Below are 72,089 nucleotides of genomic sequence, written 5' to 3'. Positions count from 1 at the left end.
AATAAACATCAGAGAAACATTGCTGACTTTTTGACACAGGCAGCAGAATCCCAGTGAGAGCCAGATTGAGAGGAGACGGGCACAAGAGCGGGTCACGCTCTGTTCCTACAGAATCGAATCTGTGCGGTCCCACACCACAGTCCACGCACACACGATGCCAAACTGTGGTCCTGGCACACGTGTCTAGACAGACTAAAGGCCTCTCCAATTAGAAACAGAAACACAAGGAAATGTGTTTTGTGTTGTTTTGATTTTTTTTTTTTTTTTGAGCTGAGGATGGAACCCAGGGCCTTGTGCTTGCTAGGCAAGCACTCTACCACTGAGCTAAATCCCCAACCCATGTTTTGATTTTGAGGCAGGGTCTGGGTCACCATAACTGGCCTGGACCTCACCAATCTCCTGGCATGTGCCTTCTGAATGCTGAAGTTAATATTATATAGTTGAATCAACCAATAACCATCCAGAAGAGAATAAAGGGTGATTGGCATCTTACTTCATAACATTCACAAGAGTTAACTTCAAGGATCATACATTTACATGTGGAAAAACTCAGGCTGTAGAATTGAGAACATTCAGTTTTATGGGCTGGAGAGACGGCTCAGGGATTCAGAGCATTAGCTGCGCTTCCAGAGGACCTGGTTTTGCTTCCAGACCCTAAGTGGCTGCTGGCAGGGGTCTGTAACGGCAGGTCCAGAGGGTCTGATGCCCTCATCTGGCCTCCAAAGGAACTGCAAACATCTACACAGACCACGCACATGAAAGAAAGTTAAATTAATTTAGAAGGAGGAGGAGGAGAAGGAGGAGGGGGAGAAGGGGAGGAGGAGAAGAGGGAGGACCAAGGGAGGAGGGGGGCCAAAGAGAACCAAGAAGAGTGCCAAGAGGGTGCCTGGCCAAAACGTCAAGGTTGTATAGAAATGAGCCACTAGGGAAAAGAAAGCTGGAAGTTTAGTGGGGGAGGGGAAGAGGGAGAGGAGCTGAGAGCAGCCACAGGTGCCCAGTGAGCCTGGAGGCCAGCAGACACTTGGGGGTGCTAAGGCACCACAGTTAGCCGTTGGTCCTGACTTTCCTTTGGACCTGACAGGTCCTATTGAGCTACATAGGGAAGGAGGAGGGAGAAGGGAGGAGGAGAAGAGGAGGAGGAGGAGGAGGAGGAGGAGGAGAAGAGGAGGAGGAGGAGAAGAGGAGGAGGAGGAGAAGAGGAGGAGGAGGAGGAAGAGGAGGAGGAAAGTCCCTTGATAGGTCATCTTTTTAGCTGTATGAAATTTTTTGTTTTATATGCTCCATCTGTAAATCCTTGGCCTGTGTTACAGGGCAGATGGAGTCCTCTTCAGAAGGTCCTTTCCCATACCTGTAGATATTGCCCTGTTTCTTCTAACACACTCATGTCTTAGATCCATTTAGAATTAGTTTTATGTCTGATGATTGATACGAATCCAATTTCATCTTCTACATGTGGGCATCCAGTTTCCCCAACACCATTGCAGAAAACAATGTCTTTTCTCCAGTGTGTGTTTTTGACATCTGTATGGAATAGTAGATGGAATATGGTATACTTACACATATTCATGTTGGGGTCTTGGATATGGCTCCACCTGTCTATATATCTGTTCTTGTGCCAGGAACATATCATTTTAATGACCAAGGGCCTGTGCTATAACTTGAAGTTTGAAGTGGTTGCTTTGGCTAACTGGGGTCTTGTCATTCCACATAATTTTTGGTTAGTTTCCTTTATCTGTAAAGAACAAGATGGGGCTTTTGATTGGAATTGCACTGAATCTAATCATGCCTTCATGTAGGTCCGTCAGTCACGCTATTAACTCCACTGATCCAAGAGCAGAATATGCCCTTCCATTTCCCAGCATCTTTCTCTAGCTCTCTCTTCAGAAACTTTAAAGTTTTCTTTGTAGAGGTTTTTCACTTCTTGGGTTAGGTTTATTTCTAGATATTTAAATTTCTTTCAGGTTATCACAAAAGGGAGTTTGTTCATGATCTCCTTCCCTGTGTTTGTTTTTGGTGCATAGACAGGTTCTGGAGTTTAGCCTGTTGAATTTATATCCTGTCACCCTGATGACATGGTGTTTCATTTGTAGTTCTCTGTCAGGAGACTCAGGCTCTCTTCCATGGACATCATCTGCACACAGGGATGCTCCATTTCTTCCTTTCCTACTTGTGGTCCTTGACTTTTCTTCCCTTGTCTCACTGCTCCCTCTAGTGCTTTGAGCAGAGTCCTGAAAAGCAGACAACCCTGTCTGATTTCTGATTTCAGGAGCATTGCTTCAAGCTTTTCTCCATCTGGGCTGATGTAGGGCTCAGGTTTCCCATCTACAGATTTAATGTGTAGAAAAAAAGTTCCCTCTAGCCTTCCCCTCTCTAGGGCTTTTATTACAAAGACATGTGGGATTTCATGGGAGGCCTTTTCTGCATGGAGATGATCATGTGTCCCCCCCCCCTTTCAGATCACTTATGTGGTTCATTACATTTATGGTTCATGTGGTTCATGACTTGCATGTGATGACTCATCCTTGCATCTCTGAGATAAAGCCAACTCAGTCATGGTGGACAATGTATTTGATGTATGTCAGATTTGGTTTTCAAGTATTTTACTAAACATTTTAAAGTCTATGATCACCAGGACTCTCACTCACCCTTCCTTCCTTCCTTCCTTCCTTCCTTCCTTCCTTCCTTCCTTCCTTCCTTCCTTCCTTCCTTCCCTGCTGTGTCTTCACCTGGTTTTTATTAGCCTGAAACTGACCAATAAAAGCTTCATAGAATGAGTTTGAAAGCTCTCCTTCCATTTCTGTATTTTTGATTTATTTCTTGACCTGTTCGTTATGCAGTAATGAATTGGGTTGTTTAATCTCCAGTTGTAGGGGCCTTGATGTTCACTGAAGTCCTGTGAGGGCCATTGGGAACCCATGTGCTCAGACATAAGTGCAGACAAAATACCCAGCCCCATAAAAATAAAAATAAAAAAGGAATGAGTCACTACACCTCATGATTATTCTTAATTTATTGTTAGTATAATTATCCTCATTTCTAACAAATAATTATTATCTGTTGCTAGGGCACCTACCTGCTCCTCCTGCCTGCCTGAGGGCCAGGATGCATCTCAGCGGAGAGCAGCCTGCCTTCTCCTCTGACTGGGGCGGGCGTCCGAACTCTTACTGCAGCATATAGAACAATGGGTGTGACTGCTGTCGCTTCCTCTCTGACCCTTGTCTCTACCGAGTGCCCAGGCTAGAGAAGGGGACTCCTGGCATAATCCACAAGGAGAAGTTACAAATGGAGAGCTGCCAGGATCAACCTTCTCAGGGGCAGGAGGGCCAGCAGAAGGGAGGGAGTTTTACACCATTTCAAAGTGTATTTCTCCATCCCTGCAACCAAAGTGCCTTATGTCCTCAGTAACAGGGTGTCAACATCTTGTTTGTGGTGGGCATGGGAGAGTGGTAGCTATAGTCTGTGTTTTCCTTTTCTTTTGTGTTTGGTGTGCATGCATGTGTGCCTGGTGTTGTCTGTGTCCTTCTTGACATGCACTCATTCTTCTCTCTCTCTCTCTCTCTCTCTCTCTCTCTCTCTCTCTCCCCCCCCCCTGCGGGCCCTGAAACGCCTTAAATTATGCTGTAGGTTGTAGTGATATTGTGTTCCCCAATATATTGTGCACCTTAATAAACTTATCTGGGGTCATAGAACAGAACAGCCACTAGACATAGAGGCCAGAAAATGGTGGCACTCACACCTTTAATCCTAGCGTTCTGGAGGCAGAGATCCATCCGGATCTCTGTGAGTTCAAAGCCACACTAGAAAGAGTCACGCATGGTGACACACGCTTTTAATCCCAGGAAGTGATGGCAGGAAGCAAAAAGGTATATAAGGCATGAAAACCAGGAACTAGAGTTGGTTAAGCTTTTAGGCTTTTTGAGCAGCAGTTCAGCTGAGATCCATTTGGATGAGGACTCAGAAGCCTCCAGTCTGAGGAAACAGGGTCAGCTGAGGAATTGGTGAGGTGAGGTGGCTGTGGTTTGTTTTGCTTCTCTGATCTTTCAGCATGCACCCCAATATCTGGCTCCTGGGTTTGTTTTTATTAATAAGACTTTTTAAGATCCATGCCACAGTAGGTCTCCTTAACCCACCGTGGCCTATCAACTACATGGATACTGGAATATAAACAAATGAGTCTTGTGACATGGAATTCTATTATCTCAGACTTGAATGAGAGAAAACGGGACCTGGTGGCACCTGCCTATTGTACCAGCAGTTGAGAGGCAGATGCAGAATGACCAGAGGCTCAAGGCCATCACCCATTCATAACACCTTGACCCTGTGCCGGAGACTGCAGGAAGCACAAGATGGCAGAGCCACAGCTGGACAGTACTGCTTGGATAGTCATAGCTCTTGCCTTCCGTTAAGCTTTACTTTCTTGTTGGGGGGTGGGGAGGGGGAACGAGAAGCCTCCATGCTGGCTTCTAAAACCCAGCCTCTTAAAGGAAACTCTACACTTAAGTTTGTTTTTAGCTTATTTGATTGTACTTCATTTTTAACTTGATACAATTTAGTTTTCTCTGGAGGCCAGTAAGCCCTGCTGACTGTCCTGCCTCCCCTCCCCTCGGGACTTCAGACACATTGTCTCACTGCCTGCCCCAGGACTTCCTCCTGAGCACTGCCAGGAAAGGAGAGAGCCTCTCACAATCATTTCCAATTATTATCATTGTCAGTTATTAAACAAGCAAGTGTTATTGTCTCCTTAACCTTTACATTACCACTGGAAGTTACTTGGGGGGAGGGGAGGCCTGACAGGATCTCTAGACCGTCTTCCCAACGTGACCGTACTGAATTAATCTCCTCTTTGCTGCTTCCCCTCCAGCATCTGCATGCTGTGATTTTTCTGGGTTTTTCTTGTTTATTTATCTCTGCATTATGCATTCATTTCTATAAGAGGGCCTCTCTATCTATCCCTGCTAGGCACTGAACCAGCAATCAGAAACATGACTTGTAGTTACTGCGTATTATGGCCACTAGATGGCACCAGTTCCCTTAAATTGGGATGGAGTACGCGGCCCATCAAGCCCTAGCTCTTTTCTTTTTCTTTTCCTTTCCTCCCTTCCTCCCTCATGTCCTTTCTTTCTCTTTTGTTGATTCTTCGGAGCCTTAAATTTTCTTTATACTGTGACTTTCTGTGATTTTCAAGCAAGCCTGGTCTACAGAGTATCACTGTGTCTCAGAGAGAGAGAAGAACGGTAAATTTTAAACAGCACCCTAGGTGCCTGGTATTTGGTAATGTCATTGACCTTGAACGAAAATGATTTTACTCCATTCCGATTGGTGGGTTTCATGTTGAAAGAAACATTCCAGTACATCGTTCTGTCTTCTTTCCCCCTCATACCTACAAGTATTTGTCTATTTGTTGCTTACTTATGTATTTATTTATTGATTTATTTAGAAAAGCATGTGTGTGCATGCATATGTGTGTGCATGTGTGCGCGCGCTTTTATCCACACAGCCATCTTGCCTACCCCAAAGTGTTTTTATACAACACCTAGAAAATGACCTAAGCATATTATCTTTGCTTTAATTAGCTCCTTTTCAAGAAGGTAATTAAAATGTTGTTTCAGCATCTGTAAAATAAGAACATCATAATTGTCACGGCTTCTGGTGTCTTTAATGCTGATGGCTGGATCTCCATTGCTCTGTCCCATTGTTAGGGTCTGCACTGATTCTAACAAGAAAACGCCTATTGTAGAGCTCAGCAGGGTTACAGTGTTTCATAAGAAGTCACAATTTAGAGGCCCATCCATGCGTTTGGTTTACTTTAGTTTTTATTTTTGAGACAGGTCTTCGTGTGTAGAGCAGCAAGCTGCAGCTCACAGGGTCCCCCCTGCCTCTGACTCCCTAGTGCTGGGATTAAAGATATGTAATGTTACACTTGGCATGCACTAATTTGAGAAAATTGTTTCAACAAAAAAATTAAACTTTATACACAAAATCAAGCGCACACATTTCAGGTTGCAGGGAACACAGCTAATTCGGTAGGTAGTGTTGGGGAAAACAGAAGTTGCATGCCTTTGTAAGGTAACTTGGAATCCTCAGTTGTGGAGAATGTCTGACCGAGTCTCTTGGTTTCCTGAGCGCTGCTGATTGGCCACCACTAAACTGTCTTTAAAAACTGATACACGTTTCCCTTTGCTGATTCTCTTGCCTTCTGGTTCCACAAAGCTTCTTCCACCCACGGGTCCATCTCATCATCTCTATCATGCAAACACCAGCTCCCGATAAAACTGTCTTCCGTTTCCTTCAATGTCTGCTGGGAGGAGGTTGGGTCCTGTCCTCATAATTTTTAATTTTAAAAACAGGGTCTCACTATGTACCCTGGAGGCTAATCTGTAGACCAGGCTGTAAACTGAAGTTTCTCAGTCCTGCCCAGTCCCACCTGGGCTGCAGCTATTTTTACAAAAGAATCACTCAGAGGCTTACTATTAATTACAAAGTGTTTGGTCTATGGCTCAGGCTTATTGCTAGCTAGCTATTACATCTTAAAATAACCCATTTCTATTCATCGATATCGCCACGTGTCTCGTGACTTTACCTGTGTTCTATTACATCTTGCTCCCCTGGCAGCTGGCAGCGTCTCCCCGACTCCTCCTTTCTTCTCCCTGTGTCTCCCGTGGATTTCCCACCTGGCTATATCCTGTGTTGCCATAGGCCCAAAAGCTTCTTTATTAACCAATAATAGCAACACATATTCACAGCATACAGAAAGACCATCCCACAGCACCAGGCTGTTCTTAAACGCATTCTAAGATCAAAGAACTGTACACTAGCCAATCTGATATCAGCTTACTGCTCAGCCCATTTGCCTTACTCAAGTGCACCAAATGATTTGAGTTCTATTTACATAGGTTTTTAAAAATTGTTTTCACAGGCCACACTATGTAGCCTTGGGAAGCCCAAGGTTTTCTATGTATGCAGATGATGTCTGTTTCCCTCTTCTGGTTAGCCAAGTTCTGCCATTCACAGAACTTCAAACTCATACAGGATGGACAGCTCCACCCTTTCCTTGTGGAAAGTGTGTGTGTGTGTGTGTGTGTGTGTGTGTGTGTGTGTGTGTGTGAAGAAACAACTGACAGTTTGTCCTCTGACCTCTCCATGCTCTCTGGGACATGCATGTCACCCACTCCCCATTAAACAACCAATAAGTATCTCACACACGGCTTCCCCACCCAGCCACATACAATAAACATCAGAGAAACATTGCTGATGTTTTGACACAGGCAGCAGAATCCCAGTGAGAGCCAGACTGAGAGGAGATGGGCACAAGAGTGGGTCATACTCTGTTCCTACAGAATCGAATCTGTGCGGTTCCACACCACAGTCCACGCCCACACGATGCCAGACTGTGGTCCTGGCACACGTGTCTAGACCAGTGCTTCCCAACCTGTGAGTTGCAACCCTTTGGTGGGATGAGGGGGGCATCAAACAATCCTTTCACAGGGGTCACATATCAATTATCCTGCATATCAGATGTTTACATTATGATTCATAACAGTAGCAAAATTACAGTTATGAAGTAGCAACAAAAATAATTTTATGGTTGTGGGTCACCACAGCATGAGGAACTGTGTTAAAGGGTCACAGTATTGGGAAGGTTGAGGATCCCTTGTCTAGACAGACTAAGAGAATCTCCAACCAGTAACAGAAATATAGGAAGATTTTTATTGTTGCTTTGTTTTCACTTTTGAGGCAGGATATGTGCAAGGATGACTCACCTAGCTGTTGCTATGTAGACCAGGCTGGCCTTGATTCACCTATCTCCCCACATGTGCCTCATGAGTGCTGACATTAAAGGCATAGCCACCACACCCAACTCAGGGGATATTAAATATTTTCATGCCATCCAACATCCATGGAAAAGAAAATAAAGGGTGGTTGGCATCTTTGCAAAATACATAAGAACAAAATTCAGAGGACCAAATACCTTAATGTTGAAAAACTCAGGCTGTAGAATGACTTTGAAAAAAATCCAGTTTCATGGGGCTGAAGAGATGGCTCAGGAATTAAGAGTAAGTAATAGCTGCTCTCCCAGAGACCTACATTCAGTACCAGCCCCTAAGTGGCAGCTGGCGGCAGGATCAGCACAGATGTTAAGCACAACCTAGCTCCCCCACCCCTTAACTCCAAGCCTAACTAGAAAACTAACCTTAGAAACAGGACCAATACTCTCCTCAGCTCCAACTGCAACCAAAACCCTACCTTTCACTCTAACAATAACCTTACAAGTAAAAAAGTATCACTAGCCCTAACACTAACCATAGGCATAGCCGTAACCCAAGCGATAACCCCAATCCTAACCCTAATCCTGTCTAACACTAACCTTGACCCAAACCCTTCCTTCATCCCAATCAGGCAGGAGCCAACATCCAAACTCGAAACCTAAATCCTTCACAAACTAATCATAATACAACCTCTAATGGTAACTATAGCCTTGACCTAGTGCTACACGGAGTACTATTTCTAGTCCTCGCTTCAAAACTAATCACAATTCCAAACCTTACCCTAACTTCACAGGGCTCTGTTTGTAGGTTTACGTCTAGCCTGAAACCTAACTCTAGCTCTAACATTGCCTCAAGCCTACAACTAACCGTAACTACAACTGCAGCCCAGCTCACCCTAAACCTAGAGTCAGAGTTAGTCGTCATCCTAACATAAGAGCTAAACATAACCATAGTCTAACCCAGCCCCAGTGAAGGGTTGGTGACCTAGAGCCTCAGGTGGACCGAGAAGCTCTGGACAGGAAAGTTGACTTGACCAATGACACCCTGGCATCAGCAGATGTCTGTCTTTCTTTTCCACATTGCCCTCAGCAATCCTATCTAACACTAAACATATCCATGATCTTAACTTTACCCCGAAACAAACCCCTACACCTGCCACAAACACTGGGTCCAACTCTTAACCACAAAAGGAATACTAACGGTCGTCCTAATTCTAAACCTACCCCAAACCCTATCTCTAATCCTAACTCTAACCCTACACTAACTTGAATACCAAACGCAACTTTAGTTCTCACCTTAAATTTAACCATATATACTAGACCTAAATGTATCCCTAGACCTAAAAGGAAGTGTAACCCAACCTCCAGCCTGAACCCTAAATCTCAGTCTTAAACTACCCTTATCACTAGTTCCATCACTATCTACTACACTAGTTCCACCACTAACTGTATACTACACTAGTTCTATCACTAACTTATACTAGTTCTATCACAAACTGTCTACTATACTAGTTCTATCACTGTCTACTACACTAGTTCTATCACTAACTTATACTACACTAGTTCTATCACTGTCTACTACACTAGTTCTATCACTAACTTATACTACACTAGTTCTATCACTAACTTTATACTACACTAGTTCTATCACTAACTGTATACTACACTAGTTCTATCATAAACTGTATACTACACTAGTTCTATCACTAACTGTATACTATACTAGTTTTATCACTTACTTTATACCAAGATCTAACCAGCCCCTGTCAATAATCCAAACCAGGGCCCTGCTACCAAGCCTGAACTTAAACCTAAACCAACTCTATTCATAAACCCAGCATTAACACTAAGCCTAACGAAAAACCAACTCCTAACCCTAACCCTATGTTTAATTAACCCTAACCTTGAAAATAATAGCAATACCATCCTTAGCCATAACCCACACCCTAACCTACCTCTAACTCTAATAATAATCTTAGAAATAAACCTAAAACTGTTCCTAGTCCTAAAACTATTCCAGGCATAACACGAACCTTAAGCTTAACAACCCCAGATCTTCCACAAATCCCAACCCTAACCCTAAGTGAGCACTATACCTAACCCCAGAATTAACAATAACCCTAAAGACAAATCTAACTTTAAATTAATCCTAAATATGCATAAATTCTAACCCAAACCTTAGAAACAGCACCAATGGTGTCCTTAATCTTAACCTACTTCTGACTCTAACATTAATTTTAGAATATACCTAAAAATGTCCAAAGTCCTAATGCCAACCTAAGTGCAACTATAACACTAACCTTACCTTTAATACTAATATTAATCTAGATATAAACATAACATCTTTTCTATCTGTAACCCTAACCCCTTTAATACTAACATTAATCTAGCTATAAACATAACATCTTTTCTATCTCTAACCCTAACACCTTTAATACTAACATTAATCTAGATATAAACATAACATCTTTTCTATCTATAACACTAACCCTAGAACCCCAACCATAACCATGTCCAAGCAAAACCCTAATACTAGCATTAGCCTTAAACAAATCATGTATTGCAACAACACAAAACCCAATTAAAAACAAAAATATAAAACAAATTCTAACCATAAACACAGGACTAATATAACAACCAATGAAAATCAAGCTCTAACCTGAAACCAGAGTGTGAATCTAACTCTAACATTAGAAATAATGACAAGGTTTCTTCTCATTAAGACAAGCTTGATTTTAACCTTAAGCCTAACCCCTAACCTAACCCACAGCCCTAAATTAAACCTAACCCCTAACATCAACCCTAATCCTAACCACTAACACTAGCCCCTAAACCTAAGCCTAACCCTATCCCCTAAACATAACCGCAATTCTAAAACCTAACCATAAGCCCTAGCCCAAACCATAACCCCTAACCTAACCTGAACCCTAAACCCTAACAACTAGACCTAAAGCTAACCCTTAACCTAACCCTAATGACTAACATTAATCCCTAACCTAACCCTAATCCCTACCCATAACCAAAACCCCTAGCACTAACCCATAAACTTAACCCCTAACCTAACCATAATCTTAGCCCTAACTCTAACCCTTAACCCCTAATCCTAACCTCTAACCCTAACTCCTAATCCAAATCCCTAACCCTAACCCTAAATCCTAACCTAACCCTAATCGCTAACCCTAACCTTAACTCCTAACCTAACCCTAATCCCTAACCCTAACCTTAACTCCTAACCTTAACCCCAACCCTAACCCAGTATCACCCTAACCGTAACCCTGACCCTAACCATAACCCTGAGTATCACCCTAACACTAACTCTAGCACAAACATTACCCTTCAGTAACTCCAATCAGACTGTATCCAAAACTTTAATGCTTCACCTAGCCATATTACTAAAATTAGGTTCAAAAAACCATAAACTATTTCTAACACTAACTGTATCCTTTACCTTAATGCTCCCCCAAACTCTTCCCCGATCCAAGTCCTAAGTCTCACCCCCGATCTGTTAATCATTACTCCAAACCTATACTTAATTCACACAAAGCTCTGTTTGTAAATTCAGATCTAACATCATTCCTAATCCTAGAGCCAACTTACCCTAGCCAATACTCAACAGAACTGCAAACACTGACCCACTATGAACCTTAGCACTAGCACAAATCAAAACCCTAACTATAATGGTCACTATAGTCATGACTTAACCCTAACACTAGCTGTATATATAACCTTAACTGTTGTGGAATATTAGTTTAAGATGTATGCTGTGGGATGGTCTGTATGTGCTTTGATTGATCAATAAATAAAACACTGATTGGCCAGTGACCAGGCAGGAAGTATAGGCAGGACTAACAGAGAAGAGAATTCTGGGAAGTGGAAGGCTGAGGCAGGAGACACTGTCAGCCGCCACCATGACAAGGAGCATGTGAAGATGCCGGTAAGCTACGAGCCACATGGCAAGGTATAGATTTATGGAAATGGATTAATTTAAGCTGTAAGGACAGTTAGCAAGAAGCCTGCCACAGCCATACAGTTTGTAAGCAATATAAGTCTCTGTGTTTACTTGGTTGGGTCTGAGCAGCTGTGGGACTGGCGGGTGACAGAGATTTGTCCTGACTGTGGGCAAGGCAGGAAAACTCTAGTTACAGATGTGTTACATTTGTTTATGCGTGGAATATGTTTAATGATGCAAATATGTGCTGCATTCTTTTTTGTTGCATTTATTTAACTCCATGAAGCTGTGTTACTTTGCCTGTCTAAAACACCTGATGGTCTAATAAAGAGCTGAATGGCCAATAGCGAGGCAGGAGAAAAGATAGGCGGGGCTGGCAGGCAGAGAGAATAAACAGGAGAAATCTAGATTTGAGAGAAGAAGAGGAGGAAGATAGAAGAGTAGAAGTGATAAAAGAAAGAGAGGAGGACACCAGGGGCCAACCACCCAGCCGCCCAGCCAGCCATGGAGTAAGAAGGAAAGAAAGATATAAAAATAAAGGTAAAAAGCCCAGAGGAAAAATGTAGTTAAAGAGAAATGGGATAATTTCAATTAAATTAGAAAAGCTGGCTAGAAACAAGCCAAGCTAAGGCCAGGCATTCATATGTAAGAGTAAGTTTCTGTGTAGTTATCTGGGAGCTGGATGGTGGCCCTCAAAGAGTAAAACAAACAAACAAACAAACAAACAAACAAACAAACACCCCAAAAAACCAAAACTACACTTAACCATAATACTAAAGCTATACACCTAATCCATGCATTGGCTCTAGCTCTAGACTTAGCACTAAACCTAACCCAAAACATAGTCCTAATTCTACCCTAACCCTAACCTACTTCTAATCATAGCCCAATCCTAGTCCTAACCCTAAACCTAACACTACCTCTAGCCCTATAGCTGACTTCACTATTAACCAAACCTTAGTTATCACAGAAAAATCAACCCTAGCTCAGATATTACCTCTAATTATATCCCTAGACCTAAACCAACTTGCAACCATACCTCTAGCCAGAACCCTAAAATTAGGCTTAAACCTAAACTTAACCCTAGTACTCACACTAACTATAGCTCTTACATTAACTTTGTACCAATCTCTAACCCAATCTTATGCATAATCTTTACCCTGGCAATGCCACCAACCCAAATCCTAATACCATGATGGCTGTGTGTGTGTGTGTGTGTGTGTGTGTGTGTGTGTGTGTGTATGGTCGACTGAGACAGGGTTTCTCTATGTAGCCCTGGCCATCCTGGAACTCGCTCTGTAGATCAGGCTGCCTTGAACTCAGAGATTCACCTGCCTCTGCCTCCCAAGCGCTGGGATTAAAGGCGTGAGCCACCACTGCCTGGCCCAAACCCTAATACTAAACCTAGCTCTAACCTAATCCCAGGACTAACATTAAAAATACTCACAGCCTAACCCTGACACTAACCCTAACTAAACCCTACTCAGAACCCTAACTTTAACTATATCTAGCCTGTACACTAACTGTACCCGCTACCCTACTGCTACACCAAGCTAATTCCCTAACAGAATTCTGTCTGTGAAAGAGTTTCAGAAGTCCATGAATCTCACCTAGTAGGATTTCTCACTACAATAGACTTGGGAGTTTGATTCATGAAGATTCAATAAAGAGGAATGGTGGCACTTGTTCTTATAAACCAAGACATTAAGTTTTGTTTCCAAGACCAACTGAATCTTCCAAAACAATACATTTGTAATCAGCTAGAAGCTCCCTCCCCTACAAGAGACATTTTCAATGTGTAATTAGAATTTCGATGCTTCAACTCTGTGCCCCAATGTTAGAATTATTTTGGATGGCCTATTGTGAACACTGTTTACCACACATGCCTTTCTGGAGTGCTTTGTTCTGGGAATCATTTACCATTGATTTGTGTCCAGGTGCAGTCATCATGTGAGCCCAGCACAGTCATGAAATGGCGAAGTTGTTCTGGGTACAAATTCAGTGATCTCATTATCTTACTCAATTCAGAATCATTGGCAAACTTGTAAACGCTGCTTCCACATCATCTGTACCCGCAGTTACAGTCTTACAATATAAATGTCTTTCATTTTCAGCTGGAGTTTCATCCGTTGCTGATCACAATATAGATTTGTGTGGTGGCGAAATGGCAGAGCTGAGAATAACTAGTTTACAAGCCTTGTCTCTTACCTTCAGAATGAATCTCACAACCGAGGATTGGACTATTTTATTTTTACATATTGAGATGGCTATAAAAAGTACTTTTTTCAGCTCTTCTGCTGCAGGGGGTGTAATCAACAGCCCCAGCTGGTGCCTGTGGATCTACAATATTATTCTAAGGCCCTTCTTGCATCTGCTCAAGAATGCCCATGTTATGAGCTATTTTATGTTGGGCACAAATGTTTTTAAATGCAGAAGAAGTATAAGAAGTGGTGGTGTCTGTCTTGAGGTGCTGTGGACAACCCCATAACATCAACTGGAGCAAGGCAATGAGCAATGATACATTTTTACAGCCTCCTCCATGTTTGCAGAAGCATAAACAAAATGAGAATAAGTATCAATAGAAACACGTACAGATTGCACTCTTCCAGAAGATGAGACATGAGTAACATCTGTCTGCCAGAGAGCATTGGGAAGTAACCCTCCAGGGTTAAGGCCATCAAGTATGACAGGCCGAAAAGGAACGCAGTGGGTACATTGCTTAACTATCTGCCCAGCTTGGTCCTGGGAAACAGCAAATTCCTTTCACAAAGAGGAGGCGTTTTGATGGGGCAGAGCATGACTCTCATGGGCTTTTATCAAGACAGACTGCAGAGCAGCACACATGCTGTGCGTCCTGCATCAGCTTGTACACAACCTCCAGCCGATGGCCGGGGGGACTTGAGTGTGACCGAATATGCCAACACAGTGAGGATTCTAGAGACAACACAAGAGTTCCCGGGTCCTATGGAAAAGACGGTGTAACTCTTGATCTGGGGTCCAACCAATACTGGCTGTCTCCAAGGCTTGCGTCACTCCTACTACACAAGAGCAGTCACCGTAAACATTGATGGGGAAAAGCGAACATCTCTAAACTCATGCGAACTGCAAAGAGTTCTGCTTGTTTGGCTGAAGTGTAGAATGCATTGCACTTCAGAACCCGAGGAAGAGTGGTAGGCAGACTCGTCATTGGCAGAAAGAAGCATCCATAAAGACAGTTAACCCAAACGAGGGCTTGAGACTGTGTTACCCTGGCAAAAATAAGCCTGTGAGTGGATGCAAAATGTAACATCCTGAATGGTGGAAAATGAAAATCAAGCTGGGCGGGGTAATCAGCGGATTATTGCTAGGCAGTGGACTGCTGCCAAGGCTGACGTGGTTGATCTCCTGAATATGGGAATAATTATTTATGTCTCTCTACCTAGAATTTCTATTGTGCATTTGCACCCCTTCAAGATTAATTTTGCTTCCAAATCATAGTAAGAGTTTCGAAACCTGGAGGTGGAATGTCCTAAATGCCACCCTTCTAAAATGCACTGCAGTTGCCGGAGTAGCCCACTAGGGGTCAGAGCTGCTTCCACTTCAGCTAAAGCCACCTTAGCCTCAGAAATGAAATGGCATGGAAAAGAGGTTGGCATTCATTCCCTTTTAAAATTTGGAAGGATGCGGAAAGTTTCTGGGTAGTAGGCTTAAGTGAGAGTCTGAGCCAATAATCATCTCCCAGTGGTTTTTAGAATCACTAAGAGTTTTGAGACAATCCTTGCAAATTTCTTGATTTTGAGGGCATAGAGAATATTCCTCTATAATTATCCCTAGCTATTGGATTAGAGATGTCTTTTGAACCTTTTTCTGGAGTAATTTGAAGACCATGGGTCTAAAAGCTATTTTTGAGGTGGACACAGAGGGCTGCCAGTTCAGAAGTCAGGATGACTGATTAGAATACCATCCATATAGTAGTAATACAAGCCTTAGGGTTTTGTCATACATGGGCTTGATAGTTTCAACAGATTCCTTGTGCATAGTAGGGCTGTTTTTCATACTCCAGAGAAGAATCTCCCATTGGAAGCAATGTGCAGGTAGATTAGGTTAAAAAATTATGGAGATGAGCTATGAGCACCTTCTCTTGCTTAACATTGGGGAATATCATTAATGGAGCCATTTTTAATTCATGTATACTATCAAACTAAGTTTGGGGCAACTGAGTCAGAACTTTAATTTCTCATGTATAATCTTTATTTATTACCCCTGAGTGGAGCTGTAGTCCTCATAGGATCTGGTTGCTTCTTCCTAAAATGAGTTCTACTGTGCCAGTAGGGATGGCTTGGGGTCCCATGTTGGAGGTTAGTTTAAGACATGCGGTAGAAATGAGGTACAATCCTCCACTGCCTGAGGTTGCCGGCAAGAGCTGGTTGATGATGGACTATGGTGGCTGAGGCTCAACGTCTGCTCTGTTGGTTCACAGGACCTCACCCAGGCAATAGCCTTGGCAATTTGATGGCGCTAGGGCAGGCCCATTGCCAGCCCTGTCAGAGGTTGCCCATGTCTAGCTGTCTGTGAATGGAATTCATTAACCCAGTGGACTCTTCTCTGACATTGTGGGCATAAACCAAGGGGCCATGCAGGTCATCCAGATGGTACTGGGGCCTGCTTGTTTTTTGTTTTTAATTTTAAATCCGTGTGGTAATCACAAGCAAAATGTTCCATTTTCCCACATGTCTGACAGGTGCCCTTTCTCCCCAAGGCATGTAACTTCTTCCTCAAGGGCTGCTGGAGAGCAATGCCTTGAAGGTAGCGAGGACCTATGTCTGCACACACACTAGTCATCTCTTGTAAGTGCTGATACAATCCCCTAAGTGCCTCTTTACAAGTCTCGTTAGCATCTTCAAAAGCCAGCTGTTTTATGAGCACCTCCTCTGCCTCAGGACATCTGTGACGTGCCCTTGTAAGAGCCAGGCCATAAAGTCTGTACAATTCTTCTAGGCAGTGGTGAATCTCAGTTATCCATGGAATTGTTTGCCTTTTGGTGGGCAATTCTCTCCGTGCCTTAAATATGTTAACAGGTTAACTCGGCAGGCTCACAAAGGTTAGTGTAATTGGCTGCTGGTCACTTCATAAGGTCCTGTACACAGGAGCATGTCTTTGGTTATAGTAACTCCACGGTTGTTGTTGTTCCTGGTCCCAATATAATTCTGTAACTCAGTTCGAAATGAAAGGTCATGCCTTGGGTTGAGCCAAGATTTTGCTATGCTTAGCCAATTAGAAAGAGACCACCCATGAATTGTCACTGAGGACACTCTGAAGAGGTCCTTAGGATTATGGAGCCTTAGGCCCATGGGCTGTACAGACTTGTTGGGTCTCATTTAAGGACTGAAAGGCACAGTCTCACGATAGCATACCATGTAGTTTGGACTCTGCAGATCAGGTTGCTCAAACATGGAAAAGCAGTGAAAACCATTAGCACCTTCCTTCCTGCAGGTCTCTCTCCTTAGGCAGAGGAGTGAGAGCATTTCCCCCACAGTCTCTCAGTGGTGCAGCCCCAAGGCAAAATCGTGGCATGGGTCGGGTGATCGAGTTCTCAGAATTACTTTCCTCCATATCAGCATCCGAGGCATGAGGCAGGGCAGGACGAGCATGTATCAAATGTGCCTTTCTATCTCCACAGGTTGTACTAGAGTCACAGATGTGAACCCATCCCCGTCGCTATTTGTGTCAGGGACAAGAGGTCAGTTCCTAGTAATCTAAAGTGGCCAGGCCTACAAAGCCAGACTCCCCCACAATTCAATGAGTCAGAGCCTCCCCTTTGGTATGGAAATGGCCAGAAATCTATGGAATCACACATGTGACTCCCTAAACCAAAAGTGAGAATGCAAGCATGTTTGGGTCTTTCAACGTAATAGCTACCCCCTAACTCTTCTCCTATCCTCTCCCAAATAGCCAAACTTACCGTCCTTTCTTTGGGAAACCAAGGGCATATCTCCTGAACACAGTCTAAGAATTAACTGATGGAGTGATGATGCTTTTTACCTACTAGGTTCCTCAAAATCTTCAAGTATGAATATATAACTTGTCTACAGATTCTCCTGGTCCCATGTTGTGTTCCTCATACATGCACTCCCCATTTACCTTCGTGTGCTGGCTTCTCACTGGAGCCTCCTTTGCCTGACCAATAGTCAGGTGTCACTACCGCTCCATCTGCCATGACCTCATGACCTTCACAGCTCAGGGATTAACCTAATTAGGACAATGAAGAAACAACAGACAGACATATAGAAAAGCTAGGATTGGGCCAGGCAGTGGTGGCGCAGGCCTTTGATCTCAGCACTTGGGAGGCAGAGGCAGGCAGATCTTTGTGAGTTCGAGGCCAGCCTGGTATACAAAGTGAGATCCAGGAAAGGCTCAAAGCTACACAGAGAAACCCTGTCTCAAAAAATAAAAAATAAAAAATAAAAAAAGAAATAAAGAAATAAAAGAAAAGCTAGGATTGGGTGGGCCATGTGCTCTGATGGAGACATACCAAAACCAGGCCTGAAATCCAGCCTGTTTATTACATACAGCTGAGCAAGCTCATGAGTTTACTGCACACAGCTGAAGGAGGAGGCAGATTTAGCTCACCTTGGTAGGAGTTTCTGTTGGGGAAGAGTTCCATGCTGTAAACACCAGGAGGAGGAAACTGTGGTTGACATTTCTTCACATATTATCAATATCCACACAGGGACCAGGGGAAGGCTTTGCCTTTCCCATGGTCTAAGGCACTGGACCCATGTCCTTGACATGTCTGTGATCACGTCGTTCACTCAGGGCTTCTGCTCACCACAATGTGATCTTGGGTCTTTTCCACTCTTTGCTCAGCCTTTCTCGAAACGGTGTTGCAGTTAGGTGCTGGGCAGCCACTCTCCTTCCAGGGGTGCCGTGACTGTACCCCAGGCCAAAGGTTCTCTCCTCCCCTTCACATTTTCCAATGCATTTCTGTCACAGCTAATGTTTCCATGTCCTCATCTTGAAGGACAAAAATTAATGGAACTTACCGTTAGAAAGTAACTCCTTAACATCAATTAAAGAACTGCATACTAGTGCTCCTGGGTAGAGTGGCTCACATCCATAATTCCAGTACCCAGGAGGCCAAGGCGGAAGGCTCACTGCAAGCTTGAGGCCAGAGTAGGTTCTTTTTTTAAAAATCCCTGTATCTGAGGAGTTGGACTTCGGAATCTCAAAGCATTCTTTCCCCACTTAGTGTAAAACACTTGTAACCAAATGCCATTACTAACCCACATACCTAACTTGTGGTTTTATTTCATACTATACGTCATAGATTCCTAGGCAAGAAGTCTTGAGTTGTTTTTTTTTTTTTTAACATTTCTGAAGTAACATATTTTATAAGCATGAGTAAATCATAACTTAAGTGATAGCCTTTTATTTCTTAATGGTAAATGCACTGATTAAATTAAATAAAGGATATGTAAATTAGATACAAATCTTTATCTTCCCTCTACAAAGTGTTTGTATGTTCAAGTGTGTGTGTGTGTGTGTCTCTATGTGTGTTTGTGTTTGTGTATGTCTGTATTATGTGTGTATGTTTGTGTGTGTCTGTGTTATGTGTCTGTCTCTGTTTGTATGTGTGTGCATGTGTGTTAGTGGATGCCTGTCTTATGTGCATATGTGTGTGCATGTATGTGTTAGTAAATTGCTGCGTTAAATGTATGTGTGTGTTAGTGGCTGTCTATGTATGCATATGTATGTTACATGTGTGACATGTGTGTGTTATGTGTGTGAAATGTGTGTGCATGTGTGCTAGTGGATTGCTGTGTTAAATGTATGTGTGTGTGTGTTTGTGGCTGTCTATGTGTGCATGTGTGTGTGTTATGTGTGTGTGCATGTGTTTTAGTGGATTGCTGTGTTAAGTGTATGTGTGTGTGTTAGTGGCTGTCTATGTGTGCATATGTATGTGTGCATGTGGGTTACATGTGTGTGCATGTGTGTGTGTTACATGTGTGTGCATGTGTGTTACATGTGTGTGCATGTGTGTGTGTTATGTGTGTGTACGTGTGTGCTAGTGGATTGCTGTGTTAAGTGTATGTGTGTGTTAGTGGCCCTCTGTCATATGTGTACATGTGTGTGTGTCAGTGGATGTCTGTGGCAGTGAACTAAGTGTTTTATTCACTTTCTTTTCCCTCTGCTCGGTGATCTGTGTGATGGGAAAATTAGCCAGACTCCTCCTTTTTTCAGTTCTCCTTTGCTATCTTCCTGCAATAATTCAACCCTGGGTATTTCAAAGAAAAAAATTAAATTTTATTCATAAATTTGAAAAACTTGAATCCCGTAAGGTTTTTATTATTCTGCTGAGTCTTGAGGCGGTTTTGTGACTATACCAGAGACTTTCAAAAGTCCAAAAGCAGTGAGCTGTTTTCATTCAATCAGCAAAAATTACCTTAGAAAACTTTATCATAGATAAAAATGTATAAACTAATCTATTAATACGTAAGTCAAAGACCAAGATTAAAAGGGAGAAATTTGCTGGGCAGTGGTGGCGCATGCCTTTAATCCCAGCACTTGGGAGGTAGAGGCAGGTAGATCTCTGTGAGTTCGAGGCCAGCCTGGTCTACAGAGTGAGTTCCAGGAAAGGCGCAAAGCTACACAGAGAAACCCTGTCTCGAAAAACCAAGAAAAAAAAAAAAAGGGAGAAATGTTCTGATACTATTTAGTTATTGATAACATACAGAATAACTCAGAATACAGCATACAGAGCCCGACTTTTAAGTTTATTTATATTAGCTATCCACACAATATGTCATTTATGAACTGCACTGACTTTATATATGTGGGTATGCATCTATGTCATTCAATGCATTAGTTTCGAGATCCAAAGCCACTCTTCAGCACTGTTGTGTGGCATTGAGATTAGAAAGAACTCCAGAGCCACGGGTCTGCCCTGGCAGGTTTCCTGTCGATCTCTACGGTTAGGGCGTTTGCAGGGCTTGAGCGGGGAGGAGACAGTCTTCTTCTGTTGTTTGCTCCCGTATCCCATAGCAACACTTCTTCACTTCAGCAGCAGCTGCTGAATCTAGTTTGTACTTGTTCTAGTAGCTGCGGACCAGCTTCGTCATGGACTCTAAGCGTCTCCAGCACCAGGCGGTTGGCATGATGCCTCCGCTCACAGATTGGCTCTTAGTCCCACAGAGTCTCTTCTGGGACACCAAAGACTTCAGCAGTAGATAAAAGCAAAGTCCCTCCCTAAGTGTCCAGTCTTCCCCTCCTTGGGGCCTCTCCTAATGCATTTTTAAATGGTTCTAACCTTGCACCTCTGTTTTTTGCAGTCCCTACCAGGTGATACCTGGACGTCTGTGCTGTTTGGGAGCTTACTTAAACCAACTTGCAGTAGGTGAACTTGCTGTTCTCAACTTTCTCCACAAATTACAGCTAAACTGAAAATCAAATTAAGTCCAAGCTAATGGGCTCGTCTCAGTTTTGTTTAATCTCAGTGTGACTGAAGAATTATGAAGGAAAGAAGAAGGAGGGGCCCAAGAAGAAACTCAAAGCATTTCTTTTAAAATTAGGAACAAATCAAGTATGTCCACTTTCTCCCTTCCTAGTCAATATAATACTGGAAGTCTTCCTTACCTTAATAAGACAAGTGAAGGTGATAAAAAAGGATACAAAGAACTCAAAGTATTCATATTTGTAGATGATACCATTCTGTACATAAAAAACCCTGAAGAGTCCATGAGAAATATCCTACACCTCATAAACACAGTTACAAAATAGCAGGATTCAAAAATAACACTTAATAAAAAAAAAAAACAGAGCCTCTCTCTACACAAATGACAAGCACACTGAGAAAGAAATCAGGGAAACAATTAAGTTTACAACAGCGTTAATCATGGAATAAATCTAACTAAGGAAGTGAAAGACTTGTACAATAAAAACCTTAAGACACTGAAAAAGGACATTGAGGATTATACCGGGAGATGGAGAGAGCTCCCATGCTCGTGGATTGGCAGGACTGATACTCTAGAAGCAGCCATCCTACAAAAGGCAACTTAAAGATTGAATGCAATTCCTATCAAAATTTAAATGCAATTCTTTACAGAAAAAAAAAAAAACCTTAAAGACTCATGACAACCAAAATCCTGAACATAAAAGGATGCCTGGAGGTTCCACCAGCGCACATTTCAAGTTACACTTAGGATGTACTCAAAGGGCTCCATATCCTGTTATCTTGGTTTGCTTTCTACTGGTGTGATAGAATATCTTGACCCAAAGCAACTTGGGAAGGAAAGGGTTTATTTCTCCTTGCAGATTAAAGTCCTTCATGAAGGTGATCAAGCGTACAAACTCAGAGCAGGACCCTGGAGGTGGGAACTAAGGTAGAGGCCTCAGAGGGGGGCTGCTTACTGGCTTGGTCCCCAGGGCTTGCTCAGTCTGATTCTTTATACAACCTTGGATAGTCCACCCAGGAATGATACCATTTCCAGTGAGCTGGACCCTTCCACATCAATCACTGATCAAGAAAACACCATAGAGCTCTGCCTACAATCCGATGTTTGCATTTTCTCCATAGTTAACCTTCTTCCCAGAAAACTCGAGCTTATGTCAAGTTGACAGATACTCAACCGAGACAACAGACCCCTTGTCATACTAAACACTGACATACTAAAATACTACTATTAATCCATAGCCTTTCCTTTTTTTGCTTATCCCTGAGATCTCATCTTAATATCAATATCACAATATAAAGCATGGTATAACTTTTAAAGTCCCACAGTGTTTAAAAATTCAGTCTCTTTTTAAAGTACCCAAAGTCTCTCTAAAATCCCAAAGTTTGGGCTCCTTTAAAATCACAGCAAGTTACATATTTCTTATTCCAAGAGGTAAGAACTAGGGCACGGGCACAGTCAAATCAAAGCAAAATCAAAGTCACACAGTGGAAATTAAATCCAGTAGCTCAATGTCCCACATCTGGAACTGACTTAGATTGTGACTGGACAGCTCTACTTCTCTGGGTCTGCCATCCACAGCATGCACAGCTCTATTCATTCACGCTACATCACTATTAGCATCGTCAAATTGCTCAAAAGCAATTAAAATACAATCCAAGTTTTAAAAGGGAAAAGGTAAGAATAGAAATTTCTCAAAAAGAGGCATATGGACAGCCAGAATATTTGTAAAAATGATTAAAATAATTATTAGGAAAATACACATCAAACTCACCGTGAGATTTTGCTTCTCTGAGGATACAATGATAATACCCAAAAGACAAAGGATGACATGTTTTGATAGGAATGTGGAGGAAATGGAAATTTTATATAATGTTGCTGTAGATACAAAGCAGAATCATTGCAGAAAACAGAGTGGTTGTTCCCTATGAGGGAAGGGATAAAATGACCACCTAACCCAGAAACCACATTCCTGGGTATATGTGTAAAGTAAATGGAACAGCCATGTTGAAAACAGGTATGGGCCTTCCCATGTTTACTACAGTAGCAATATTTGCAATAGCTAAGACCCAAAGCACCATCAGCAGATGAGCAGCAGAAGAAAGAAATGACATTTGAACAGAACAGAATGTTTTTTTTATTGTAAAAAAAAATTCTGACATTTGCAGCAATATGGATACAATCACAAAACTTTATGTGAAGTGAAGTGAGACAGACATTGAACAAACATTGTGTAATTCACAAACATGAGATACTTCAGAAGTTGATCTCTAAGAAATGAAAAGTAGAACGTCAGTTACTACAGAGTGAGAAGGGGAGAAGGAAAGAGATGTGAGAAGCTGACAGTTACATCTACGTAGGAAAACTCTACTGTTCGGTCTCATAATAGGGTCGTTAGAGCTAATAATAATGTGCTCCATATTACTAAATAGCTAGAGGAGGGGGTTCCGAATAATCCTGCCAGGAAAAATAAATATTTATGATAGATATGCTAATTACACCGATTTGATAATACAATATATACATCTACTGAAGCTTTACACCACAACAGAGCCTTAGAAATATTACAGCCCAATTATAAATAAAATTTTAGTGCAGAACCCTCACACCCCACAAAACAGAACTCATCATCTCATTAGGGAAACAGAAAACTACTCATCCAAACAGAACATTTCTCACGTAAGACTTTGAAATGAAAGGAGGAGACGTGTGAGGAAGTGAGTCCACGCAGCCTGAGAAGTGGAATGGCTATTGAACAGATGTAGCTGGAGACGAAACCAGGAAATAACGAAAGCACTGCTCTTCCTGAACCGAGAGTCACCGCTGTGGCCCTGGACAGGTGTCCTCAGTCCACGTGCAGAGTAAAGGGACAACGTCACCTTGACTCTCATTTCTCTCAAAGGTGGCAAAGAACTTTTCCTTTTCTTCTATTTTTTTCCCTCCTTTCCCCCCTTTTCCATTTTCATTTCCTCAGAGTTTCCTATATAGGCCAGGTTTACCTCAACCCTATTCTGTGGTTCAGACTATCAAAAAAAAAATCATAGTTCTCATACCCCAGCCTCTCTGGTACTGTGATTATTAAATATGCCATGACAACTGACAACAAGCAAACACATCAATTATGAATAGTTAATACCCCATCTATTTATTATATACAGTCACTGGTCTCGGTTTCACAAAACGGTGCATGTGAGCTGCCCCGTTCAGTCCCCACAACAGCCCTGTGAGGTAGTCAGGAAGCATCACGTCTACAGAACACAGAAGATAAGAGTTCATAGTGGCAGGGCTGATATCTAAGCCGGTGTCTTCTGTGTCCTAATCCAGGATGCCTTCTACTTTAAGATGAACTGGGCTCACAGTAGTGAGCAAAGCAGGCTCCCTGCTTAGAACAGTTGACTATTCTTTGGGCTTGCAAACATAGTTCATTTAGACTCGAGACCTCATGCCTGTGCACAGGGAGTCAACACACTAAGTCCGGGTCAGAATCGGCATCAGAAGGATGAAGAGGACATAACTGGAGCATCTTAGACAAGGGTTGCTGCTTGATTCTCACTGGACCAGGTTGGATGTTTTAACTTCGAAGCAGCAAAGTCCAGGAGAAGAGAAGCCGGTCAGAGGATCTTCTCATCCAACAGTTTATTGATTCCTTCACAAATCCTCTTGAGATTGGGCCTGCAGTTTCCATGAGGACCATAGAGAGTAGAAAGGAACTCCACATCAGCGAAGTGGTTGAAGACATGGTTGATGCGGCCATGGCTTCTGGGTGTCAGATGTCGCTGCACCAGCTCATGGACCAGGTCCTGGCACTCATGAAGCAGCTTAGAAAGCACGTTTGTGTCGAAGGTGTAGTCTACTTCATAGAAACTGACCATGGTCATGGCAGTCTGGTTCAGCTTCTTCCGGAGTTTCTCCACAGTCACAACCTCCTCTTGACTGAACTGCTTGTTCCGGTAGAGGATACCGATTTTGATGGCCACCTTGATCGCGTCTTTCATGATCTTGTGGGCCTCCTTCTTGTTATGGGTGTGCTCTTCGGTGACTTTGTACAGCTCATCAAAGATTTCACTGCTGGTGTCATCAATCAGCATGTTGGCTACAGTCTTGCTGGCTATTTTGCTCAGGATCTTCTTCTGGGCTTGAAGGGCAAGACTCTTGGAGCTAAACACATTAGGACCTGTGGCAAAGAAATAAACAAATGCAGGAATATGAGAACTGTTATTATTATTTTTTTTACAAGTAAAACACATTAAGTTGAACTTACATCCTTAGAACAAAAACTAATGCCTATATCCACAACCACCTCACTGAACTCCACCCCAGATTTTCCCAAGTGCTTAGATTATAGGTATGTGTCACCATGGCCTGGTCACCAACATTTTTATTAATTTTAAATTACATTTATTTGTGTTGTGCATGCGTGTGTGTGTGTGTGTGTGTGTGTGTGTGTGTTTGTGTGTGTGTGTGTTTGTGTGTTGTGGTTACAGGACAGTTTGTGGGAGTCAACTCTCTCCTTCCGCCATGTGGGTCCCAAGGATTGAACTCAGTTTATCGGGCTTGGTGGCAAGCACCTTTACAACCACTGAATCAGTCTCATCAGCCCTCAGCGCAGTTCTGGGCAGCATAAAGAAAGACACTTTATAGGAAACCAGACATCAACAATGGCAAACCACCAGCTGCCCTGCCCTCTGCACGTGGGCCTGTTCCTCCCGAGAAGTTTCTAAGTGGCTCATGCTCATCCCTCTGGAAAAGTCTTCCTCTCTTCCAGACCAAATCTTACTGTTTTTAGACCTACTCCACACACAAGGCCTTTCTAACTCTACTAATTACCAAAGGTTTCCCGACAGCCACTGGCCCCATGGAAACCATTCAGTTTTGCCACTTACATAAGAAGTATTGCATGATGCCCAGACTATAGGACATGTCTAGGGACAATGTATATATACATTTTCACTTTCAAGGTCTTGGAAACTGTGGCATGCTCCAGATGCCAGGCAGCTGTTGTGCTGTAGCTGTTATTCATTACCTGCATGTACAACTTACAGAACAGATGTCAGGAATTTGAAAGAAAGTCAAAAGAGCTCTGTTAAGAAATGTTACCCAACCCATGTTTACTTGCTGGTCATTTATTTACTTATTTAGTTGTTCATTTTTATTTTTGAGATGGGGTCTCACAGGGGTGGGGATTCAGCTTAGTGGGAGGGCACTTCCTCAGCAAACACAAGGCCCTGGGCATGGTCCACAGCACCAGAAAAAAAAGACACCACCCCCCCCCCCGCCCCAAATCACAAAGACACAGGGTTTCAATATGTAGCTCAGGCTGGTCTGGAAACTTCTTATGTAGCACAAGCTAGATTTGAACTCTGGATCCTCCTGCCTCTGCCTCTGAAGTGTTGGGGTGACAGATGTGTGTCTCTATGCCAAGGTCACTGATTCTCAAGGGCATGGAATGGCACTGTGTGGGAAACACAAATTACAAATGACAAATTAAACATGCTTTGTATGACTAGGACACTGAATGAAACTTAGGAAAACCACAGCCAACTTGTTTTGTTCTTTTCCACTTTGTGAATGAAGGAGAATATATGTGTTTTTAATCCTATAACACAATGTCTACATAAGTCTGTCTTGAATTTGTTGAAATACTCTATAAAGTCTACAGCTGGCCTATGTAGCCCAAGCTGGCTTTGACCTTGCAATATCCCATTTCTACCTCTTTGGTGGTGGGATTTTAAGAATGGGCTACCATACTTGGATCACCCACAGAACTTTAATTTCATGTACATTCTTAATGCTTGAAAATACCTGGGTAACCCATCATAATTACCGGCAATTGTGTAAGTAAATCAAAATTTAAGGAATATTTTTCTGGTGATAATAAGCCTCCATAGATTGATAATTTTCTTCTATCAGGGCAGAGTGCACATGCCAAGGCTAGTCTGGGCTGAATATTTATTAATCTTTAAAAACTAAATGACATGTGGAATAGTGGGTTAAGGTACTTTGATTAAAAGATGTATCACACTAAAAGATGTGAGCTTCAGATTGGCTGTTTGTCTGTCTGGGAAGGTTCTCCACTCCAGAGGTACAAGTTCCTTTAAACGTCTCTCTAGGATGAAACACCAAGATTGAACAAGAGAAAGAAGGAGGATCAGCATGCCTTAGCCTCACCTATCTCCCCAGGCAAATGAATGTGTATGAGGTCTGAGGGGGAAGGGAGCAAAGAAGGTGTGAGGCCAGAAACAGAGGCTGGGGTAACTGCTGGCTCTGCACATGGAGGTGAGGACATGAGCCAAGGGATCTGGGGGCACCGAGGAGGCTAAAAATACAAAATGAAGCATTCTTCCTTACACCCTCCCAAATCCCTGTGACCCAAATAAGTTTCTCCATTTATGGTGAATTGTTAAGGGGACAGTAAGCTAACTCAGGTGGGTGGAACGAAGCCTTGAACTTATCTACTTCCACCATGATACCACCAAGCCCCTGGGTGGCTTCCCTGACGCTTCTGGCCATCTCTCTTGAATAAGAATTATTTATCTGGGGCTGGAGGGATAGCTCAGCCGTTAAAGGCTAGGCTCACAACCAAAAATATAAGAATTATTTATCTGAAAATAAACAGGATTTACAAACCTCTATTCTGAGAACTCAAGAAAGGTAGGAATCTGAAAATCTCCAAACACTTAAAGATCACAAGTCTGGAGCAGAAGGAGCCATCAAAACCAGCAGGAAAAGAAACAAAACAGAACAAAAGTTGAGGCAAAAGTCCTGCTGGCTGGCTGTTCCACCAGAGCCACCACCCAATAGACACCGTAACCTGCAAGACCCACTCCCCTATGGTGGGGTGCAGGGGGGAGGAGCTTGGTCCTGCCTCAACTTGGTATGCCATGCTTTGTTGACTCCCATGGGAGGCCTTACCCTTCTGAGGAGTGGGTGGGGGAGGTAAGAAAAGAGAGGTGGGGGGAGGGAGTAGGAGGAGAGGAGGGAGGGGAAACTGTGGTTGGTATGTGTAATAAATAAAAAAATTAATAAAACCCCCAAAAGCCATATCACCAAGTAGATTCCCACATGACCACAGATTTTTTGCGTTCAAAGTGATCATGAATGTGCCCCAACATAAATGCCCGACACAGCTCATCCTTTAGATGCCCTGGGAGGAAGGGCTCTGTGATCACTTTAGTGAGGTTCAGATGACCAGGTATCTTTGCTCTTTGATGATTAATACATAAGCTATTGTCAAGGCTTCAGGAAGTCCTGCAGGAAAGATAATCCCAAGGTTTTGTTTAGTCACCCAATCACAAATTTACTAGGCACACATACCCACACACACATGTACATGTAACTATGTAAAACACACCCTGTGGGATGCATTATGGGAAACAGTGCAAAGGATTAGTAGAAGTCACATCAAGACAATCAGGACAACAGGACACTTTCACAACTCCCAGAGATCTATGGAGAAGGAGATCCACAACGCTACTAACGATTTAAGGGAGTGTGCACCCCAGGGCACAGTCCTCTTCAGAGACATTTTGCACACGGAAATTCTGACTTTTTCTATCCATACTTCCATATTAGCATTCTATAGAGGAACCATGTTGGTAATATACCAGGAAGAGACACTGTAGACTAGAAGGAAGACCGTGAGTCAAGTTTTGGGAACCAAAGTCATGGGCAAGCTGATGAGGAAAGTGAGCTTCACTATGGATAGTGGGAACACTAAGATATCCAGAATAGGGGTATTGACACAACTTTTTTTTTTCATTCCTATCTGAACACCTTAGGAAAGTGCTTTTGGCCGATAACCCCCTTAATTGCCTCTGGATGAAGGTTCCCATTATCTAGCCATTAAGGGCAAGGGACCATTTATGAGGCCTGGGGATTTGTAACTACAGTGAGGTCATGGGAGTTTATGAGTCTAGAGAGAGAACACCAAAGATGCTCTACGTGGACACCTGAGTGCGTAGGAGAGGCCTGCAGCCACGCTGAGTTGCTGGTCTCAAAACAGTGCTCAGCCAGAGCCCAAGTGATGCTTCCATAGTTCTGGAAAACACGAAGCTCTCCCAGATGGTGAAATGGCATGCCATAGTGACAAAGAGCAGGAAAGTCTCACCAAGCTTGGTGAGTGGGCAGGAAAGAGGCAGAGGAGCCTTGTGAGACTAAGGTAATGAACTCCGGGAGAGAGGTGAAGTAAATGATGGTTATAAAAGACACCAGACCTTGAGCTTTCACCAGAGCCCAGGAAAGTGCTCTTGAGCGTCACCAGGCTGTGGGGGTGGAGGGGCCAGAGCACAGCTATTCTATCCTCCTCCTCCTCCTCCTCCTCCTCATCATCATCATCACAGGACTCTAATTCTCTACCCCTGTTGCGTCTCTAAAAAGTGAGCGGAACTTGCACAGATGTGCAGAGAGACATATTAACATCTTTGTAAGAGCAAGCAAACAGCATCACTCTATTTCTATTGACAGCTCAAGATGGCAGCAGAGGAAAAATTAACTGCGACTGTTAAGGAGAAGTTATAAATGGACATGGTATCCAGGTGGGAGCAGTGCGTGTTGTTTGGGGAGCCCATCTGTTAAGGCAGGGAGTCAAGTGTACAAGGAAGTTGGGGGGCAAGACCCCAGCCATGGAGAAGGCAAGACCCAGGTGGAGGAGCTCAGAAGAGTTCACGTTTCTGCTCACCAATCACTCATATTTTAGTCCAGGGACTAGGGAACATGACCATGTTTTTTGGGCGGGACACACTCACAAACAGCTCTGAACTTCAACTTCCTTCCGCAGCGAGTTCAAAAAGTGTCTTGTCTGCAAAACACGGATCCAAAGTCCAGGAGCTTCGCTTTTAGCATGTGAGTACATATGAGCAGAGAGGAGAAGGCATCGTGGATGACTGGTCTCCTCTTGGCAAGAGCTCTTCCACAGACACGTTTTAAAGGGAAAAGCAAAGATCTGAGATAATCTGATAAGAAGTCAGATATCTGTAATTATAGCCATTTTGGGGGTGGTGTGGGGCTTGTTTGGCCTTTCCCCCCAATATCTATCATTTTAGGTAAAATGAAGAGATTCTGGCAGAGGCAGCTGTGAAAGTTTTCAGTTTATTACCATATCTTTTCTTACCCATCCCCAGCTAACCACCAACCTCCACCGAGCAACCTGTAACTCCACTCGTGATTCTGTACATGAGGGGCAGTGCACCATGTTTCTGATCACTACAGTCCTGCAAGAGAAGGCCTGGGTGCTCCAGCTCATGAAGTAAGAAACTGAGGCAGAGTGGACGGCAGCAGTTCATTCAAAGACGTGTGGCTAGTCAACAGCAGAGCTCCAGGGCCTGAGATCACAAGACTCTCTAGACAAAGCCTTTGCCTTTGCACTCCAGGGCCCCGCCCGCCTGTCACTGCGCTACTTGCTAGGATGGTCACGGACTCACCTCTGAAACAGTAAGCAAGCCGCAAGCCTCCAATTAAATATTTTCTTTCATAGGTTGTTTTGGTCATGGTATCTCTTCACTTCTTACCCATGTGAAACATTAAATGGACCTCAATTTAAATCTCAATTTAGCTCGGAAAGCTAACGTCAATTAATAGAAAAAGAACAGGCCGGGCGGTGGTGGCGCACGCCTTTAATCCCAGCACTCAGGAGGCAGAGCCAGGCGGATCTCTGTGAGTTCGAGGCCAGCCTGGGCTACCGAGTGAGTTCCAGGAAAGGCGCAAAGCTACACAGAGAAACCCTGTCTTGAAAAATCAAAAAAAGAAAAAGGACAGCATTATGACAAGAATGATACCACATTTACTAGAAGCTAAAGATAGATAGTTTTCAGGTTTTTTTTTGTTTTTGTTTTTGTTTTATTTGTTTTCATTTTTTCGAGACAGAATTTCTCTGTGTAACTTTCGTACCTGTCCTGGATCTTGCTCTGTAGATCAGGGTGACCTTGAACCCCCAGAGATCTTCCTGGCTTTGTCTCCCGAGTGCTGGGATTAAAGGCATGTGCCACTACCACCCAGCCTAGTTTTCAGTTTTTGGGCAGAACTGTGTCTGTTTTAACAGAGTTATGTATGGATTTTGTTTTTCTGATTGATTTTATAGTTAGCTCTGCAAAGTAAATGAGAATCTGATCACTTTCCTTTGCCAGAACTATCCGAAGCAGATATTTATGAAGTCATTAGAGAATGACTCATTTCCAATTTGACAGGCTGATTCTGATGAGCCGAGAGAGACGTTCATACCACAGAAGAGCATCAGTAAAAGCCAGCGTCTACTTACACACTTCCTTTACACAAAGCCGAGGCAACCTCTCTGGATAGGGTGGTCTTGCTGATTGGAGTACTTTATGCATATAACCGATCATATTCTCACAGCAATTCTATGATATACACAACAGCAGCAGCATTTTACTCTCAGGGAAGCCAAGGCAAGGGAAAGTAGGGTTGCTTCTCTGAATCCACCATGCAGGCAGCAGCTGAGCTGGGTTCTGCAGTCTCCCCACTGCCCTGCACTTCGCCCCCCACCAGGCACACATTTCAACTCGTACTAAACTTCCATGCACGAGTGGTAAACCAATTAGTTTAAATGCTTTTTTGAATTACTGCCCACTTTAAAATAAAGACTGATCAGGTTTTATCTCCCTCAGGAAAATTAGTTTTTCAAAAACGGGGGCTGGAGAGATGGCTCAGTGGTTAAGAGTGTTCACTGCTTTGTCAGAGGACCAGAGTTCAGATCCCCATCCCCCCATCAGCTGCTCACAAACACCTGTAACTCCAGCTCCAATGGACCAGACACTCTCGCCTGGCCTCCATGGGCACACACACACTCTCACACAGACATGCACAGATGCACACACAAATAATACAACAAACTTTTCAATCCACAAAGCATTTCAAGCATATAGATAAAATAGAAGAAAATATAACATTTATATGGCCAATATACAGAAAAAAAACAGTTCTTGAAAAAATTATTTTAAAAATGTATTGTTATTGAGTATGCGTGATGTGGGGTTGTGGGTATGTACATGTGCCAAAGCCTACCTGCGGAGGTCAGAGGTCAACTTTGTGTCGTCTGTTCTCTCCTCCACCTTTATATGTAACTTCTGGGGATTTAACTCAGGTCATTGTGAGGCGAGCACTTTACCTGGCAAGAACAGTTCTTAATATTTTGTCCTCAGATAATAAGACAGAGGGAAGTGAAATTCTTTTTGTTTTCAACTTCTCCGCTGTGGGATGTTCTGTATGGTAAATGTGTTGCTCTGATTGGTCAATAAATAAAACACTGATTGGCCAGTGGCTAGGCAGGAAGTAGAGGCAGGATTAACAGAGAGGAGAAAAGAAAGAACAGGAAGGCAGAAGGAGTCACTGCCAGCTGCCGCCAGGACAAGCAGCATGTGAAGATGCTGGTAAGCCACAAGCCATGTGGCACAGTATAGATTTATAGAAATGGATTAATATAAGAGATAAGAACAGTTAGCAAGAAGCCTGCCACGGCCATACAGTTTGTAAGCAATATAAGTCTCTGTGTTTACGTGGTTGGGTCTGAGCGGCTGTGGGCCAGGCAGGAAAACTCTAACTACACTTCTCTCCTGCTACTCTCACCTTGAATCTTATCTATTCTGGAGACTTATCTCTGATCTCTAGTGTTTACAGATGAATGATTCTAAACTTTCCATAAAAGGTGTCACATAAACCCTTCAGAAACATTTCATTCAACATCGTGCTTTCAAGCTTTACCTAGGTGACTCTGTCTGCATATTTCCTTTGCCGGACATTTAAATTCATTACACCTCCTGCACACACACCGCAGTCTGCAGATTCCACATCTGGAACCTGCCTGCCAAGTCCCGGCAGAAGTGATGCTGATTGCTCTCCAAGGAGCCTGTGCTAATCTTCACTCCCATCAGTAGTGAATTCCTTAGGTTAAACTTCCTCATCAATAGCCCACTTCCTTAATTTTTATCTACCTGAATAGCACAAAAAGTGGTATTTTGTTTTTAACATGCACAGCTCTCAGCCGTTGGTATACAGAAGATTGAAATGTTAACATACATAGGCCGATCATTCCCTTGATTTTTTTAATCTGATTTTTAAAAATGCCTTTCCTGCCATGAAGTAAAGACTCATCTATTTTCTAGAATGTTGAGTGTCTGCTTTCCTCATTTAGGTCTTCAACCCACCTGGAGGATATCTGTGCATATCCTATGAGGTTTGGATTATTTGTCTCCACACAATTTATTCTTTTGGTTAACTAGCACATCCTTTCTGCTATGGATCAGTCAGGGTTCCTTTTGGTCATATCAAGTTTCCATATTTCTGAATTTTTTTTAGTGTGTTCTTCAGTCTGTTGGTGCATTTCAATAACAATATCACATCTTAATGGCACACATCTTAATCACACAGTGGGTAAGTACTATATTTTGCTCAGTAACTGTCTTAACTATTCTTTTCCTTCCTATATGAACTTTCAAGTCTTTGCTCAAATGCATAAATTCTATTAGAACTAACGAGAGTTCAGCAAGCTAGGTCACTTGGAGATAAATACAGACGAATCCAACCATTAACAGCCATTTAGTTAACTGTAAGAAAGGGCCAGCGAGATGGTTGTACAAGCTGATGACCTGTGTTTCATCCCCAGAAGTTGTGTGGAAGCAGAGAACTAGGAGGTTGTTCTCTGACCTCTGCACATGTACTGTGATACACACAAGCCTCCTCCCTCCCTCCCTCCCTCCTTCCCTCCCTCCCTCCCTCCCTCCCTCCCTCTCTCTCTCTCTCTCTCTCTCTCTCTCTCTCTCTCACACACACACACACACACACACACACACACACACACACACACACACTAATAATCACGAAGTGAACTATAAGCTGTATTATCAGAAGACAAAGAAGATCTGATTAAATGGTGAGAGAATAGTGTTTATTGGATATGAAGTTTCCACATCAAAGATGATGACCTCACCTCTGCTTCTCCATGATTTAGCTTGCTGGGCTCTGTTATAGTTCTAGAAGATTTTATGTCACATCTCTTGGATATTGTGATGTAGCCAACGATGCCTACACAAATTTGTCATCTTCTCCCCGTGTTTTCTTCTTTATTTGTTGTTTTATTGCTTTATTACAAATGGTGGGAACATCCACCAGTGTGGTCTTGGGAAATAAGAATTATTGGGCATTTCTGTCTCATTCCTAACTTCAAAAGGATGACCTCTACACTTTTCCCATAAGATATGATGTCTGCTGTGGTTTTCATGAAGTTTTTATAGTTTTGCAAAACAAAGGAAGTCATAAACCAAGGCAGGTTTAAATACATTGGTGAGCACACCAGAGAGGTGGGTACAGTGAGATGGGGGAGCTATTTTATAGGCACAGGGTGCCGTGTGATGACATTCTGAGCTCTTGGGTTGGTGGAAGCTAGTGTTCTGCTAAGTTAACTGATAAAATTGGTAATTCACTATATATATTTAAAAAGGAGCTCTTAAAAGATACATATGAGCTAAATGAGATGCTAAAACATAAAATTAAAAGTCTTTTTAGAGCAGCTATTGAAACTCAGGCTAAATTCTTAAGTTACTCCCGACTCACCTTTCTCAGACTTTGCTCATCCTAGAGTTTTCCTTGAATAGCTTTTTGTGCTCACAGTGAAGTGTCTTTATCATACAAACCAGTCCCCAAATTCCTTCCAGCCTCAAAGCCCAGGATCTCAGTTTGGCCCGCACTGAGGTCCCTATAGATCAGGGGAACTCCTCAGACTGTTAAATGAAGGTATGTCTGCAGACCCTCAGCGATATTCCTGGGGATTTATGCTGAGACCCATCTTCAAGCTTCTTGGTGCGTTTCCCTGTGTTATTTGACAGGTCAATCCTGTTAGATGTGGGTTCTGCATTCCTTCACTTCTGTTTTTCTAACAAACCCACGGAGACATCAGAGAGAACGGTGGAGCAAGATGGGGAAGCTTTCCACGAGCCCAAGATGCTGTCAGATGGCATTCTTAGTTTTTGGTTCGTGGAAGCTAGTCATCTGCTAAATTAATTGGTTTCAAAAGGTTTTAATCTATTAGTCACAGACTTAGTTCTGACACAGAGGTGGGCAAGGAATGGCTGTTCCGGAGGGCTAGAACTAGCCCAAGCTAAGGCAACTAGCCTTTGCACCTGCATCATGCCCGCCCCTCCACAGCACTGACATTCTGATCAGCCAATCAGTCCCTGCAGACACAGCTTCTTGGGGAGACTGTGTTCACACTTGTTAGACAATGCACTTTGTGCATGCAAGGTCACATATTATTTATTAAACATTACGGTCCCTCATGGTTAGGAAGGCTCATTCCTAGGATCTGATGCTAATGAGACTGAGTAGCGGGCAAGACAGCAGTCTTCGGCAGAGAGGAACAGCTGGTAAAGACCATTAAGAAAGAAACCCTTGGATCATATCAAAACTATTAGCCATTGTGGTTTGGATCTGAATTATTTCTATACCCTCTGCATCTGACATGACATATGCGACAGACTATTATACCTAAAATTAAGTAATCAAGAACATAGTTTGGCCCAATGGAGTGAAGTTTACGGATGAATCAAACATCTAAAATAACCAAAATTTATATATATTTTAGTGAGATTGACTATATAGTTCTTCCTATATTTATAGTTACTTGTAATCTATGAACTATCTTACTTGTATTTAAATGGTTAGAAATGAGACTTTTAAAGAACTCACTACTGTAGTATTTTTTTATTATTAAATAAAATATTGTTTAATTTTTAAAGCAAGATTAATTACATTACAGAACATTTTAGATGCTAATTAAGAGCAAAAAACTTAGTACTTAAGGTATAAAACATCATGAATGTTGTTATTAGACATTGATGTCTTTTGTATAATTTGGATAAGAAGAACTAACTGAACTAACTGAAATCTTTAGGTATCTCTAGCAGAGTAAATGGAGCTAAAGTTTAACTTAAAACTTAGATTTTTTTTGCTTTACCCAAATATACTGACATATATAGACAATGAAAACATTTGAATCTTTCAAACATTAGTTTCATATAAGGTTTAGTGTAACCAAACAGTCATAACAAAAAGGTATGGTCAAATGTAAGACCATGATATTTTCATTTGTACCCTCATTAAAACCAAGACTAGTATTTTATCAATTTCAAATATACTAGGTATAATATTAGATGTCATAAACAATTTTTAAAATCTAATTACAAAAGTATTTAAGAAATATAAAAGGTTGCTGGGTGGTGTTGGCACATGCCTTTTAACCCAACACTTGGGAGATAGAGGCAGGTGGATCTCTGTGAGTTTGAGGTCAGCCTGGTCTACAGAGTGAGTTCCAGGACAGCCAGAGCTGTTACACAGTGAAACTCTGTCTCAAAAAACAAAACAAAACAGAGAGAGAGACAGAGACAGAGAGAGACAGAGAGACAGAGACACAGAGAGAAACATAAAAGGTGAGAAAAATGTTTGCTGTCAGTGGATGTGGGAATGTTTGCAGCCCTCCTAGGAGTGAGTTGCAAGTATCTGGCACAGTCCTCATCTTTAAATCAGAGAGGAGTCTTTGATGGGATGTCCTTTTTTTCTTTTAGTTGACCAAATCATCTGGTTTTTAATACTTAGAAGAAATCGCTAACTAATTTAAGCTTTAGTTAGCATAGCCCAAAGTCTTTTATGATACTATGTGTTATGGGTTCATCTAAAAGACCAGATTTTATAAACAGATTTAAATATCCGTCCATTAGAACAAGTGTTACAATCACTATGTGACTCAATAGGACTGTTCTAAGAGGGCATTGCTTTCTAAACAAGATTTTTTATATATTTAAGGCAACGACTGACTATTCAAAAGCAAAGGCTTTGTCCAATAAGAAAACATATTTAATCACAGCTCTTAAATGTTCATTTGGCAAAAGGAGATGAAGAACAATTTAATATTTAAGAAAAGATTATTATAGAAAAACAGGTGAGCTGGAGAGATGGCTCAGTGGTTAAGACTATTCTTCCAGAGGACCTCGGTTCAATTCCCAGCACCCACATGGCAGCTCACAACTGTCTATAACTCCAAGATCTGACACCTTCACATAGACATACATGCAGGCAAAACACCAGTGCACATTAAGTAAAAATAAATAAATTATTTTTTTAAAAAAGCCAGGTGGTGGTGGTGGGGCATGCCTTTAATCCCAGCATTTAGGAGGTAGAGGCAGGTGGATTTCTGTGAGTTTGAGGCCAGCCTGGTTTACAAAGCAAGTTTCAGGACAGCCAGGGCTGTTATACAGAGAAACCCTGTCTCAAAAAAAAAAAAAAAAAGAAAAGAAAAAAAAATGCTGAAAAAAAAAAAAAAAAGAAAAACAGGCATTAATTTTATCTCAGGGTATTGAATTAACCTTCAAAAATTGTATAGCCTTTATACTATTTTTAACTTAGTTACACCCATATTTATTTTTACATAACTCTTTATAACATGCTTTTTAATCGCATTATTATTACAAAATTTAGAAAACAATTTTAATGAGGTAATTTTAAATGAAAACTCAGGAGACTGTATCTGAAACAAAACATATGGTGTCTTAGCTATCCAATAATTATAAACATAGGTAAAGTACATAATAGTTCTTGTTTTCTTAATCAAATTTAAATCAGTTACTTGTTAAAGATTTAAGTTATAACATATAGTTTGAAATGAATTTTTGTTAGAAAAAGTGTTTACCTTTTATTAATGTTTTTGAAGCATCAAAAGTAGGATAAAAATGTTTGAAATTTTTTACTATTATTATAAAATAATATAAAAATAGAGATGACTATTTTTAAATATATATATATCACTATGGTGTAACATATTAAGATGATATGTAAATTCTAAGGTGACTTACATAAACCTCAAAGTAGGTTTTCAAAATGACAATTTAAAAATACTTGGAGTTTTCTCTTACCTAGGCTTGGCTAAAGTAAGGGTCTTGAGAACTCCATTTTTTATTTATTTGTTTTTAAAGAGGCAGTAGTGGTCAAAAATATCCTTAACATCCTTAGAATGTGTGTGTATTTATACATATATACACCTATGCAGCATATCTAAACACACACACATGAGCCATCCTCTCAACCTGTGGAATAAACAGTTTAGAATCTCAAGGGAGGGTGGCTGTCAGTAGGAAAAACACATCCTGTAGTAGGAGCAATCACCTCTTCAAGCTAACTTACACCCTCAAGCAATGTGGACCATGTTGCAGACCCAGAGCTGGAACACAGATAAGAAGAGAACGTCTTGGCCAGAATTGTAGGGTTATGCATATCTTGTCATTAAAAGCAGTTTGAAATGTTTTAAATTGAAAAACTCTTGTTGATCGTCCCAGGAAAGATTTAGGACTATTAGTCAACTCTATTTGTTTTGTCCATGTGTTACACTGATTAAATATACTTTATGTCTTTTACCATATTTATCTATTTTAATTTTAGTTTAATGTGAGCCAAAATGAAGTCAAGCCAAGTTAGTTTACAGGAACAATGACTTATAAGTCAATCTGGCAATAAGTACATTATGTAAAAATAAAACATAACCCAATATAGACCGTTTATAGTTGTAATCATACATAAGATAGATTTCAGTAAACCAAGGTTTTCTACATAATTGTGTTGGGATTTTATTTTCTATAATCTTCATTATGAAAAGGAAAAGGCACAGAGATCTTCAGTAAACATATATCTCTATTAATTTATAGGTAGTCCAACCATAATAAAAACCTTGCATTTAAGTTTTATGTTAAGAACATGTTCAGGAGGCTGGAGAGATGGTCAGTGGTTAGGAACACTAGCTGCTCTTCCAGAGGTCCTAAGTTCAATTTCCAACAACTATATGGTGGTTCCCAACCATCTATAGTGGGATCTGATGCCCTCTTCTGGCATGTAGGCATACATGCAGACAGAGCACTCATACCACACACACACAAAAGAGTATTTTGAAAAAAAAGCATTTGAATTTATGTACCCAATATATAAATGAAGATCTGTTTTGGAAGGAAATCCTTGTCAAAATCTATATATGTAATAATAAAGGTTTGTATGAAACATTTAACATTCCCAAAGATCATTTAAATAGGTATTTAAATGTATAAATAGTATGTATTTGTCAGATCTTAATATATGATCATAATTGCACGTGCAATCTAGTTGGGCATACCAAAAAATAATTTTAGCACATACCAAAAATTAATTTTAAAGACAGAACTGAGGTAGGCAGCCCCAGTGTGTTAAAAAAAAATCTTTGACACAAACAATATATGAAAACAACCAAAAAAATATAAAAACAATTATCACAGACACATGACACAATCACGTGAAGTTAGGTGCACCCACTTTAGAAAAACCAGAATGTTTATCCTATTTCTTTAAGATGTGAGAAAGGCTTAGCAACAGAGGGCAAAGGTGATGTCTGTCCTACAGACTTAAGGTAAACCCTCTCTCTTTCTCTCTCGAGCCGAGGGGGAGAGTGAGTTTTGTGTGTGTGTGTCCTAGACTGATTTCTAGCAGGTAACTTGGAGGTCACAATTTGTGCCAAGCAGATCTGACCATCCTTCCACAACAAGCCCATTAGATGAGCCACATTAAAAGTAGAAAGCAGAAAAAAAAAAAAAAAAAAAAGATTTATTCAAGGTGCTCACATTGGGAAGGGCCGACAAAGACGGCGCAAACCTCTCAGGTCCACCTTTAGGGTCCTGAAGTAAGAAAAAGTTTAAATAGAGGGCCAGCACATCCCAGCAGCCCTGGTCCGGAGACAGGCACACCCCAGCAGCCCTGGTCCCCTGGTCCGGGTGATTACACCCACCGTACCTCATCATTATCTGTGTTTTAGTCTCATCTGTGAGGTGGTCTGACCAGCTGCTAGAATTGTTTGAAATCTCTTTCAGAGATACAACTTGCCCCTCCTTCTGTATCCCTTCCTTTTCCCAGAATGAGATTCCTGGGGAACTCCATCATCCTTAGGACCCATTCTTTCAACAGTCTGATCTTCATACAAATGGAGGAGGTGGAGATCAGTTTACAAAGCTGCTCCCCAGAAAAGCCATGCATTACTACACATGACCCAGGAGCAGATGAGATGTGTCCAGATAGTATCTGGTTTTGGTGTCAGTGGCTCTCAAAAATTTCGTGGGTTTGTTAGAAAAACAGAAGTGAAGGAATGCAGAACCCACATCTAACAGGATTGACCTGTCAAATAACACAGGAAAACTCACCAAAAAGCTTGAAGATGGGTCTCAGCATAAATCCCCAGGAATATTGCTGAGGGTCTGCAGACATACCTTCATTTGATTTAACAGTCTGAGGAGTTCCCCTGATCTATAGGAATCTCAGTGAGGGCCAAACTGAGATCCTGGGCTTTGAGGCTGGAAGGAATTTGGGGACTGGTTTGTATGATAAAGACACTTCACTGTGAGCACAAAAAGCTATTCAAGGAAAACTCTAGGATGAGCAAAGTCAGAGACAGGTGAGTGGCAGTAACTTAAGATTTTAGCCTGAGTTTCGATAGCTGCTCTAAAAAGACTTTTAATTTTCTGTTTTAGCATCTCATTTAGCTCATATGTATCTTTTAAGAGCTATACACACACACACACACACAAACACACACACACACACACACACGTATATATGTATATGTATATGTATATATATATATAATGAATTACCAATATTATCAGTTAACTTAGCAGAACACTAGCTTCCACCAACCCAAGCGCTCAGAATGTCATCACACGGCACCCTGTGTCTATAAAATAGCCCCCCCATCTCACTGTACCCGCCTCTCTGGTGTGCTCACCAATGTATTTAAACCTGCCTTGGTCTATGACTTCCTTTGTTCTGTAAAACTACAACAAACCATAAAACTGCCTCTACATTAGAACATGGAATTTGGGGTGACCTAAATCTGTGTCCCCAGGCCATGGCCTCTCAAGTAGCTCCAGAATAAACTTTCTCTTATTCCCTTTAAGACGAGAGCTTTGGTTTTTATGTTGATACACATAAAGCCAGCTAGAGTACCTGATGGAAGTCTATCTCCTCCTCCTTTTTGCAAATCTTATTGTGTGTGCGTGCATGCGTGTGTGCGTGGTGTGTGTGTGTGTGTGTGTGTGTGTGTGTGTGTGTGTGTGTGTTCTTTCTTTCTTTCTTCTGAAGTTCCCTGTCTATGCTGGGTAGGGAATCTATGTTTTAGGTCAGTTTATGTGCTGCTTTTGGGGTTGCCTTTCTCAGCTTTTATCCTGAGGTCCTCTTCTCTCACTCCTGTACATTTACACAAACACAAGGGGACTGAAGACATTGGGGGACCAATCCCTCATGCGTGTCTTCCCAGGGGAGCTAATACAGTTCCTTCTGACCCAGGAATGGGAGTTGTTTGTTGGGTTTCCCTATGAGTTTGTGGAATATTGTGGGTGTCTCTCTGGTACCCCGACACCTTTGAGTGGGAGGGAGGGAACAGGTGCCTCTTCTGTTTGGTATCTTTATCATCAGGTATCATAAAACCCCTAAGCCAAAGGCTTGGCAAGGTCAGAAGAAAAACAATGGGAAAAAGGGCAGAATTCTGCATTTGAGGAGGAGTGTTAGGAGTCAAAGGTTAATAAGTCAAAACATTTCAAAGACAGTGAAAACCAATACAAACAACACAAATACCAAGATGCCTTCTGAGTTTCAAAAGCCAACCGGACACTGACTAAAACGCCTTTAGAGATAACCAAAAGCAAGCAAACCAGCCAAACCAAGCCAAATATGTACACCAAAATGTTTCCAAGGCAAACAAATTCATTAGATTTCTTAACTCAAATACACTGGAAGTAGACCAAAAAGGTGTCTATCAAAGTAGGACCCGTGTTAATCAGCTCAGAATAAACAAACTGGCCTGTCAGGGCAGCCCTGAGCCCTGGAAGGAACTGGAAACAATGCATCTGAGGAACTAGCACCAGATGGTCTGGACTCAATGGGTCCATGCAGACACCTGGCTTCCACTCAGGTGGTTCCTCCAGTGAAAAGTGGATCATTCTCATGTCCCACGTTGTGGCACCATAACTGTGGACCCCCAACACACAGCTCTTGTCTTATAGGGAACCTGAGTTTATTATGGAGCTATTTTGAGTGACCATGGCCCTGGGAACATAGATTTAGATGACCCCAAATTCCATGTTCCCTGCTGTGGGTTCCTGACAGACAATACCAGGTTAAAGAATCTTCAGTCTGCTCCTTATTCTACCAAGGATCTTTGCTTTTAAGTGCAAATGCATACCTGATTTTATCAAATGCCTTCTTTGTGTCTGTTGAGATTGTTTATCTCACAATACATGCCTTGAACAATCATAAATGTTTTAAACATAAATCATCCTTGCATTCCCATAATAATCCTTACCTGGTCTGATGTATGTAGTTAATATGCTGATGAATTTTATTAATAGATTTAGTATTTGACATTTTTCTGGAACAAACTCTAGGGAAAATAAATTATAGCCTGAGGTGGTGGGAATTTAAGCTCATAAAACTGAACATCCTGAAAGACCCTATAATCTGATTTAATTCAGCAACATGTAGACCCCCAGTTTAATACACACACACACACACACACACACACACACACACACACACACACACACACACACACCTGTAAATTGAACTAGAGAGCCTGGAACACATGCAGGAGAAGCCAGAAGCGAGACAGTCTTATAGACAACAGTGCATCTTATTTAACGTTCACTCTAGTTTGTTCTTTTAAGGAAATACAAATTTTGTTTCTGTCAAAAGCTGAATATGGAACAGCAGGAAAGGGGCACTTGTCACACACTGCTTATGAGATCCCTCGTGTATATGCTGTAGTAAAACTGGAACCGGAGTAAAAGCCACATTGGGATATTCATGCTCAGCCCTGTCAACATCAGACTTTCAGACTAACAGCCCCGAGGGGTGTAGTTCATAGTGGAAGATGAGATAGATGATCATCCACAGTCCGAGGTTGGGGTCCTGGACTTTGTAGACTGGCTCAAAGGGTTGACCCATTCCATTTCTGTGGTAGTAGAAGCCCGTCTTCCTGAAAGTTTCTCAGCAGTATTCCAGTATTTTGAGGCTGCCCTTCTAAATCAAACCCTCCCTCTGTTTCTAGGACAGTAAGTGGTCCAGAAAAATATCTGTAGACTTTACAGTAATACAAAGTAGTACGAATGAAAGGACTGTGTAGCTGAATTACCAGGTAGTCTTTCAAGGACACCAAGAACAACTATTTCATGGAGTCGAAAGGCCAGAGCTGGTCATGGGGTCACTCCTCAAAGACGGGGAACACCGACTGTTCACCTGACTCAGGAACAGTGGCAAACAAGAGGAAAGCTGGCTTCCTGTCCCCTGCCGAGCCCCCCAAATTCTCCTGGGTGACAGTCTCCTTATGTTCCTGGGTTCTTGGTCTGCTAAACAGGGAAGTAGTCCGGAGTATTCTGTGTTCTCAGTTTAATAGGGATCCCCTTCAGAATCAGCAATTGAGTTTTCAGCCACAAACTCCACCACTGGGTACATACTAAATATGGGTGTTCTTGGTGGAGTGGGTAAGCAGCCATCTTTCCCTCAAAGGCAGATTCGCACTGTCCAGACTCCTCCTCCTTCTGTTGTCTTTAGACATGGGATGCTGCCTCCTCATTTGAAAACCCTGGGACATGTACCTCAGAGCCTACAGCATTCCTCTTCTATGGCTTCCCTCCAGAGGGCCTTCTCCCATTTTTTTCTTGGGCTCTTAACTCCCCCAGCAGACCTCAGCATATGCCAACCACAGAACAAGCAATTGGCAGGATCTCTCCTGAAGACTCTTCCTGTGCCAGCCTCAGCATCCACAGACGAAGCCACAGACAGTCAGCTCTGCCAGCCTGTGGCCTGAGCAAGCTGCCCTGTGCTGTCTACGGACCATGGAAACTTCAGCTCTAGTTCCTCCTGTTAGACCCCACTATTACGGTGCACCCTGTCTCCCCTAAATCAAAGTTTATGAACTCACCATAACAGCACTGTGTTTCTTCTCCACAGGCCCACACAAAGTCCTGCTACCCTTCTGAGCACTCCCCTGAACAACCCCCCACCCCCACCCTGCATAGAGCCTAGTCAGGGAATTCCCATTGGCTTTCGTTTATTTGTTCCTTGGCAGTTCCAAGAGGAATATCCCTGACACATGGCAAACACTTAATACATTTAAACCTCAAAAATTAAATAATGACTGGTCAGCACAAGAAGATATTCATGGAGAAGTAGTCTTGTACTTCCTCATTTTCATTCCAAATTCAATAGTAACTGCTGCTGCCAGGGCCACAAATAGCCTTTTAAAAATACAATCGTCAAATACAATTTAATTGTTATAGCCAATTTTCTGTTTTTTTTTTTTATTAATTGTTCATTTGATGGCAATCAGTGTGATATTTTAGTACATGTGAGTGGCATGTGCTGATCAAATCCAGCTTCATTTTACCCGTACCCTGCTTCCCAACTTCTAACACTCAATATTCTACGTTCAAGTGGACTTGAAATCCATGTATGAGACACACACAGTGCATGGCACTTGCCTTAATGTACCTGGCTTATTTCATTTAACATGATGTCTTCTAGTTCCATCTATTTCTGCTGCTAGTGACAGAATTCTATTCTTCTTTATGGGAAAATTACTACACACACACGTGTGTGTGTGTGTGTGTGTGTGTGTGCATGTGTACATTACATTTTCTCTATCCATTCATCAGCTGATGAGTACCTAGGCTGATTTTTATCCTGACATTGTGAAAAAAAGATTCCATGAAAACATGGGTATCCAGGTATATCTGGCATGTTGACTTCATTTTCATTGGACATATAAGTAGAAATTAGACTGCTGGATGGTGGTGGACATATCTTTAGAATTTTTTTTTATATGTTTAGGTGTTTTCCTTGCATGTATGACTGTGCACCAAGTGTGTTCAGAGGCTGGATCCTCTGGGATTGGAATTATAGATGGTTTTGAGGCACCATGTTGGTGCTAGGAATGACCTCTGGTCCTCTGGAAGAGCAGCAAATGTTCTTAACCTACAAGCCATCTCTCCAGCTCCAATTTTTTAAAAAAAATATTTTAAAGGAGCTTCCATAAACTTTTCCATAGTACCTATAGTAATTTACATTCCATCCATTAGTGTATGAGAATTCATACTTTACCACAGTTTTTGCCAGTATTTGTTATTTTGGCTTCTTGACAACCATTCTAGCTGTGTTGAGATGGCTTCTCACTGTCGTTTTTATTTGCATTTCTCTAATGGCTAACAATATTGAACACTTTTTAAAATATATTTGTTGGCCAATCAGATTATCTGAATTGTCCATGTGGGGTGTCTGAAGTAAGGGAGGCACTTTTGCTTGTCACTGTGTGTGAGTACGGAGTGCTACAGGCCTTTCTGGGCAGGTCTGCTAATTACCACATCATCCAGGACAAGAAACGCCAAGAGCTCCCTAAGATAGGTTCCTCAGTCCGCAGCATGGAACCCTCCTTAGGGTTAGGGTCTTTGCTTCTGCCACCCCAGCTCTCCAGGTTCTTCACAGATTTATGCAGATTCCCAGGCATGGCTCAGCCAGAGCTAATGGCCTATCTTCTGTTCGGTTTGTCTATCTCCAAGCTCTTGACCTGGCATCATACTCTCAACTATACCATGACCTTTCACACCAGGGCCCCCTCTATGACTCTACCCATTCTGTCCCCTGTGCTAGGACATCCTACACTCTTCTCAACCCAATTCCTACCCAACCTCAAGGGCTCTACTTGAAGGACCTCAGACTCTGGAAAAAATTTTCCTGCAATTCTCTGCCTTTAGGCATTAATCATAACTAATCACCCATCACCTGGATGAACAACTTTACCTCCCACCAGTCTAAACTCCTTGAGAACAGAAATCATGGTTCATGCTCCCAACAGCTACAGCCAGAACTTGAAATATAGAAAACTACCATTACATGAATGAATGTCTTTTGGTTGACGTGTATTAGAATCACATAAGAACACCAATGATAACCTGCAGCCGGCATATACTTGGTATACTGAAGCCTACTTCCTCCTCCCAGGGTCAGAGGTCCCTGCATTATGCTCCTTAGCCAGTGAGGGGGTTGTAGCTGTCACATGACTCTCTAGGCTGATAAGCTAGGTTTTTTTTTTTTAATTTCAAAATAATACAGGTATATTATTTCAAAATCAAACCAATCTACAAAACTTATAACAAAATGAAACATCTCCTGACCCATCTCTGATGCTGGCTCCTTAGAGACAAACCACTTCAAGCTATTTCATCTGTTTCCATGACTAATGGCCTCCACTATTTAAATTATATGCTTAAACTTTTAGTTCTTGGTTTTATTTGCTTTTAACCTCATCCTACAGAAGGTGAAAATTTCATTGTCTTCCCTATTCATTTTTTCCGTCTACCTTCTAATTTGGTTCTCTGTCAACATTTGGTTAAATCACACTTTGGCAGTTATATTATTATGATTTAGATAACATTCATAGCTTAGTCAGGATGTTCTCTGACTTCTGTGACTGCATTTCCTCTCTTACTCATCTTGTTTCCCAAGGAGTTAACACAGCTTGTCTATCTTCTGGTTCATTTCCTATCTATCGAGAGCTAATCCCCCCTCCCCGTCCCCAATTCCTTCCTAAGAGATACAAAGTTTTCAGTTGGTCAAATCCATCAACTACTTCTCCTTTTGTCTTGGATGCCCCTCTGGAAGCTTTGTGTCTGCTGCTAAGGTCTGAGCACACTTTCCTCCGTTCCTGGCGTCTCCCACCCCCTCACCACTTCTCCTTGGCTCTGTCTCAGTTCTCAGATTCATGACTTCTCCTTTTCAGTATACTTCCTGGTCCAGTGGAGTGCTCTGTTTGTTACTTTCTCATCTTTGTGACAGAATACAGCACAGAAACATCACAAGGAAGGAAGGATTTATTCAGCCCAGAGGATTAGTCCATAGTTGCTTGGCCCCAGGAACTTGGGAAGAGCATCATGGCAGCAGGAGCATGCAGAGGGTAAAGAAACAGGCTGTTCATCTACGGGCAGAGAGGAAGCAAAGAGAAAGGAAAGGCAGAAGAAGAGAAACCTGAGGATGCAGCCTTAATGATTTATTTCATCTACCAGGGCCCTACCGCCTAACATGTCCAGAGCCTCCAAAAACAGTGCTCCCGGCTCAGGACATCTAATACATGAGCCTGTAGGAGACATATTATTTTCAAACCACAATAGGCACTTTGTCCAGAATACATACCAGCAAACATGTTAAAAAGCCAGAGAACAAAGGTTCAAAAGGCAAAATATAAAATTTTATGTTGGTTTTTAAATAAACATTTAAACTGTAACCATTTAAATGTAAAGGCACAAAAAAAAGTAGAAATTATATTGCACCTGAGGACCTGGTTGGCTGATTCCCAAGCTCTGATGGCTCTCCATGAAAGGGGTCATGGAAAGTTCCTCTGTTTCTGAGATCTAGCATGTCTCACAATAACTTTATTCCATCTCCACACTTGATGGATGATTTAAATGGGTCAAAATTCATTTACCTCAAGCATACAAAGGACCATCCAGCTCCCAAGGTCATGTTTTAAAAAACTACTACAGTGCTACAGTCTTGTTTTTATTCTCTTGTAGGCTAAGATTGTGACTTCAGAACCAGTCTCCAGAACCAGCCACTGTACTTGGAGTTTCTACTCCTTCTCCTTTATTTCTACTGGAGGGCTTGTGGGGCTGTGTAGGAACCCAGGGTCAAGAAAATGGGAGGGCCAGAGATGCTGTAGGAGAAAAGGAGACAGTACATCTATAGTAATCTAAAGATTTGAGAGTCTGAGGCTGGAGGATCACAAGTTGAATGCCAGCCCAGTCTGGAAAACATAATGAAACCCTTTCTTAAAAAAGAAAAGCCCAGTGGCGCGCGCGCGCGGGGGAGGGGGGGGGCACGACGACGACGACGACGACACACACTGACCAGATGGTTCATCTGGTAACGACACTCACTGTCAAGCCCGATGACCTGAGTTCAATTCCTGGAACTCATGTAGTGGAAGGAGAGAACCACTTCTGCAAAGTTGTCCTCTGGCCTCCACATCTGTGCCATGGTATGTGCAAGCACTCCGATACCACTCACCCCCTTCCTAACCACAGGGTCAGACGCTCTCAGTCCTTGTCCAACCTTGCTCAGCCACTCTCACCAGATTATGACAATTAGACATATGGAGCTGTGTAATAAGAAAGGCAACTGAGGACAGAAGGAAGAAGCCAGTAACCCATGTTCCTCCATGGTCTCCGACTTAGTTGGTGCCTCCAGGCTCTCGCCTCCTGCCTTGGCACCCTCGATAATGAACTGTAACCTGTAAGCCAAATAAATACCTTCTTCCTCCGGGATGCTTTTGGTCCATGTTTTATCACAGCAACAGAAAGCAAAGTAGGACACGCGTTGCTAACTCAGACCCTAGAATAATACAAGCCTTTGGGTAAAACACACAACTACATATAGTTTTAGGGAAGAATATTGGAGTCAGAGGACCTAGCCTACAATCCCAATTCTCGGCCTGCCTGGCTTGCAACCAGATCAGGTCTGGTGTTTTACTGTTGTGTTTACATGCATGGGTAAACACTAAAGAACAGGGACCCTTGTTCTCATATAAACACACTTCCCAAATAAATCTGTCTTTCAGCTCTCCAGGATTGCCTTGGGATAACTATTTTCTTGGGGGAAGCATATCTATTCTTCAGGTCCTGTAGAATATTCCTCTTTGCTCTATTCTCACACGATCTAGTGTGAGTTTACATTCCTATGACCCCCGGAAGAAAAATGTTCCTAAAAAGTAGCAACTAAACTATAGTGCTAGACACCCAAAGCTAGGTTATAAGCTCCTTTTCTTGATAAATAACCCAGTTCTAGGCATTCTGTTACAGCAACAGAAAGCAGACCACTGGGACAGCCTTCACCAGTCCATTCTGTAGCCCGTGTGGGTTGATCCTTCCCCATGTGCCCATGTGTTATGACTAATGCAGAGTACGTCTATAATGTACAGCGGGGCTTGTGGAGAAACAATGTCTTAACTAATAGAGGAGGCCCAGTTGTCAGGGTTCTGGGTACTGAGGGAACTGAGCAGGATGTGCAAAGCAACCTAGTGACACCTGCCAATCTGACACACGGTCCTGGACTTAGGGCCAACCTGACACACGGTCCTGGACTTAGGGCTAATCTGACACATGGTCCTGGACTTGGTCTGGCCTCATCTCACCCACAGGCTGCACAATTTTGAGACAGTTACTTACACTCTGTACCTCTATTTCCTTGCCTAGAAAATCAGGCTGTTCCTAGTATTCAACCCAGAAGGAGGGCTAGTTTAAGAATGAATGCCACAGGAATAAGTAACCACATCCCTAAGACATTATAAGGACTTATGTAAAATTTAAAAATTAAGTACCATTCTAGGGCTGGACTTGGGGTGGCCAAAACCATCCTCCTGTCTGCCTCTTGTTGTACCACTTCAGGTCCACGCTTCTCTCCCCACAGCATCCCTTATGCCAGCCTTTGCTCGCTACCTTTCTCCTTTGTATCCCACAGAAACCAAGGAAGCAGGATGCAAAGACAGCTGCAGAAACAGCACCTTCCCCCCGTCCCCAGTTCGATTCCCTATTTTACAGCCTTCCCGATAAGCTGCAGGCCCCACAATGGGGACAGGGAACACACATGTGTGCTCACCAGTCACAGCACTTCCTGTCTCACAGGAACAGTGGCTGCCTCTACCACACGAGAAATAAGCTGGAGGTCTCCCCCCAAAGCTGTGTGCCATGACTAATTTTCTTCCATCTCGGTCTAGTGCAGTTCACAGGACGCATGTTTTACTTCTGAAATAGAATCTAGCAGCCAGCGGCAGCCTCTGTGGTTTCTCTAGTTTAGGCAATATTGGACACCAAGAAGTGCCTCCTTTTCTTCCCAGACAACTGAATGAGAAAATCCTGGTTTCTATTAGGGTGTGTCCAGCTCTCTCTGTGCTGCCAAGCCTTCCATTTTTATAGTCGGTACGTGGGGAGATTTTCCATGAACAGCCTCAAATTTATTCCCAAGCAATGATGTCTAAGAAACTCAGTAAGCATTTAACCAAAAAGAACATTTCTGATGGAAAACAAAAGTAGCATATTTTTATGCCTCAACAGAGATGGGAGTGGAAGGGTGTGCATTCATCTTCTATGGCTTTTGTCCTGGGAGGGGTTGTTAAATGAAGTTTTATTCTTTAAATTCTCTCCTTTTTCGTTCCTTCTCTACCTCCCCATCTTCCCTTTCCTCTCTATGGTGTTGGGAATCAAACCCAAGCACTTATTCATGCTAGGCAAGCACTCTACCACCGAGATACACCCTCAGCCCTATTTTTTCTCTGCAGACTTACGTAGACTACACCCCAAACACGCACCTACACAGACATTTTATATAAATTAGAGGCCAAGTAACTGGAAAACTAAACACAATTATTTATAGAGTGTCTTTCTAGAGATTTAAGCGTGGATTAAAGTAGAAGCTAGTGGTAACTGTGGAGGAGAATGAACCCATTAGAGAAAGTGCTAACGGAGAGCGCGACAAGGATGTCATCTGGCTGGCAAATGAAAACACAGCTACCATAGTTCCTTAAAGCGAAAACTAACGCAGGAAACGGTTTCATATGTACATATTCATACACACTATTTCAGAAACTTCCCCTGAGAACAAATCCTCCACCACATCCTGCTGGGACTGCCCACTTTCACAGATTCAGTTTGGGGTAAGTCCTTCCTCCACCTGGCATGCTGCAAACAGCTTCTCTCTCCCTTCCCCTCACCCCTTCTTCTACAGATATGGATCCCAAAAGAAATTCAAAACCCAAATCAAACCAAACCAGCCCTCCCCCTGCCAGCTTCTGTGGTCTGCTTCCTGGAGAAACAACCCACTACCCACGCACACATACATGACTCCATCCACCCAGCCATCTAGCAACCTGCCACTGGGTTTAGGGCACATACGTGGTCTGGGGCTGGGTGATACAGATGAAAAGGAACCAGTTCTCACCCCTAGGGAGCTCTGGAATAGAACAGCCTCGTATAGGAACAATCATAAAATACTGACTTTTGTGGCCAGTGCTAAGGAAGACTACAAAAGAGACAGCCAGGGATGTAATCCCTGGCAAGAGCGATCTAGAATCTTCACATACTATAGCCACCAGGATCTCTAACATGCTTTCCCCATGCAATGTCCAACCCTGAGCGACAGAACAGACTCTCTTCACAATTCCTCATCATTTCTAACAGAGTCCAAGACAGTGCAGAAATAGCCCCACACTGTAAACAAAGCCTAAGACAACACAGTCAACAGTACTACTGTATAAGGCAGGCTTCTGCCACTGGCCCGGCCTTCAGTGTGAAGCTCCCGGGAAGACCCTCCAGATGCTCAGATGTCTATTAAAACTTCATCCACAGAAACTGAGGATATGCAGAAACACAAGACAAGTTCCTGACCATCAAAGAGCTACAGCTCATTGTGTGGGCAGGACAGAAACCAGTTCAGGCTTCAAAAACAGGAACAAGAAAAGGAACTTGACAAACAGCCAAATGGTGCAGCATGCCTAGGCCATCCCTGCCATCAGCGGGCCGGTTCACTCATCATTAATCTGTCAGCAAAGTAGTTAACAGCCTCCACCATTAACCCAACACTGGGAACCAGCAGACCCCCTAACACTCACAAACAAATGCACCTACAGAGTTTCCTTTAGATCCAAAGAAAAGATCCTTCAAACAAAACATAAGTGCCTGAAGGAACATGGCTCTGGAGAACACTGGCGGGGTCCAGAGTCAGTCCCCAGCATTTCTCTGCCTCAACCCGCCCGCTCTCAGGCCAGCCCAGCACCGCCTCCCTTCCGGCTCCTTCACTGCTCTGCTGCCATCTGTAACTACCTTCTGCTGCTGCCCCTCAGGGCCATTTGCAGCCTCCTCTGTGTCCTGCATCCCCGCCACCGCCCTCTCCAGTGCTGGGTTCATCCTCTAAAAGCAGAGTCTCAGTGATCCCTGCATTTCTTCATCTCCGCAAGAAGTGATGTCTGGAGACGGCTTTCTGTTGGCCATGCCTCTGTCCAACAATCATGGGACACCCCTTCCCAAGTTTTCAAGACTTTCTAGTTAGCATGCCCTAGACTGGCTTTGTTTTATTTCCTGAGAACTCCCAGGATTCCAGCTGCCTCCCTGTTGACCTGTTCCTCTACTCAAACTAGGTTGCTCCTGGAGTGTCTGTCTCCTCCTGACAATTTACTGCATCTACCTATTGCTCATTACATGGACCGAGCTGAGGAGCCAGCGAAACGGGAAAGGCACTTGGGGCCTGCCATTTTCCCAGTTCATTTTTTTCTAGAAGCAACCATTCCCCACACAGACTCCATCACATGGAAATGATTTTCTGCAGCACCTCCTCAGGAACAATCAGCCTGACTCTCCTGGACCAGGGAGTCGGGGCTTCAAGAAGCCCTTTGCCTTTAGCTGAGTAGACAAACTCTCTGGGTTTTCCAAGCCAGAAAGGAAAAGACTGATATCCCTAATGCTACTCCCCTGCTGCTTCTAGGAACGACTCTTGTTCCCTTTAGAATTAATACATCAAACCTAGGATTTCTGAGCGATGGGTGATAGATTTGCCCACCGGAAGACTGCCAAGTTGAGTCTCGGGAGCAAATTCAGTGTTCCATAATCTCTGTTGCTTTCCTAATCACAGAAGGAACCACAAAATGACAGAAAAGCAGGAGGGATGCAGACAGCAGGCTGACATAGAAACATCACCCTGTGCCTCCTGGAGGGGGGTTTCTACAAATATCACCCTCACACCTCTTCTCCCCAACCCTCCCGAGCCCAGGGTGTCTGTTACTCAATGAGTCTATGCCGAATAAAATGGGAGGAGCTTTCGAAGAGTCTCTCTTAAAGCTGTAAAAGGCAAGAAGTCTACAGAAACTGCCTTGCTCCTTGCTGAGAGGTGACCACCACAGTCAAGTTCAAGAGGGACCTGAATACCTCCTGCATCTCCTGCCACCTGAGCAGTGGTGAGCTAATCAGTGGAATCATGACAATTATATTGAATATATATATTGAATACACACACAGAGACATATATAAATATGTATAATTATATATATACATACCTTGCAATTTTTCCTCTACAAGGCACTAGGATCAATTATTTAATGGGGTCCTTAGAGATAACCCAGTTAGGTAAAGTGACAGCTGCCATTTACTGAAATGGCCAAGAACACTTTCCAGGTGTTATTTGCTAAGGTGGGAAGAGAAGTAACTCTCCCCGAGGGTGACACGAAGGTCTTTCTCATTCTGGAGTTAATTTTCTTGACCTTATCAAGGACATCTTACGTGCAGAGTGGCAGTCCTTAGAGCTCAACTTCCTACAAAGCAGGCATGTGTGTGTGCACAGGAGCTCACTCTGCCGTCTTCCCCAGTCACAGGCTCCCACCTGGAGGAGATCCACGTTCTCCTTACGTCGAGGGTCAGCCTCCATGGCTGAGTGTCTGCCACTGAAGTTGTTCCTGACTCTGCAAAAACACTGTCCCTTTGACAGGATGCAAGCAAAGCGAGATGGAGAAACAACACTAATTCTGGAGCTCTGTCACAAAGGGGAACACTTTCAGACTGAAAATAATGAGTGAGACTAAATGCCATTTAGCATAATGGCTCATGACATTAAAATAAATGTTCAAGTCGTGAGATTCGAGCACACAAGGAAAGAAGTGACTGCAGGAAACGGTAAGGTGCAAACAAATGGCGACAGCTTGTGGGAGCTGGCTGTCCTGCTGTTCAAAGCGCATCTGACCCGAGTGATGATGATGCGCGCTGCTACCGTGCAGTGGCCTTCTCCCACAGACTGTCAGTCACTCGGACAGAGCTCAGAACTGCAGCAGATCGGGGTGGTGGGGCATACCAGCATGGACATGTACGCTTTCTCTCCCTTTTCCGTTGACTACCAAGAGCCCTGGAGTCTCCCCTGCCCCCTCCTCCTTTTTAGGAATTTCCCTGCCACCCCCCGTCCCCTATCTTCCACCCACAGAATAAGTTGGTGGACTGTGGCAAAGTTACGGAGATTGCTGAATTGCCCGTGACAACACGTCTGGCGTCCATCTCCTCCAAGCTCTGGAAATATACTTAGATACTCACAGATACCTATTAAATACTCCTATTGGATTACATGATTAGAGAAGATCCAAAAGCCACCTGTGAAGCAAAATCTTGGAGCCTTAAAGTCACAGAAACACACATGCACGCAAAAGGATGGCGTGTAGGAACGACATCCACACATACTACACCGAGCAGGAGCCCCTCACACAGCTACTGGAATCCTCACGCACCTCCCTTTCTGCGTACCTTGCCCCCATGAAACCTACGCACTCTAAGTTGTGGACCATAGCCACCCTCTTAGGAGTAAGCACAGCTCAGAAAGGTAAGTTCCAAGGCCCATGGCGAGGACTCTGAACAAGCCCTTTAATAAACCTCGACCTCTGCAAAATGGAGATTAAAAAATTAAAAACAAACGAGAACACCCCCCCCCAGCCCCCAGCTAGAGGTCATCCTACCCTGATTCCTAAACATGTGTTTCCTACACCCACGCCTGATCTAACAGGCCTTCCACCAGTCGGTCCCCACTCTTGGCACTCCAACATGCCTTGGAAAGTGTGAAGATTGTGCATAGGTTTGTGCGAGGAGGCTCCCCAGCATGCAGTCACAGTCTGTGGGGCAAGCAAACTTTCAGGGCTGTGCTAGGTGCACAGAACTATGCTTGCAGATAGAAAGTGAGAGATCCGGAGCCTGGACCCCGGGTGAGGGCCGGGAGGGGCGGAGCTGGCTGGTGGAGGTAGGCTAAGCCTGGTGGAAAATAGACCCACGGTCGTGGGCAGCTTCCTCCTGTTGCTCAGTACTGGGGAAAGGCGGAGGAGGACATTCATTTCTTTCCTAATAAGCAGCCACCTATCCTATCGCTTCCACAACTATTGATTACGAATAGCCCGTGGCGTCTCTTAAAGGGGAAGGCCAGCTCTGCGTGTCACGGACCCCTCGTCCAGGGCCCTCCTCCGCCAGCCACGCCGCCCGCCGCAGGGATGGGCTAATACTTCTGCACCGACTTGCCCAGCAGTCTCAAGAACCGCAGACACAAGCCGAGCCAAGAGTCCTGAGTTCTACCCACGGGTCTTCTCTTCCCACCGACTCTGAAGCATGCATGACCTCACAGCCCCCAGGATGGAGGACCCGGCAACACGCGGAAAGTTACTTCAAAAGGGTTGCGCCGGTTTCCGCAGAAAACTACTCCGATTTCTCGAGCCCTCCCCCACCCCACCCGGCAGTGCGCTTCAAGGCCGCCGCTGAAGACCCCGCCACAGTGCGATCCATGGGCAAATGTCCCTCCCGTCCCTCCGACGCACCTAAGTGCAGTGGGGTAGGAGGATGCCCCAAAGCCAGTTCCCAGTTTCGGTCTGGAAGAGCTCAGGCTGCGAGGGGGACCGGCCTCCTGCCCCGCAGTTCCGAGAAATACTCTCTCTATTTCCTACGCTGGCCTCCCCTCCTCTCCAACCCCAGCCCTCCCGGCAGGGTTGCCCCTCGCTACCTGCAGCAGTCACAGGCTCGCCCTCGCTCTGCTCTCCAGAGTCTGAATCCATACTGTGGGCTTCCGCCCGCCCGCGCATCCACCACCGCCCGCCTGCGGGGCGCTGGGGCCGGCGTCCCGGCTCCGGTGGCCGCGCAGCACACTCGGTATGGGCTGCAAAGAGTCTGGAGCCGGGACGGTGCCGAGTGGGCAGTGTGTGGCCAGACACTAGGGCCAGGGGGCGGCTCCGCAGAGGCCAAGCCTGCTCCTGTGGCCCGCCCGCCGCCCGCCCGTGCTTGCACGCGAGGGTAGTGGGGCGGGGGGGGGGAGCAGGAGGGGGACGGGAATGGGTAGGACGTGAGGGAGGGGGAGGAGGAGTGTCCAGTGCCCCACGGCTCCTGGCTGGGATTAAGTAGCCTGGGTTCTTCTACACTCAGAGCCCTGGAATGGGAGCTTGGCGAGGTGGTGCGGGTCCTGGAAGTCAGAAGTCCCTCTCTTTGGGTGTGGCAAAGTTTGCAAGATTCTTCAGTGAAAAATCACTTCTGATCATTAAAAAAGGAGTTATTGTTAGGGTTTAGGGTTGTGAGGCTGCACGCGTTTTAGTGCAACTTCACCCCTTAGACACTTGAGTGAAATCTCCGTGTGTCTGTTTTCCTCGCGTGGAAAAGTGGGCGAATGGTCTTGCAGGAATATTTTGGGATATATAATGCCGGTTCGCTGGTAAGGAAGCAAGCAGCGGGCCTTACGCCTAGAGAGGGAGTAAACAACTAGTCAGGTAGAGATAACTCCTGCAGTTCCCAGTTCTTGCTCTTCTCCGCGTGGGCGTGGCCTGTCGAGCTGGGTGAGGGCCCAGCCTGAGTTGGCCTGGAAGGCTGGACCCACCCTGCCAATCATGCTCCAGTGCCAATTTTTGCCTCCAGCTCAAGAGGCATGAATTGATTTTTAAAAATTTTTTTTTTCTGGGGGTAAGAACGCTTGGTGTTCAAACTTGGGGAACTGAATTAAAACGCCCTGCGTGGCCTCCTGTGTGTAACCCCAAGAAGAGCAGCCACAGGAGGATGGGACTCGCTGGCTGTCAGCCTAGCTCTAGGTTCAATTAGAGATCCTATCTGAAGGGAGTGAGGAGAAAGAGAATGATGGACACCTGGTGTCCTCCTCTGGCCTGGGAGCTGAGGAAGAACCTTTTCTTGCTGATGGGATTAAATGCAAAGTACTAAACTTTTTCAACATCTCCTTTCATTTTCTTTTTTTTTAAAAGTTAATTTATTATCTAATCAAGAGATCAAGCCATGGAGGGAGGAGAAGCACTGAGCAGGAAAGCCGTTGTTAATTTCTGAGCACGTGCGGGCTTTCATTGTATCCCTTTATTATAGGCTTGAAAATTCACATAACCTCAAGCCTGTTTTTCTTGAGTCTAAACTGCCTACAGCGATTGCCAACTATTGACCGGAGAGAAAAGAAACCAGGAAGAGAACACCCACTTAGAGGTGCGGGTTCCCAGTGTGTCCTCCAAGCACTCATTTCTTCCGAACTAAGACCCAGGGATGAATTTAGGTCGAACCATTTGAAATTGCATTTTGGAGATGGGAAACACAGTTGGAATTTGGCTCTTGTATGGATTCAACCTATAGTCAAGCCCACTTTACAAATGCAGAATCTGTGTCTCAGCTCCAGTAAGAACAGGAGAGAGGAATCTAATCAAGGCTGTGTGGAGTGGACAGCTGCTACTTTCTGTCGTGGTCCAGTGGTACAGGCGAGCTTTGGCTTCTCGTCTAGCTGGGAACTAGCTCATTTAGGGAGAGGTAGACCTCACAGAACATCATTACAGCTCTACTTTATGTTCTAGGGGAAAGTTTTCTGGAAGACTAGACTCATTAGCCTCAGTGATGAAAGTTGGATTTGATGAAATGCTGGGGGGAAAAAAAAAGCCCCTATATAAGAAGTATACTCTTGGGCAAATGCCCCAGCCTCCCTCAGTCTCCTGTATCGGCATCTTCTTCACAGTCCCCTGTGAAGGGGTAAAAGTGGTGGGTGTGGAAGCAACTGCCCAATGCTGGAACAGTGTTAATGCTTCCTAAGGGGAAGAACATAAATTCTTTGGTCTGATGGGTCTCATGTAGAAAAAAGTATAAACAAAACCCTATTTTAAAATGAAAATCAAAAGGGAATGGAAAATTGAGTCCAAGTGAATGCTCAGAAAAGAAACGGCTGCGTCATTTTTAAAAGTTTGCTCTGCCAGATCTGACAGCTCACACCCATAATCCCAGCACTGGGAGGCTGAGACAGGACTGCTGGCCACAAGTTCAAGGCCAACCTGGGCTGCATAGTGAGTTACAGGTCAGACTGTCCTGAAGGGTGAGACCCTGCCTCAAAAAAAAAATGAGTAAAGAATTTTTACACGTTTGCTCTAGCCACTTCACAGAAGAAAAGTGTAATGATGACTTAACACAGCAGAGAGCATTAGGCTGAAGGCATTTGGAATGGGGAGCCTGTGGCTTAGGGGTAGACTGCTTGCTGAGCATGTCTCAGATTCTGAGTTCAGTCCCCAGCACCACAGATTTCTCTCTGTCTCTGTCTCTGTCTGCCTGTCTCTCTCTCACATACACACACAGCATCTCTAAAGGCCAAGTCTAAATTCAACAACAGGAATACAAGTTCTTCTCTGTGCCGTATACTTTGTTTCCTTATACTTGGTAGGTCTGTTTTTGTTTTTATTTATTTGTTTGGATATGTTTCGTGAACAGGTGCCCTATGAGAGTTATGTGGATACAATCGATGTCTAAGAGCAAAATTTTAACTGGAACTTTCTCGTGCTGAGAGCAGCAGAAAAGTCCCGGGGACACGTATTCCCGACACTTATCTGCCCGCTGGTCACCAGACTTCCTCAGAATACCAGCTTATATGAACTCAGAGATAAGTGCTTGTGGGTGCAGAGAAGGAAGAGCTATCAGAGTACCCTGAAAAGTGCAGGAGGTAAATCTTTACATAGTAATCCCTATTCAGTTAGCCATTCCCAGCCCCCTATTTCTGTGGAATGAGACAGATGTAGAATGAAATATTGTATGTAATTAAACAACGGAAGCTAGAGATCCAGACTAAATAATGTCTTCACTCTAGTCTCCTATGATGTGCAGTGTGTTGTCGTGGGACAGACAAAGGGAACTGATTGCTGGCATTCTGGTGAAAAGAGAAATGTTAATAGAACACACATTATCTGTGTCCCCAGATGGAAAAGCCATGCCAGAGAAACCCTTAAAATAATATCTCATGACCATCACCCCATGAAGACAGTGAAATCCAAGGTGCGATTTTTCTCTTTACAAACCCATCCTGGCTTTTTTTTTTTCCTTATCAAAAAGTAAAAGTCTTTGGGAACTGAAGGGGAACTAGATTTCAGTAGTGCCTTTGTGTATTTTTAGAAGAATGGCATCACTCTGCAGACTTGAATCTAGAGTCGGAGCATTACAAACCACCTCCCTCCGTGTTTCCACTTCATCTTTGGCTCCCGACAGCTCTTAAGACAGGGGAATGTCTAACTCCCATTGGCCATTTCTTAACATCGGCAAACAGAATTGTTCATTTTGTTTTTTTAATAGAAACTGCCTATCTGCGGGAAAATATCTATCTATCTGTAAGGTGTCAAGAAATAGAAAGTAAAGTAGATCCATTTCTGCTAAGGCAATAAATACTACTCCTTTAAGCTGAGCCAGGGCTGTGACTCATCGGCCTGTCTCCTCTTGTGGGATGGAAGGGAGTGTCTGCAAACCTCTTGACAGCAGAAGGGAGGGAGACTTCAAGGAAGGTGGTTCCTAACGCTCCGACTCCAGATTCAAGTGCGCTGTTCTCTGGGCTGAGGTGGCCTTGACCCAGAAGACGAGGACTTGTCCCAGACAGCCTCATTATTAAGAACTTTTCGCAAGGTAGGCAGAAGGCAGCTTCTGCTAGAACCATCATGACTCCACATAGGAGCTGCTGCTTGAAGGTAGCTTTGTGTTCATCTAACGGGACAAGGGGCTGGAAGACAGCCTTGTAAGAGGAGAGGGGCTTTTCACGGTTCTTCCTCTCCAGCAAAAATAGGCTTTTACAACTCCACCCCTTCTTTCAAATGCAGTGCACGGTGACTATAGAAACCAGGAAAATACAAATAAGGGAAAAGGAGGAAAATTTTAAACATCCTTAATAATTCCACTAGTTGTAGTCACTGCTAATGGACTGTGATGGTTGATCAAATGGACACACACAAGAAAACGGAGCCTCAGTTGGAGATTTGCCTCCATCGGATTGGCCTGTGGACATGTCTGTGGAGGATTTTCTTGATTGCTAATTGATGCAGGAAGAGCAAGCTTACTGTACCATCCCTAGGCAAGGGACAGGGGCTTGGGCTTGAGCCTGGGAGGCATCTAGTAAGCAGGGTTCCTCCATGGTTTCTGCTGCAAGCCCCTAGCCTACCGGAGTTCCTGCCGTGACCATGCGATGAAGTAGGCCTCTTTTCCTCTCAAGCTGCTTTTTGTCATGGTGCTTCTTACAGTGGCAGAAAGCAAACTGGAGTGTGTATCTTTTGAGAATTTCCCCCTGTTGTCTGGACAGCATTCCGATTTTGTAGGCTTGTTTGTTTGTTTTCTTTTCTTTTCTTTTCTTTTTTTTTTTAAAGCTGGCAGAAGACTGACGGGCGGGGTGGGGGGTGAGGCAAGAAAATGAGTATCAAGTGCTTTCTTCCCAGCCCTCTATCCCTGAACCTTGACTTTCTGATGGCAGCTGTGTCTCCTCTGTGACCCCCATCTTCTATCAGGTGATCCCGGCAGCTAGGTCACTGTCACAGCATCTCCTGTCTTATGGACCGCCAGCACAGAGTGGCAATAGTTGCTGCTGCAACTAATGTTCAGATCGTCTCACAAGCCCCCGTGTGACTTCTCTGCTCTCCCATTACCTGTGCAACGGAGTCCCCAAATTACTTCACCTTCTTTGAAAATGTGTAAAATGCTTTCCTAATTTGACTGACTTCATTAGGACCTAGTCATAAGAATAATGGTTCCGGGATACTCATGGGCAGAGATATTGTGGGAGGCTGGAGCTCCAGATCTTTAGGATTCCTTTGGATTCACACTTCAAATACTGCTGCAGATGTGGGAAATCCTCCTATAGCCAAGAATATCACATCTATTTTCATTAAGACATTACCCGGGGCTGGAGAGATGGCTTAGTAGTTAAGGGCATGGACTGCTCTTGCAGAGCACCTGAATTTGGTCTCCAGCATTGATACCCATTGAAGCATAGGAGAAATTGCATGTCCAAGTTCTGGGAGTGGCAGGTGAGATTGGAACCCAGAGCTCCTGAGGTTTTCTTGACCATAAGTCTTCATCTGAAGTTGGTTCCTTCCCCTGGATACGCCTTTAACAACCGTTCTCCATGGTTTATGTTAATCATCCCCCTGATCTATGGAAAGGAAAACTGAATGCCCTAAATTTTCCCGTTTTAATTTTATTATAATTATATGACAAACTAGTTCAATAATGCTTACTTGCTAATTATTATACAGAACAAATGTTGCTTGCCAAGTGTTGTGTGGAACCTTTTATTCTCCTCTTCAAAAATTTTATCCTTAGGAAAGCTAAATACGTGTTCCAATCTGGAAGGCTTCATTTACGTAAGTCTCCGATTTCATAATGTCTATGTTGAATAGAGGGGTGGAGAGCAGAAAAAGGGTGCTCAAGGTCAGTCAGCCTAACCTAGATAGGAAGAAGCACATCTAACACTAGTGTCCTGCCCAGGGGTAGGTAGGGCTAGAACTCAGGTCGCTGACCTAGTTTTAATATGCACCATCATATTACCATCCTCCTTTGTGGGCCTCCTACCAGCCAGCATCGCTCTCAACTTTCAGCTGGCATCGCATAGTCTTCCTCTAGTGCTGATCTTTCCCCTCGTTTTACCTCAGCTGCCAGCCTGTTTTCAAAAGCAGGGGTTAACCAAGACCTCTTTCCAGTGCCCTTGTCTCTCTCTCCCTCTCTCCCTTCTCTTTCCTGAGTTTTCAAACTGTCCACTCTCCTCTTCAGTCTAGCCTATGTTTTCTTTCCCAAATTTTCCCTTGGCATTGTCCCTTCACTGATCCCTCCCTTTTGATTCAAAGCCAGTCTGTCTGGTGGAAGCCATGAATACTTCTACTGGAAGAAGCTGCTAAGCCCTGGGTCTGAACTCTGATTGCCATGAACACTTGGTCGTTCTGAAAAAGGCCATAAGTTAATATCATAACCTTTTAGCAGGATCTCTGGGACCATCTCTACTATTGCCTGGCTTCCTGGCTGCTGATGTGAGCATCTTTACACCTCAAATATGACTGCAGGTGTGTATTTAGCCTCCTTTAGCCAAAAACATCACTTTTATTTTCATTAAGACGTATTATCCAGGACTGGAGAGATGGCTTAGTAGTTAAGGGCATGAACTGCTCTTGCAAGAGCATCTGAATTTGGTTCCCAGCATTCATTATCTGGTGACTCAATCTCCTGTAACTCCAGCTCTAGGGAATCAGATGCCTTCTTCTGGCATGCACTGGCACCTACAGTCACCCCCCACTCCCCGACACACACACATGCAGTTTTCAAAATATATCATCCATGGAAGTTTTCAGTGCTTCAGCAATTTTCTTTTGGCTGTTAGTAACAATCTTAGCTGGGTTTTAGATCTTTGCCAAATTTGTACTATGTAGACATTTATGAGAGGTTGGATTTATTAAAGCTTTTTCAAGATAATGACCTTCTTCAAGTGTGCTACCCCTCCCCCAGAGCAGAGAGTATTGGCACCAGAGTTCCAGTTGGCTTGTGTTCTTCTAGCCTTCTAAATTTTGTTGCTTTCCTCAATGTGGATTTTGTCTCAGGCACATAATTGTTGAGACGTCAGGAACTCAGTTTATCTTCCACATTTCTGTAATTCATATATTAATTCCTCTTGATAAATTTGGTTAACTACAGTGATCAAATATTAAAGTTCCATTTGGAAAAAAGCATGCAGGACATCTGCTTTCTCCGTTCACACAAGTGATGTTTCAGTGTTGTTACCAAGAAGGGGAATCGCTGGCAGAGGAAAAGGACAGCTTTGGGAACCCAAGAGCACAGTCTGGCGCGTCTTCCTGTCCTCTTGTGTGAAGAGTATGGTCAGTGTGGTGTGTGCTTTCTTCTTCAGCCCTGAGCAATCTGTCTTTCTAAAGTCCTCATTGTGACCAAAGGCTTTGAGTTCCCAGACTCGTGTTCATAAGGTTTGCTTTCTTAGTTTTATATTGTTCCTACATTGGCAGCCAAAATTCTATCAGATTCTCACACCATTTCTTCCATGAGTCTCTTAATTTTACTTTTTCCTTCCTATATCCAGCTCCTCATAGCTCTTGACCACGACTTTTAAAAGATGGATTCTTGCATGTTACCCTAACTGGACTGGAGTGATTCTCCCATCTCAACCTCTAGCATGACTGGAGCCATAGATTCAAACATTTCCACACTGTCACATCACCCCCTTCACTGGCACTACTCTAACCAACCTTGTTCTAGTCCGGGAACACCACACTAAAGCCTGTCTTTCTTTCTTTCTTTCTTTCTTTCTTTCTTTCTTTCTTTCTTTCTTTCTTTCTTTCTTTCTTTCTTTCTTTCTTCCTTTCTTCCTTTCTTCCTTCCTTCCTTCCTTCCTTCCTTCCTTTCTCTCTCTCTCTTTCTTTTTTTTTTGTTTTTCGAGACAAGGTTTCTCTGTGTAGCTTTGCGCCTTTCCTGGAACTCACTTTGTAGCCCAGGCTGGCCTTGAACTCACAGAGATCCGCCTGGCTTTGCCTCCCAAGTGCTGGGATTAAAGGTGTGCACCACCACCACCCCGGCTTAAAGCCTATGTTTCTTATTCTAACTTTTCATGAACTGGATGTAATTCAACAGCTGATTGTCTCGTATCTCTTCAGGTGCCAGTTCTGAGGACCAAATTGTCTGTGTGATCCCGAGTCAGTTCTGATCACGTTCCCTTCCGCTAGATGATGAGGGAAGAGATAATATTGTTTGTAACCCAGAATGCTTTGTGCCCAGGGTCCTTATACATCCTCTAATCCAAAATTCACCTTCCAGTGTAAGACAGTGATTTATGTTTCACTACTTTCATTTGGGTATCTCTCTTGGAAACTTAGGCCTACCTGTACCTTGATACTCTAGTATCTGGCCATTCCCTATCACCTGAAATAACAGAAAGAAGTCAGTATAAACCTCTGGAGAATTTGCCTAGCATAAGCTACCACTGTGTGTACTTTCACTTTGTTTAAAAAATTAATTTGAGGGCTGGGCAGTGGTGGCGCACATCTTTAGTCCCAGCACTTGGGAGGCAGAGGCAGATGGATCTTGTGAGTTTGAGGCCAACCTGGGCTGCAGAGTGAGTTCCAGGAAAGGCTCCAAAGCTACACAGAGAAACCCTGTCTCCTAAATAAATAAATAAAATTAGTTTGATTGGCTTTTTTGGGAGTGACTCCCAATGTTTTTAGACTATTCATTTCTTTGCAAAACTTATTGCAGCTATAGCCAAGACCCAGAGCGAAATCAGGACGAAAGGGTCCCAAGCTACTTGAAAATATTACTGATAAGTCTCTTCAGCTCTCATTTACTGTCTAGTTTTCTTTCTTTACCCCCAAGCTCTGTGAGGTGAGAACAAGAGGGTGTAGTTGGGCACCACAGCTGGGTGCAATACTTCCTTCTCACACACTATCACTCATCTTCCTGCGACCTGGGTGGCTTTCTTCTTACTGAAAAAGAAACTCCAGGCCTCTGAAAGCAGAAGGGAAAGAAGATCCCTTAAATAACAGTGGGCAGAACGGAGAGTAGGTCCGCATTCCTCCCCCAGTGAGAACCAGCTCTTATACAGTCTTGTAGATGTCCAGAACAATGACCTCCAGATACCCTCAAGGTAAACGGCCTCTAGTTAATCCGTCAGTGATGACAGACTTCCCATTTCCTGCCCTGTGACAGCACCCACTGGGACATACTGGGATTACCTCCCTAGAAAATATGTTACCAGGTCTTTATGTCAGGGTCTGTTTCTGACGGAGCCTATCCTAACACTAGTTACAGGAACTAAGCCAAGGAATGAGAGAAAGGAAGAAGCTCTTAACAAACAGAGAGAGTAATGGAAGTGTATTAACACTGAGTCCATTACCAGGGCCCACTGAACCACAAGCATATGTAACATGCTGCGCCAAAGTAGCAACCATGGTAAAATATATTTCAGAGAGTTCTAGAAGAGCTTTCTACATCAAGAGTCAAAACCAACTGTGAAAACTGAAGTATCTTAAGGAAGAATTCATTGACTAGCTGGAAGCTTGAGTTTCCTCAAAGACCCTCCCTTGGTAACAAGGATTTGCTGGATTTTCATTTGAACGGAAGTCATTGCCTTCAAGCTTCAGAAGTTTGGATTTTTATGGCTCATGTTCTTCATATTAGTTTTTGATTGTATCCCTTTTTTGGTTGCACAATAGAGTTCTTTTTAAAACGTCTGCCTGCCCACAGAAGCCCCCTTTGCCCCTTGGCCATTTTTAATGGCTCTTCTTTTGCCTCATGATCTCATTCCTGGGCTGTGGAGGTCAGCTCTGCATGCAGAATCCCAGGGGCCAGGACTCTGAAAGCTGTACTTCTGTTTTGTTTTCAATCCAAATTGATTATTTTTTTCAGTTTTCATCCAGATGTTTAATATCATGTAAACACAGCTTGAAAGTGTCCCTGAACTGCTTGCAGATGTATGCCAGTGAAACACTTTCCAAATTACATATAATGATGCTCTCGGTCTATTTATATCTACGCCATAATCTCTGCCTAGAATTTTAGCTGTGGGATTAAGATGGAAAGAAAGTGAAAAATTCACATGTATGGGAGATTTGTCTATTTGATTAAAGACTCCAGATATTTTGGGAACATTCAGGGATTGACATATCTCCCACTGAATGCTGACATGTCTAGGACCATACCCACCCCACCATTTCTTATGTTGGTTCTTGGCTATAGTCTTAAAAAGGTTTGCAAGGAAGCTAATAGTCTGAAAATATTGGGAGCCACTCCAAAAAGGTCCTATCAAAATAGTACAGACTAAGTGTCTTAAGAGGCCAGAATTCAGAATTAGAGAACTAGACTCCAGCTTTCTGTGAAAGGCATTCCTTTTGTTAGCTGAGGTGTGGAGGGGAGGCAGACCTTGTTTGTCTCTTTTGTAAGTGCATTAATCCAGTCACAAGAGGCCCACCCTCTTCAGGCACCATGGTGAATCCTGTTACTTGGGAAACCAAGGCAGGAGAATCACTTTAATCTAGGAGTTGAGGCCAGCCTGCGCCTCATAGCAAGATATCACCTCAAAAGCAGCTCTCCAAAATAGACAAACAAGAACCAGCCTTTTCCCCCAGGCCATCTCCATCCCTCTCTGCCACCCACCGAACTTCAGAAAACAGGATCCATCCTCCTGTTGCATCCAACAAACACAGCTCACCACCAAGGATAGATATCACTCCATGGAAAAGGACGGAGAAATTCCAAGTAAATGGGCCCAAGAAGCAAGCAGGCAAAGCCATTTTAATACCCGACAAAACATACTTCAACCCAAAACTAATCAGAAGAGATAGGGGAGGACACCACATATTCATCAAAGGAAAAATCCACCAAGAGGACAGTACAATTCTTAACATCTCTGCATCAAACACAAGGCCACCCACATTCATAAACAACACTACTACAGCTGGAACCACATACTGATCCTCACACAGTGACAGTGGGTGACTTCAGTACCCCATTCTTGCCAATAGACGAGGCATCTACACAAAAACTAAATAGAAATGCTGGCGTTATAATGTTGTAAGTCAAAGAGCAAGTAGCTACAGAATATTTGACTCAAATACAAAAGAATATACTTTCTTTTCAGCAACTTGTGGAACTTTCTCCAAAGCTGATGATATTCTTGGACACAGAGAAAGTCTCAGCAGATATAAGAAAATTGTAACAACACCCTGCATGCTATCTGACCACCACGGATTAAAGCTACATCTCAACAACACAGAAAGCCTACAAACTCATGGAAACTGAACAACCCTCTACTGAAAGAAAAGTGTGTCAAGGCAGAAATTAAGAAAGAAATGAAAGACTTTCTAGAATTGAATGAAAATGAATATACAACATACCGTACCTGTATAATAAAAACTTTAAGACATTGAAGAAAGAAACTGAAGAAGATATCAGAAGATAAAAAGATCTCCTATGCTCATGGATTGGTAGGATCAATTTAGTAAAAATGACCATCTTACCAAAAGCAATCTGCAGATTCAATGCAATCCCATCAAAATTCCAACACAAATTCTTCACAGAAATCACAGAACAATTTTAAACTTCATATGGAAACAGGAAAAAAAGGATAGCTAAAACAAGCCTGAATAATAAAAATAACTCCTGGAGGTATCGTCATCTCTGATTTCAAGTTGTGCTACAAAGCTATAGAGATGAAAAGCTTTTGTATTGCAAAGGATACCATCATTTGGGCAAAATAGCAGGCTGCAGGATGGGAATAGATCTTCTCCACTTTCACATCTGACAGAGAGGCAATATCTAAAATACATAAAGAACTAAAACAACAAACTAGACACCAAGAAATCCAATCAACCGATTGAAAAATGATATATAGAACTGAACAGAAAGTTCTCCAAAGATGAGGCACAAGTGACTGAGAAACACTTAAAGAAATGTCCAACATCCTTAGTCATCAGGGAAATACATATAAAAACTATTTTAAAATTTCATCTTTCACCAGTGGTGGTAATAATAAAACAATTGACAGGACATGCTGACGGGAGTGTGGGGGAGGGGGAACATTTATTCATTGCTAGTGGGAAACTTGTACAGCCAATGTGGAAATCAGTGTGACAGTTCCTCGGGAAGCTGGGAATAGAGCTACCTCAAGATCCAGCTCTATCACTGTTGGACATCTACCCAAAGGGTTCTCCATCCTATTACAGAGACATTTGCTCCTCCATGTTTATTGCTGCTCTCCTCATAATAACCAGAAGTTGGGAAGAGCCTAGATGGATAATGAAGCTGTGGAACATTTACACAGTGGGGTATCATTCAGCTGCTAAGAAAAAAATAAATTATAAAATTCACAGGAAAATGGATGGAGCTAGAAAAAGGCATGCTGAGTGAGGCAATCCAGCCCCCAAAAGAAAACATGCAATGTTTTCTTTTATAGGTACATGTGAGCTTTTAAGCAGTATTCATGCCACAATCAATGTAACAAGAGAGGTTAGGTAACTAGTCAGGGACCGGAGCGTAGAAGAGGATCTCCGGAGGAAGGGGAAATAGAATATATTGCTACAGAGAGATGAGGGGAAACGGGACCTGAGGACTAAAGGGGGAGGAGGGAGAAGGAGAGAATGTGGGGATGGATAACTAACATGAAGGGAACTTTTATAGGGCCATATGGAAACTTACTACTGTAGAAGATTCCTAAGATATATACATATATAAAAAATCTGAATGGAATCACAAAATAATGGGGAGACCATGCCCCAACTAGACACCTTATCCCACCAACTAAGACCTCCAGGGACAGGAATGGATTATGTATTGTTGAGTTGTTGGCCAAAGGGGTCCCATGGAAACCGCAAACATCTTGGACTACTCTCCACAAATTGATGGGAAGGTTCTGTTGGTGAAGATGGCACTTATACACTGAACACTGAGAATTTGAGCTGATGCCTCACTGCAGTCTTAGTTCCTACTGACTAGTGTGTGTGGTATTGGAAGGTACTCTGCATGCTACCAGAGGAGAAAGGTAACCATCAACCCACCTACAGACCCCGAGGCCTACAACTTTGACCTGCCTGCGAGGTGTGCTGGTATACTAGTGGTACTGATATGGTAGAAATAACAAGCCACTCTGATTAGATTTAAGGCCCACTCCATGAGATGGAGCCAGGCCCGACACTGGTAGAGTGGCCAAGAACCTGAGACTACATAGATCACGGGCCACAGAAAGCTAAATACTATTGTTCTAATAAAGGAACACAGCAATAAAGTGATTTCTAATGGCATTCTGCTGTACCCATAGACCAGTGCCACACTTACCATCATCAGAGAAAGTTCTTCTTGCAGTAGATTGGAACTAAAACAGAGACCCACAGTGTGCAGAGAGTGTGAGATTTTGGCATGCACCCTGTCATAAATAGGATGTCTTTATTCTACCCCTTCCCTCAGGGATCAGGGCTCTATGCAAAAGAGGAAGTAGAAAGATTTTAGAGCCAGAGGTGATGGATGACTCCAAGGAAACTCTTTCAGACAGAGCAGGACTGATGCACATATGAACTCAGAGAGACTATGGCAGCATGCACAGGGCCTGCAAGGTCTCAATACTGCAAGGAAGAAGTGGACACAGGGTACCATCCCTAGCCAAGAAGATCTCTGCAACTAATACCTGTTGGCAATAATAAACAAACAAATAAATAAATAATTAGTTTTGGCCAATGGAGTCACACCAGGTATACTAACCATGCTTCTGGGTAGGCTCCATGCCCATGAGTAGTTAGCCAACACAAAATGAACTTGATACTTTTGGAAATGGACTGGGACTCTTGTGATGAGGACATCTCTGCATCATATGATGTTGGAATATGAGCATTTTACACCAGACGGGGTGGGCAGGTGTTGGACCAGATGTTCACTACATTTCTTTCTCTCTCCCCGAAACTCTGCCAATGTCTTTTCCTAAAATTTCTTTTGTTGCTTTGCTGTAGAATAGGTGTCAGGATGCTGAAAATTCAAATATGACAGGAATCTCAGGGAAATTATGTTACTAGGAAACCAGAAAGCCTTGGCATTCATTCAGGAGAATTTATTCTGCTACCATATACTGTTCCTGAAGTCCTGCCAAACCAAATTCTTCGTCTGTGGCCAGTCTTTGTGAGCTGGTTTCCCTCCCCAAATAGCCAAAGCTCAACATTTCTGAGTACCAAAGGTACTGATTAGCATTTTTTTTGTCCTGTTCTTTAGGATACTAAAGTATAAGGCAGAGTGTCTAATGCACTTATTATTCTAAATAAGAGTGTGAATTTATTCTGAATCTTTGGAGCTCTGTTGCCTAAATATATAAAATGTTTAGTTCAAGTTTTTCAACCTTAGCATGATAGCATTGTGAATAGACAGCTCTTTGTCTCAGGGCTGCCCTGTGCACTGTAGGCTGTTTTAGAAGCATCTTTGGTCTCTAGTTACTAGATTCCAGGGGTACCTCCTAGTTTTGACAACCAAAAATGCCTAAATAAAAACCCTGGGAGTAAATCATCCAGATGTTGTTAACCTAATAACCACCCAAGATATGTCAGAAGCCCACCGTTTCTGATCTTATCACTTGGACCTGGAGATAGGGACCTCATGGGATTAATGTCAAGGACCAGAAGGCAAATGACCTATGTTCAAATTCTGAGTCTCTTGTCTCCGACTTACTTACCTCTCTAAGCTTTAGTTTTTCTATCTGTGAAATGGGACAATGACAATACCGTACTGGTCAAAAGAATGAAATCAGCTAACATTAGTTTATCACAGTACTACTTAAGAGTGCCGTTCACATGACTTATTACTATTATTAACCCCCCTCCCCCCGCAGGCTGGGATGAAAATGGTCATTTATTCCTTGGCATGCAACTTAACCTGAAAGCATTCTGTATTGAACCCATAGACTAACTACTCTAACTAACAACTCTGAGGCTTAAAGGCTGAACACAATGATTTATTCTTGGCTACCTAATGGTCCAGGTGTCTCTAGTGGAGCAACTGTCCTGAGGAGCTCTTCTCCAAGCAGACTTGGGGACCTGCTGCCTCCACCACTCCAGCATCTTTCCTAAAATGCAAATGCTCTAAAGATTAGATGAAATTGAGAAGTAATCTACTTTCACACTGCCTTGGGGATTCAAAGTAATGGTTAACTTGTCTTGAGTGTCTATGGTAAAGAAATGTTTAATGAAATGTGTTTTGATAAACACATTTCATTTTTCAATTTTGATTTTTTAAATCCTATCAGCTATTAAAATGCAGTGGAAGAAGCCTGCTCTGAGAAATGTGAGTGTTGGTTTGGAAAAAAAAATGACATAGTTAAACTGTATTTCAGGAAGGGCTGTGGTGACACTTTGAGAGCTAGTTTGTAAAGCCGAACGATTAGACCAAGGAGGAAGAGCTTGCTGTCACACTCTAAGTGAGTGAAGAACTGGACTGATCAGGGACAATTCAGTAAATATATGTAGTTTTCATTTGTTAATTATATCTCCATATAGTAGGACCAAAATAATGGAGAACTCAAAGGGAGTAGGATCAGTGGTAGAACACTTTGCTGACATAGTCCAGGTCATGGGTCTGATCCCTAGGACTACAAAACACAGAACAGAGACAAGAGGCATTAAGGGATGGAGTTGTAAATGGCAAGGGAAGGGAAAGTGTCAGTATTGTCGGCGGGTGTGACAGAGAGATTAGCTGGAAGAGGAAGCCTGGAGGTCTGGAGAAAGCTGCAGAGGCTGGCAGGTGAGATCATCGAGGGACGGACTTGAAAAAGGAGGACAGGAAAAGAAGCACAGGGTGGACTCCAGAGAGCAGACCACCTGGGAGGGTTTGGAGAAGAACACGAGAAGAACGAGGGAGTTCAGATCTGTGCCTGACCCAGAAGCTGAGGGTGAGGGTAGACAAGAGGGACATGGCAGATGCTGCATGAGTCTTCACGGAGTCAAAAGAAAGAGCTAGCACTGGACATACTGTACCAGTGGTCCGCAACCTTAGGGGGGTGTTAAATGACTCTTTCACAGGGGTCACCGAAAACCCTTGGAAAACACAGTTTTTTTAAAGTTGATATTTACCATGCAATTAATAACAGTAGCAAAATTGCAGTTATGAAGTAGCAATGAAAATCATTTTATGGTTGGGGGTCACCACAACCTGAGGAACTGTATTAGGGGGTCGCAGCATTAGGAAGGTTGAGAACCACGGCCCTCTAAGATGAGAGCCATCATCTCAAGGCTTAGTGGGTTCGTGAGGGCATCAAGGCAGTCATCGCTCTGGGAGCTTTAGCTGGATGGACTGGGAAGGACTTGAGAGGAAAGAGTTTGGAAGCACGCTACAGAGGATGTCAGGAGTCCATTTGGAGGGATGTAGTGGGAGCTGTTTGAGCCGTGCCCTGAAGCAACACCCCAGTGAGGCAGCTGTGGCTATTACACCTGCCTATGACGTTGGGGTACATGCCCCTGGGGCGTGGCCACTGGGGGACCTTTAAGACCTGGGATGCACGTACACGCTCTCTCTTTGCTGTCTCATGGTTTTGGATGCTGGAACGGACCAGGGCAGAGCTC

At 43.2% G+C, this 72,089-nt stretch overlaps 1 protein-coding gene across 1 annotated transcript; it reads right to left on the bottom strand.

Moving 5' to 3' along the window:
* Positions 1 to 23,255: 23,255 nt before the first annotated feature.
* On the bottom strand, positions 23,256 to 56,039 carry Tnfaip8l3 (TNF alpha induced protein 8 like 3). The gene is made up of 2 exons (XM_028864973.2): positions 55,754 to 56,039; positions 23,256 to 25,316 (listed from the first exon to the last, which is right to left on the bottom strand). Exons 1-2 carry the CDS (start codon positions 55,830 to 55,832, stop codon positions 24,754 to 24,756), a joined length of 642 nt encoding a protein of 213 aa, XP_028720806.1. The 5' UTR covers positions 55,833 to 56,039; the 3' UTR covers positions 23,256 to 24,753.
* Positions 56,040 to 72,089: the final 16,050 nt, after the last annotated feature.

Source organism: Peromyscus leucopus, chromosome 7 (genome assembly GCF_004664715.2).
Source record: "Peromyscus leucopus breed LL Stock chromosome 7, UCI_PerLeu_2.1, whole genome shotgun sequence".
Taxonomy (NCBI): domain Eukaryota; kingdom Metazoa; phylum Chordata; class Mammalia; order Rodentia; family Cricetidae; genus Peromyscus; species Peromyscus leucopus.
This window is presented reverse-complemented; position numbering and strand designations above follow the sequence as displayed.

Bases quoted from the DNA above. Each gene is read 5' to 3' on its own strand.
- Tnfaip8l3 (XM_028864973.2), bottom strand. From the start codon at position 55,832: ATGCGCGGGCGGGCGGAAGCCCACAGTATGGATTCAGACTCTGGAGAG. The intron at 25,317-55,753 runs GTAGCGAGGGGC...TCTTTGCCACAG, and splicing joins CGAGCCTGTGACTGCTGCAG to GTCCTAATGTGTTTAGCTCC.